This window comes from Oncorhynchus tshawytscha, linkage group LG07, assembly GCF_018296145.1.
Source record: "Oncorhynchus tshawytscha isolate Ot180627B linkage group LG07, Otsh_v2.0, whole genome shotgun sequence".
Classification (NCBI taxonomy): Eukaryota; Metazoa; Chordata; class Actinopteri; order Salmoniformes; family Salmonidae; genus Oncorhynchus; species Oncorhynchus tshawytscha.
Genome location: NC_056435.1, coordinates 5,756,017 through 5,819,575, shown reverse-complemented (window position 1 = coordinate 5,819,575; position 63,559 = coordinate 5,756,017). Strand labels below are relative to the sequence as shown.

The 63,559-nt window shown below is 44.2% G+C and overlaps 3 protein-coding genes across 4 annotated transcripts; all 3 read left to right on the top strand.

Annotated features, from left to right (window-relative positions):
- Positions 1–21,535: 21,535 nt before the first annotated feature.
- On the top strand, positions 21,536–39,938 carry LOC112255145 (FERM and PDZ domain-containing protein 4-like). Of its 2 annotated transcripts, XM_042323977.1 has the most exons (15): positions 21,536–21,660; positions 23,886–24,053; positions 28,285–28,383; positions 29,225–29,270; positions 29,388–29,492; positions 30,306–30,413; positions 30,643–30,774; positions 32,282–32,401; positions 32,789–32,925; positions 33,168–33,294; positions 33,554–33,643; positions 33,828–34,010; positions 34,440–34,575; positions 34,736–35,758; positions 36,016–39,938. In XM_042323977.1, the coding sequence occupies exons 1-15, from the start codon at positions 21,623–21,625 to the stop codon at positions 39,339–39,341; spliced, it is 5,838 nt and encodes a 1,945-aa protein (XP_042179911.1). In that variant the 5' UTR covers positions 21,536–21,622; the 3' UTR covers positions 39,342–39,938. The 2 variants fall into 2 exon arrangements, with proteins under 2 accessions (XP_042179911.1, XP_024283968.2); XM_024428200.2 differs by lacking the exon at positions 21,536–21,660 and having other exon boundaries at positions 23,965–24,049; positions 28,282–28,383.
- Positions 39,939–43,448: 3,510 nt separating this feature from the next.
- LOC112253740 (ribose-phosphate pyrophosphokinase 2) lies at positions 43,449–59,320 on the top strand. The gene is made up of 9 exons (XM_024425710.2): positions 43,449–43,735; positions 48,198–48,381; positions 51,781–51,879; positions 52,116–52,240; positions 52,717–52,890; positions 53,519–53,678; positions 53,940–56,966; positions 57,903–58,015; positions 58,436–59,320. The coding sequence occupies exons 1-7, from the start codon at positions 43,614–43,616 to the stop codon at positions 54,030–54,032; spliced, it is 957 nt and encodes a 318-aa protein (XP_024281478.1). The 5' UTR covers positions 43,449–43,613; the 3' UTR covers positions 54,033–56,966; positions 57,903–58,015; positions 58,436–59,320.
- On the top strand, positions 57,909–59,320 carry LOC112253741 (thymosin beta-11). The gene is made up of 2 exons (XM_042323975.1): positions 57,909–58,015; positions 58,436–59,320. Exons 1-2 carry the CDS (start codon positions 57,916–57,918, stop codon positions 58,465–58,467), a joined length of 132 nt encoding a protein of 43 aa, XP_042179909.1. The 5' UTR covers positions 57,909–57,915; the 3' UTR covers positions 58,468–59,320.
- Positions 59,321–63,559: the final 4,239 nt, after the last annotated feature.

Genomic DNA, 63,559 nt, shown 5'->3' with positions numbered 1-63,559 from the left:
CGAAAAAACAGTTCCAAAAGGGTTCTTCAGCTTCCCCCATAGGAGAACCCTTTTTGGTTCCAGGTAGAACTATTTTTGGTTCCATGTAGAATACTTTTGGGTTCCATGTAGAACCATGTAGAAAATCTAGGTTTTAGGTTCTAGATGGCACCTACCATAGTCGGCAGCGTAGCCTAATGGTTAGAGCGTTGGACTAGCAACCGAAAGGTTGCAAGATTGAATCCCCAAGCTGACAAGGTACAAAATCTGTCATTCTGCCCCTGAACAAGGCAGTTAACCCACTGTTCCTATGCTGTCATTGAAAATAAGAATGTTTCTGAACTGACTTGCCTAAATAAAGGTAAAAAAAATAAAAAATGCCGCACCCTCAGCACCTTCATTTGATTGATTGACTACTACTGTAGCCTGGTCCCAGATCCATTTGCCGAACATGTTGCTATTCACACAGTCACCCAAACAGATCTGGGCCCAGACTACTAATACAGCTGCTGCTACTACTTTGGTGGGTTTAGTTGTATAGTTATTCTGGAAGACATTCAAAGTCATTTGAAGTGTATTGTTACTATAAGGTTTAGAAAGCAAAGCAGTTACTCCAATACACTATATATTATGGACTGTTGATGATCCAACAACAAAGAAACCAGTTAGTTAATGGAGAATTGGTACCACACAGTACCCATCACATTTCCATTGTGTAGAGGTAGGGTTGCATCCCAAATAGTACCCTAATCCCTATGTAGCACTTTTCTGGGCCCATAGGTCTCTGGTCAAAAGTAGTGCACTATATAGGGAACTGGGTGCCATTTGGGAACTACAGTACAAAGTGTACAGGACACTTCAGTATAAATCACATCATGTAAATAGTAAAGCTGATTAATCATAAGATGGAGAGATATGTGATATGTACGCTGGGTGAGAGAGCGCTGCCAGCCAGTCATGTAAGAGCAGAGACAAGGCGTCACTGATGATGAATTAGCCACATGACATTGTGTTGATTCCTTTGTTAACATTCATTATCAGCACTGCTTTTTAATTAAATGCCACTATAAAGTCACACTCTGTAGGATGGTCATACTGTACCATCCAAAGAGTGGACCACCAACAATGTTGCAAATGCGTCCTCCATGATATTTTCACATGCAAATAGCACTTGACAACCAAAACATGTGAAAATAGGTCCTTCGTCCTTTAATTATCATAAGTTCATACAGATCCTATAAGTGTATTCATACATCATATTATATGTCCTTAATTGAAATGACTGGAAAGCTTACAGACTGTGTCTTTAAATGTGATTTTCAATACACCCATTTGGAGGGAGAACTGACAGACTATGGATAAGATGCGGGAGCTTGGGGGCGTTGTTACGTAATACTGTAGAAGTGAATCAGCCTCTGTCAATCGCATGAGACACAATTACAAAGTCATCCTAGTCAAACAATAGATGTCTCGTTAAGAAATGTTCCAAGTCTCTTTGGCTTTTCAATACCCCCCTCATGAAAAAAAGATTCACAAAAGGAACATTTGTTGCAGCTGACGTACTACGGTATTTGAATAGGTCATCTTGTGGTTGTTCTTTTATCACTCATATTATTGAATTATATTACAATCAAAGTGTAGCTATCTGACCCGGGACCATATCCTCAAAGCGTTCGAGAGTAGGACTGCTAATTTAGGGTCAGGTCCATATAATGTTATTCATTATGACATCAAATGTGAAACTGATCCTAGATCACTACTGCTACTCTGAGAGGCTGCGTTCGTGTGCATTGCTATAACCTTCCTGCACATCATAGTAAAATCTGAGCCTGCAGATGCCCTACTACAACTACATACGGTCCCTGTGTGTCGGAGCTGATATAATTCATAGTGCTATGAACACAGCAACCCTACAAGAACATCCAGGTCTTAAAACTCCATCTAACTCTTTTCCCAGGCACATAGCTGTTTTGTCTTGTGTTCAGTTTTCACCATTCTGGACCATCCCTTGGGCCACATGGAGAATACCAAAGCAAAATACTAATGTGGTTTTTAATAAAACACACACAGTCTCCCGTTGTGACCTTGGGTATATTGGTTTCCCCCTGTGGACAGTGTAGCCGAGCACGTCTTCCTTATCTCCCTGCAACACAAAGCATCATTGATGTTCTATGTAGACGAGCACCGCTGAGCACGTCCCTTGGCCCTATAAGGTTTAGAATCAGTGCAGGCGGTCTATTAAACCCAAGTCCAGGGCTTAGTGCTAGAAGGTGTCTTGTGTAACTTTGATGTAGAGGCTCTTGGCTTCCTGTATGGCTGGATTCTTTGGATCGCAGATGTTCCAATAGCTGAGTTGACTTTCATGGTGTGGTATATGACAGGGGCACGACTTTGGTTTTAGAAGTGGGGGGGACATGTTCAAATACATATATATATATCCAGTCTGATAAACACTCCAAACAGCCTACCTGACTGTTCGGAGGCATACGCATGGTCCTAAAGCACACCGTTGCCTCGTTTTGTTTCACATTCCAATGATAAAACTGGGAGGTACAAAAATGCAACTTCAGAATGTAGGGGGGACGTGTCCCCCCGTCCCCAGTGAAAGTTGCGCCCCTGGTATATGGTCTGAATATGGTCTCTAAATATGCTTTTGTGTCTGCATCCCACCCGTTCAACACATAAAAGATCATCAAGAAGAAAGTTGAACCTCTTGGAATCTACATGACACTCTCTGTGTTGCCTATGTTTGAAAAGATAGGAACAGGCTACAGATGTGAGAAAGAGTATTTCGCTTCAGGCTCATCTCTGAGATGAGTTGTCACGGCGACCCCTGGAGACAGCGCTCAAACACAGGTAGAGCTCTTTAGGAAACGCTGGAGTCCTCATAAAAAAATGGATGTGACATAAAAGAGCCCCTCTCCCACACCAAAGCTGTCTTCTCCCCTGCTTGACTTAAAGCGCTGTTTAATTTCGCTTCCCGACGCTCTGTTTTTAGAAAAGGGACGCTCCGTTCTTAGTGCGCCTTTGATTCACGGGGGGGCGCAGAGAACAGCATACAGCGTTGAGCCATCAACCTCCATGTGATGAACGAAGGGTTCTGCAGCTTTGTTTCCAGGAGCAGTTCAAAGTTCAGCAAGTGCTTGGACCTCTTGGCGTAACAAGTCACATTCACCATAGATTCACTATAGACTCCCATACAGGTGTGGGATCAGTTTGACTTTGTTGAAAGTAACCCCAGGTCAAAACAAGGTATACAGGTCTGGGATCAGGTTGAACATGTTAACATAGCCTGTGTTGACTGTGGCTGGAGAATATACACTGAGGAGATGAGCTGTGAGAGCTGTGTAAAGGAGCCGCTAATATAACTGACACAATACGGGCAGACCTGAACCTGTGCATCTCAGAGTAGGAGTCCTGATCTAGGATCAGTTATGTATTTTAGATCATAATGAATAATATGATATGGACAGGGGGGACCTCATCAGCACACTGAGATGCTTCATGAATACTATCCTAAATTCTACCTAGGCGTTCCCGGTACGGGGACCTCCTATATGTGCCCGTGCTCTTTAAAGCTTCAATATGTAACTCGTAGGGGGACCCAACCAAATTCACATAGAACTGTGAGTTATAGATCTGTCATTCTCATTGAAAGCAAGTCATGATAGATATCTTCTATGTGCGCTATTTCTATGCTTCCCATTCTTAAGTTTAGGTTTTGTGCACCAGCTTCAAACAACTGAAAATACAATATTTTTGGTTATGAAAAAGATATTTCACAGCAGTTTAGATGGTACAATGATTCTCTACACTATACGCGCTTATTTTGTCACATAAACTGAAATTAGGCAAACTTAGAATTTTAGCAACCACGGAATAGCTGAGCTATTTCTGCAGAGTGCATCATGGAACTGCATATAGAATCCTTACTAATTTCATGAAAAGCTGTGAAAACGATTCAACATGTTTCAGTTAAACTTGGATGCATATTTTATGTGGTTGAAAATTAAATACTGTCATCTTTTATGTCATTGAAAGAAATTATATGTTTACAACAGGTCCCTAAGCATCACTCATTCTCTCAAGATGCTGAAAGAAAAAATGTATGTTTCTCCACTCCTGTTCCCAAGACAGAATTAACATTTGGTCAATCATTTTACTGTGAGGAACACTTCATTCTGCAGCAGTTAATATTATAATAGGCTACAAGTGAAGCTTACAGTCCTTTTCTAGACTTCAGTTAATATTATAATAAGCTACATGTGAGGCCTACAGTCAGTGTCCAGACAGTTACTATTCCAACTATTAGGTTACTTCAATTCTGCCATCCATTCAATTCTGCCATCCATCCATACATTTGATCAATTCAAAGAGACCACTTCCAAAACACCACAAAGTGTTATGAATGACAGTCTGTTATTGTCATCCATTAGGCCTCTGCACAAGTCTTGTGACCTGAATTGATGCATACACTGCTACGGTCTCGGCCACTCATCTCTGCCTTATCATCGAACCACACTGCATTTTGGAGCGTATTCCACAAGTTCAAGTCTATTCACACATTATTCATGCGACTCACATCTCACATGCGGCAATGATAAATACTGTAATAGCCTACAGTTTCAGCTTACTTTCACCCCTGATTCTACCCCTGAACAGGATGACACAGTACAGGGCATCAGAAACAGATCTACACTATTAGTTAATATAGAAAAAAGAGGATATAGGCGAAAAGGAATGATGAAATTCGAAATAATATGGTATAATAAAATATACAATTAGAATAATATCATTTAACAGTAGGCTAACCTTGAATGCCAGTCTGTCTGTGCTTTCGTGCCAAAATTGTCACTCTTTGTCATGCCAAAAAACACTTGGCATGACAATTCCATAAGGGGTTGGCAAGTGAGTAGAAACAGACACCCAGGCTAAAATGCAGTAAAACCGCGAACAAAACACCACGACACAGAAACAATCAGAGCAGAACTGAACAGACTTGCCTTTTGGTTGTGTTGCATTGGGTTTGTGTGTTGAATTGTAGTACATGGTACGGTAAATAGACTTCGGCAGTTTTACATTCGATTACAGTGTGTTGCGGCTGAGAGGCACGTTCATTATGGCTGCCATGTTCTGTCCTTGGCCCCCGTGGGCTGACTCACAGAAGGTAGAGCCTCCTGTTGCTCCCTGGACCATCTGCAGGACCACAGTCACTGCTTCAGGTCAAATGGCGAATGAGGATGGGTCCTAATGGACTTATGCATTCCTGTTTGATGGTGGGTGGGTGGGTGGGTGGGTGGGTGTGCATGTTTGTGTGTGCATGCGAGAGAGAGCTAGTGAGAAAGAGAGACAGAGCAGTGTGCAATCGACGTACATAAAATGCATACAAAGCATGTCAAGGAGTAATTACACAAAACACAAACAGTCATAACAGCTGTGTCTAGGCTCATATGTAACTACATATATTTCTGAGACTCATCAAAGAGTCGTCAAGCATAGCTCTGTTTCAGATTTGTAATTAGATGAAAGTTAGCAGTGTGCTGGTGTTCTTTCTATATGTCAGTGTGGTTGCTGTGGCTCACTTAGCAACACAAATAAACCAGAGAGACAGGGTCCTGCTCCCGCCAGCCTCCCTCCCTCCTTCTCTCGTTCTGCAGAGTCAGCGCTCCTCTCCTAACGCTCGTCACGTCTCTCTCTCGTTTGTTTCTTTCTCTCTCACTCTTTCTCCCTCTCTCCCTTTCCATTCCTCTGCTGCACTCCCTCCTCCCCAGGCAATCCGAGCACCCCTACCTATCTCTCTCCACCCCTCTCACTTTCGTAAAGGGGTGAAGACCAGGGGGATGGATGGCTCCTCTCTACTCTGCAGAGGACGTGTGAGTGCTGGGAGCATCCGTCATGTGGATTTGAGTCCCTCCTCCTTTCCTTCCCTTGCCTCTCTCACTCCTCCATCCCCCTCCTCTTCATCCCCTCCCTCTCCTTCTTCGCTTTTATGCTCCATGTAGCTCTGGACCGGCACAATCTTTCAGCTCAGCTGAGATGGAGACCACCCAGAGAAGGCTCAGCGTTGCCCACCGCAGCCAGGGGGAGAGAGGGGTAGAGGGGACTGGATAGTCAGAGGGGGGTCCTTCACTGGTCCACCCTATACCCTCTCAAGGGCAGTACTCTGGATAGGAAACCGGACAGGTCTTAAGGCTTAGCGCTTTCAGCAAGGAATGACACTTCTGCTTCTCCAATATTTTAGCACGGTTACTTACTGAATCCTGATTATGGAGTTTGTGCAAATGTGGTTTTCCCTACTCTGGATTTGAATCTGGATCTAATCGCTATCTGGAGTGCCTGAGTTTTTACAGCCGTAACTGGAACGCATGGACGTCTTTGGTTTCGCAAAGATGGCAAAGCTGTCAGGGTGAGTGTGTGTACCGTGCCGGGATGACGGAAACTAAGCGGGCGTGCTGGGAGGGGTTGAGGGTGGCGGGGGTTGTCTCTGCATAGGAACAAGGTGTGTGTGACCAATGAGTGAGCAGTCTGTTGTGCCTGGGAGCGGAGTGTGGACTGCAACACAAGCAGTGAGTCAGGACTCAGACCACGGCTTTGTGGCTGATCCATAAAGTTCTGAGAGAGAGCGAGAGATATATATATATATATGAGCTGAGCGACTGTGTTTGGCCGGATAGTTAAGTTGCAAGAGAGAGTTTGACATAGAGAGTGGGAGAGAGTAAGATAAAGACTAAGGTGAAGTGAAGGTGTGTGAACTAGAGAAGTCATAATTTATGTGAGTGAGAAAGGACAGAGAGCAGACATGGAGATGATGTACCAGAGAGCTACAGAGAGAGGAGTGAAGGAAGAACAGAGTAACAACAAGATAAAGCAAGGTAAGTAAAGTGAAGAAGTAGAAAGAGGAGAAGGCCCAACAGGGAATGTGAAAGAGATGGAGGAAGAGGGGGGGGGCTCTTCATTGACTTGAAGCAGAAGAGGTTCCATAAGTAGAATTTTGTTGTAATGATGAATAGCAGAGAGCACAATTCTTCCTGATCTCTGTTACTTCCTGATCTCTGTGCTTCTAGTCCACACACACACATGCACACACACGCAAACAGAGCCTGTAGCACACACAAACACTAACACAATCACACACACAGACGTTGGGATGATCCCTCACTTGAGTGGGGTCGCAACACTAAACCCACTAAACATGGCTCAAAACAAATATTTTAAACCTCAGCACACAGAGAGAGGTCTACAGCTGGAATGAATCATTCTCTCTCTTGTGAAGTAGTGGGAGTGTGTGGCGTAGCTCGGCACCTCAAGTTTGCAGAGGCCCGGGAATTTCTGGGTTCCTTCGAGAGATTCCTTTAAGAGAGATGAGGCAGCTATGTGGATCTAGTTGGGGCTGTTCTAGTTGTTGGCTAGAAAAGTATCAAACGGGGGTCATTGATGCTTATCGATGTCTCTATTTTGTTTCCAGGGGCGCAACTTTCACTGGGGATTCTGAAATTGCATTTTTGTCCACACCAGTTTTATCACTGGAATGTGATACAAAGCGATGCAACGGTGTGCTTTAGGATCATGCGAATGGCTCCGAGCGTTCGAGTAGACTGTTTGGAGTGTTTATCAGACTATATATATACACAGTGCCAGTCAAAGGTTTGGACACACCTATTTATTCCAGGGGTTTTCTTTATTTTTACTATTTTCTACATTGTAGAATAATAGTGAAGACATCAAAACTATGAAATAACAAATATGGAACCATGTAGTAACCCAAAAAGTGTTAAACAAATCTAAATATAAAGTAGCCACTCTTTGCCTTGATGACAGCTTTTCAACTGGAATGCTTTTCCAACAGTCTTGAAGGAGTTCCCACATATGCTGAGCACTTGTTGGCTGCTTTTCCTTCACTCTGTGGTCCAACTCTTCCCAAACCACCTCAATTGGGTTGATGTCAGGTGATTGTGGAGGCCAGGTCATCTGATGCAGCACTCCATCACTCTCCTTCTTGGTCAAATATCCCATACACAGCCTGGAGGTGTGTTGGGTCATTGTCCTGTTGAAAAACAAATGATAGTCCCACTAAGCCCAAACCAGATGGGATGGCGTATCGCTGCAGAATGCTGTGGTAGCCATGCTGGTTAAGTGTACCTTGAATTCTAAGGTCAAGTTTTGCTGATTCCATCGATAAAAGATCATAACGATAATTTCAAGTTTTACCGCCACAGTCGACCGTTGAATTATTCTATGAATCTGCTGTTTCTCAGAGCAAGGTGCAAGCAGCGTCACACATATGTTTGAATATAGATATCAGAGAGGCAGCCAGCCGGGAGAAACCAATAGGTTAGCGCAGGAAAACCACACATTTCTTGATTTGAGTCACGCTAATCCTCCCAAGGGATTTTGACGGGTGATCACCACTGCACACATGACCCCCCGCTTCATTCGACTGGATGAAATCGCTGAAGCATGTCACCCTCTGTCCTTGTGTCTGTCAGTCAGTCAGCGAGAGAGAGAAAGAAAGGACAGACAAGAATAGAGGAACAAATAAATACACAACAATGCGGCCTTGTATTATGAAAGAAAAGATTGAGGGATTTTATAAGAGGAGGTTGTTGCTCGTGGAGGTCTGAGTAGGGACACTGTAAAGACACCCGCATGTTGTGTGGGTAGTTAGTGTTGATAATGTAGAGTCTACGTAAGGGATAATCAACGAGGGGCTATGCGTTCTGTGGAAAATAATGAACGACGTCAAAGATTTTTATAACTAAACCAAGATAGACCACAATGGGAACAAATGAGTCTTAGCAGGCAGAAAAAGCAAGGTGGTAGGCGCCTGTGCAATAACTCAATTTGCCTTTGCACTCCTTCTAAACAGAGCGATTTTAAAATAAAATAAAACTTTGCAAAGGGTAAAGTCTACAAAACTTAGTCCACCCTTTTCATAACAGATTCTAGTTTTGGGAACAGAAAGCTGTATTGAGATCAAATATTTAATTGATGAGAACATTTGCAGAATCTCATTCCATCTTCTCCCACTGCCCCACCAGTGGGCTTCCTCTCACTACCATATTTGGTAGTGAGTGGAAACGCTAATCGGATGCTTCACAATTATACATCCAGTGAAATATCTGTCTCATTGTTCTATCTGTGAAGATGTGGAAGAGAACACATAGAGCCCTGAGTTGATTATCCCTTTTATACCATGGTTATAATTTAACACATTTGCCATTTGAAATGTGTAAATTTGCCAGTAGAAAAGTGTTCAACATCCACTGAAGTAGCTTGCAAGTTAACTAGATAGCTATACTAGTTGCTGTGGTAACCACACAAACATACTTGCTTGTTTAGCTAATCAAACCATCAGTCCTAGCATGCTATTATGTTATGAAAATCAAATTCAACAGCACCAATAAAGTTTTCAATTTAACTTTTGCTTTAAAAAGCAGCTCAAACCAAATATGTGAGAATTAACTATAGCCATTTAATTGTACCTTGCCGATATACTGTGCGTTATAGGGAATTATAAAATGGATGGGTCTAATCCTGAATGCTGATTGGTTAAAACCGCATTCAAGCCGGTGTCTATTCCACAAGTTACCACCGGCTAAATATATGATGTTAAAATGCCTATTTACTCTGTTCCATCAGCCCAGCCAAGCAAATTATAAACGTGATCTCCACTATAAAAAGCATCTCGACATTATCTCACATTTAGTTTTCAACAGCGGTGATTTGTATAAACCTTGCTGTCTGTCTCTCTGACAGTTGCAACATTGTTTCAATATTCAAATTCAATCTCCAGCTGTCCCATAGTAATGAACGTGTTGGGAGTTGGGATGAAACAGACAGGCAGGCAGCGTTTCTCAGCCAGTCGAAATCATGAATCAGCTGGCCTCGTTTTTATGGATATATACAAACAAATGTAAATTGAAAAAAGGTCAAACGAAATGAAGTGCAGCTAGTTTGCAGTCTTTTCAGTGTCACTTTGACGTGATTGTGTTTGCTGTGTTGTTGGCTAGCTTCACTTTGACGTGATTGTGTTTGCTGTGTTGTTGGCTAGCTTCACTTTGACGTGATTGTGTTTGCTGTGTTGTTGGCTAGCTTCACTTTGACGTGATTGTTTTTGCTGTGTTGTTGGCTAGCTCCTCTGAACAATAGTGTTCTGACGAGAGAGCACATTTTCTCTGCAAGGCGAAATTGCTACAAAACAGCTTAAACAAATGCAAATGCAGCTACTGTTGTTATTCTGGCTGCACTGTTGACGTAGTTCGCTAGCTAGCAAGGGATAAGAACGTTGCCAGCCAGTATGTCCATAGATACAAAACAAAAAGACTGAACGACTGGGTCGCGTCTCTGGCAACCGAACCGATAGAACAACCAGCCGGCTTGGGTAGCAACACTAGATTTGTGTCGGGACTCTATCTTGTAGAAGGATGAAATAGTATGAATAAATGTATAAAAATAACATTTTTAATGAAAATATGTCATCATTATTTGAATATGTTGGTAACCCATTGTATAAAAGTGATAATGCCCTCGAAGCTGGTGTTTGGAGGACATATTGGCACGGTTCGCCGGCCCTCGACTTTGTTTCGGGCCTAACAACACCCGTGCCAATATATCCTCCAAACACCATCTTCTCAGGCATTATCACATTAATAATGCATGCTCTATAATGCCCTTCAAGCCTATAAGAAATGAGTATTCAACAATGCCATGGTATAATGTTGGTTATGTAGTTTATACTGTTGTTTATACTGTTGATTATGTAGTTTCTACTGTTGATTATGTAGTTTCTACTGTTGATTATGTCCCAATAGGCATTGTGGAAAATATTAGTCACTGGGTCTCAAACGCCAGTGTAAGTCAGAGGACCGAGTTGGGAAACGCTGGTGTAAGTTATATGTTTGTAAGAAGATACTTGGAATAGAAAATGGCTACTGGGCTGTTTGGGGTTTTGGCAATATCTTGAAATGAAGCTATTGTAATTATCTGTTCAATTGTTGTTGTTTTTTGCCTTTGCCAAGCAACAAGAAGGAAACTCATGTTTGATTATCCTGCCCACCTTCCAGTGGTATAGAGTAACATAGTTAGCAACCAAACTTGATCTCATGAACGCGGATCTCCAAAACATTGATTTAAACTAGAAAGTCATCTTCATCCAAGGAAATTAAGTCCACTGCTTGGAATAAATCAGTTTGCTTGTTTTGTTTTTAGTGGAAGCAACATTCGTGTCGGCGGAAGCCACCTGCATGCACCAAGTTTTAATCAGATGTGGTGTCGAAGAGACAAATACGGCCGACAACACCATATTCAAAATGATAGCCTGTATAGACAGAGGATTAATCATACAGTAGCATTTCTAACTTCTGGTTACACTGAGGAGATCAAGCACATCCTCTTCTCTCCTCCATTTATCACCAGCGTCCCCCAGATCAATTATGGAAATAAAGCAAGCAAACAACCTTTTTTTTGCTTTCAATTTAAATTCTTGCTTACCCCGCTCTGGCAGGAAAATAAATTCGCTTTCAGGGAGAGTTCGCTGGCTAACCACTTACATTATGATTTGCACCAAGCGACTGAACGGAACAGAACTGAACTTTGGGTCCCAAGTCCTCTGGTTAGTTTGTTTTGACAGCAGTTTGTGTCAAAGTAATTGTCAGATTTTGGTCTGATCCCTACATGCTCTTCGATAGTGCCTTTTAGCAGATGCTATTTCCAACTTCTCTCTGTTTTACTTTCCATGCATTTCTGGAGGGGAGTGTTTCTGTTCCTGAGCACTGATCAAGTTAGAGTTATCCTGTTTGGAAAATGTTTCATGTTTTTAATGTTGACCTTCACGTTTCAATTGGGGGTTCTACAGTTAAGTGGGTGATATCAGCTTCTATGTTAGATTACAACCACAGCCTTCAGTTCTGAGGAACTGAGCTGTTTTAAAAATATATAGCATCTTGTTTTGGAGTATATAGAAAGTGTCTCTCTGAGTGGTGGGCTAAAGTAGGATTTATAAATAAGCCTCTATGTTTGAAGAGAGAATCATCTATAAGGGACATATGGGCACACTGTGCTCAACCAACCTGGCCTCAGGGCAATTTGTAAGATTTAGTACGTACATTTCTTTCATTCATTGAGTATGATATATTACATTAAGTTACACTATGAATGAAATAGTGGTCGTACACTATGATACGAATTAGAGAAATTCTAGTGTCATACGTCTTACCCAGTCATACAATATCATAGGAATTGGATGAAGTAATGTATTATACTTTTAGGGACGTATGGTATTATACATATTTCTCTGAGACCAGGCTGCTTGTTGCTCTGTAACAACAAAGGACAATTCCGAGGTGAATTTACGTTGCTGGTATGGAGAACTAATAACAAAGGTTAGGAGAATGTACATAGCAGGTTAGGTGAATTAGGTTAAGGTTAGGGGACGGGTTAGCAAAAAGTGTACAGTTCCCGTTGAACAAGCAACCTTGGTTTGCTATACGGTGCTTGTAATCCTCCCCGACCCATGGCCGGCGTTATGGGCGGGCCTTAGAGAATTAGCCCGGCCTGCCGTATCTCCTTGCCAGTCCAAATCAAATATTGAAATATTGATAATTTATTTGACCGAGACGCGCGATGACAGAAACACTCATCAATCTCAGCTAATTAATCTGAGCGAGTGACACAGCGCCGCTCTGTCTCAGTATGTGTAGACCATGTATCTGATGCTGTCTGGACCAAAATACCAAAACATGTCATAGTATTTCTGTCCAGACAGCATCAGATACATGAGCTACATATAGAGGGGCGCTTTTTCGCTCGCCTGGAAACTTTCTCTGGTGATATAGTTTCAGCAGAGAGGAAGAGGCGAAACAAGAGGGTTGACTCACAATCTGTCCAGTGTAAACCCAGTGTGTTTCTATGGGAATAATATGCAGACCTAACCTTGTCGCCTGCCTTCCCACCTTTGGGACAAAGACTCCCATTGTTAGGGCGGAGACATGAGCATCATCATTATATACAGATCTCTTCTTTCAGTCTCCTGAGAATTGGAAAGGAAAGTTGGCGAATGCTCAGTGCACTGTTAGGATGCTGGATTGCCCTAAAGTAAATTGATGTTTTGCCAAAATTATATTTATTTATTTTAACCTATTTATTTAACCTTTATTTAACTAGGAAAATCAGTTAAGAACAAATTCTTATTTACAATGACTGCCTACCCCGGCCAAACCCTAACCCGGACGACGACGCTGAGCCAATTGTGCGGCCCTATGGGACTCCCAATCACGGACGGTTGTGATTGGGATACAGCCTGGAATCGAACTAGCGCGTTTGACCCAGAAAAAAACAGCTTACAAAAAACACATCACTACAAAATATTTCAAAAGTTGCCTATAAACTTTGCCAAAATATTTCAAACTACTTTTGTAATACAACTTTAGGTATTTTTAAACGTTAATAATTTATCAAATTGTAGACGGGGCAATCTGTGTTCAATACTGGAATGAAAACAAACCAGCGCCACTTTTCACGTCTTGCGCAACTCACAAAAGTGTACCCAGTTCCTAGTTGGCCTACTTCTTCATTGCACAAAGGAATAACCTCAACCAAATTCCAAAGACTGGTGACAGGAACCTGAAAACAGGTTCCTAAGAAATATCCCTTGGCAATAACAAGTCAGGGAACAGAGAGAGGCAAAAATAATTTAAAATTCTGAACAGTTAGTCCTCTGGGTTTTGCCTGCTACATAAGTTATGTTATACTCACAGACATGATTCAAACAGTTTTAGAAACTTCAGAGTGTTTTCTATCCAAATCTATGAATAATATGCATATCTTATATTCTTGGCATGAGTAGCAGGAAGTTGAAATTGGGCACGCTATTTATCCAAAAGTGAAAATTCTGCCCCCTAGCCAAGAGGATTTATTTTAATGGAGGTACACACATTTACGTAAAACAGCCTTTGCCTGTCCAGTGAGTCCAGCTTGGCTCAACAAACAGCTATAAAAGAAAATGATTTATATTATTCATATGTTTTATGCGATTCATTCAAATTGGTCATTTGCATCTCATTAGAATATAGTTATTGTCTCATGCTCTAGTCTAGTGTGTCTGGGACCTGTTTGGTTTAGGACTTTCCAGTCTAGTGTTTAATCCGCTAATGATGTCAACTCACTCAGCGATTTGTTTTGCTCTAGATAGTATCACTCACTCACTACATGGATTCACAGTTAACGACAAGCTGAGAGAAAGAGACCAAGACATTAGTGGATGTCAACAGGCACAAGCACACGCAGACCGACAGACACGCAGACCGACAGACACGCAGACCGACAGACACACATACATACACATACCCACCCCCCTGTCCCTTCGCTGAAGACTACATTAACGGTGGTAGAAAAAGTACTCAATTGTCATACTTAATAGGAAATGACTCAAGTGAAAGTGAGTCACCCAGTAAAATACTACTTTAGTGTTTAGTAAGTCCGTCAGGCAGTTTAGTGAGTCCGTGAGTCCGCAAGGCAGTAGGTAAGATAACGTATTATATTGATAGGTACATGAATTCAAATCAAATGTTATTTATCACATGCGCAAATACAACAGGTTAGATCTTACCGTGAAATACATACTTACAAGCTCTTAACTAACAATGCAGTTCAGGAAATAGTAAAGAAAATATTTACTAAATAAACTGAAGTGAAAAAAATAATCAAAAAGTAACAATAAAATTACATAACAATAACGAGGCTGAGTACCGGTACCGAGTCAATGTGCGGGGTACAGGTTTGTCGAGGTCATTTGTAAAGTGACTATGCATAGAATTTGATCATATTGCTGTCCTGCCTGAGCATTCAAAATGTAATGAGTACATTTGGTTGCCAGCGAAAATGTATGGGAGTTAAAACTACAGATTTTCTTTACAAATGTAGTAGTGTAAAAGTAAAAATGATCAAAATACAGAAACGGAAGTACAGTAAGTATTTTTACTTAGTTACTTTACACTACTTAAATACTACTGCTGAAACAGCACTGAAACAGCACTGCTCTTCGGCACTAATGATTATCTTTTGTGGTCTTGTTTGGGATATATTTGTCTTGTATTTAGTGATGCTTGTTCTGTGGGAATTTTTATCTGTGGGATTTGTGCTCCAGTGTTTTGCTATTGCAGATGTTGCATTCATCTGTTTTTAACACTGGCGAACGTGATGCACCCCAACCCCACCACAAAATCTGTATGTATGCACACAAGCTGCTACCATCAGCTGGGGCTTTGTCAACCAGAACCTGCACAGACCTCTTAATGATCGCTTCACGAGACTTGTGTTTCCTTATTGTCTAAGAAAGTTGAAGAACCCAATCTGGCTTTCCGGACAATTTATAATAATGACTGAACCCAATCTGGCGACCTGGAGCATTTATTAAAATGGATGAATATCAAAACAAGCATTTATAAGCCATTTAGGAAATCTAGGTCTACAACATCTGACTGCAATATACGCGCTCCCTTTTTCGTATGTGTGTGATATGTTTAGTCAGTTTTCATACTGAAATGAATTATACTATCCTATGTGCCAGCCTGGCTAACATGCCAGCTCCCTGTCACACTTTGGCATGCTGAACATGTTTGCACAAACAGGTCTGGGACCAGGGCTAGGCTAGAATCATACTGTCTGGAATGTGTTCTATTTAACCCCAACAATAGTTTGGGCAGAAAATAGAAGATTTACAAATACATCTTGTTCTGCAACTGATAATATATCAATATTGTAAACAATGTTATCTAAACAAATCATGTCCACATTGTACTACTAACATACAAGTGATCAGGTTATCTCAGGGTTACCAGTACATTGAAGTGGGAGGAGAACAATGTGAGAAATGGCTGGATTAAATTATTTTCCAACAATTAAAATGACAGTGAATATCTCTAATCTGTGGATTTGAAATATCCCTCTTGAATGACCTACAGAGTTTGTTTTATTCAGAATTAGCATGGCCATTGCAAACTATCACAGGTGTGACCTAGCCCTCTGAATCACTTTGTTAATGAGTGAGGTGTGTGTCAGCCGGCCAAATAAGGGGACAAATAATGGGCTATAATTCAATGTCATAACTTTATGTTAATGCATCCTTTAACTGAAGGACGATACAGGTTGAAATATTCAATGGACAGGTGCCTCTAGATTATAGGAAGTCAAACCAAATATATTGAGTGCCCTAGTAGAATATTTCCTTTCCACATCATTCAGTACTCAAGGACACCACTTGAAGAGGGCATTTGGCCTATATGATTGTTGTTTGAAGGACTAGGAACAAACAATATAGAGAGAGCACTACAAACACACACACTTGCCATAAGACTAAGGGCAAAGGATCAGCTCCCTAGGGAACCATTCTTCAGAACGGAATCTCAAAGGTGTTCAGGTCCAGCCTTTGAGTCATGAGCTGAATACTGATAGTCTCCATCCCTCTGTGTGTGAGTGAGTCTTGCTGGCTGGCTGGCTGGTGGAGCCTACTGAGGATGTACTGTTCTTACTGTTCTGCTGCAGAGGGTCATGCTTTGCTGTGGTCTTCCTGCCAGACCATGTGCCAGGGTTAAAACAACAACCCTCGCCACTACCACCATTACCACCAGCAGCCTCCATGGCAGCCTCCTACAGCGTGCACACCCCCACGACCCTCTCTCTCTGTCTCTTTGCTCTGCCTATGGGTTTCCTGCTACTGTCACTCAGGGACAGGAAGAGGGGCATGGCTTTGTTTTGTTCTGCCTTTCATCTTCTTCTCCTTCTGATCTGTGCTCCATTGAAGCACAGTGTGATAGGTATGTGGATGTCAGAACAGGTTATGTCATTTATTGTAAGATCAGAGCAATCGGCGTCAATGGAGGTGTGTGTGCGTGCACGTGTGCGGTATACACACACTTGACTTGATGCGACTGTAAACTACACGGAAACGAAGGAGTATCAAGGCGCCACCCAGAGAATGTAGCTGATAGCTATAACTGTATTATTGCATTCGTTACTGACTACCAAGACTGTTAATTTAGCCAGTTGACGTACATCATTATACATAGCAGAGCCATGAATGAATAGCAATCAAAATAAGAGCATGGGGAGGCCTGTGACAACCATAGCCTGTCATGGTCTGTGTGTGCCGGCAAGGAGACCAAAAGGCTCAGGGGCTATGTTAGTGTGTGTGAGTGACAGAGAGAGCGAGAGAGAGTCACTAAGTGACAGTGAAGAAAGAGAATTTGCGGGCTTTGTCATTCCAGCAATGTGCTTTTTGACCTTCCATTTGAGTAAATTGCTGCATCAAGGTGATTGCAGTGAGTAGTGTGGCTTCAGTATGGTGGCTGGGTTGAGCACTAGTGCTGTCCATGGTGCTGAACAATTCAGGGCCACTGGTGGTGCTGAATGGAAACCTAAACCCCTTGTTTTACATAGTGGAACATCATGCTTTTCCCAAGCTCTAAAGCAATGAACTCTAAATGAATAGCAATTAACTCTGAGTAACAAAATCCCAATAAAACTGCAAGGTTATCCACTTCAAATTTACATTTTTGATAACTCAAAGCTTCCATACATTGCCTTTTAACAACAGCTGCCTCTGCGAAACGCTTGCAGTTTTCATGTGGTCCTCAGCATTCCCTCATCCAGGCCTATAGTGCATCCTCCCTGGACAAAATGTTCAGAGCAGAGCATGGGTTGTGGTATGGCCGGGTTACATAAAATGTCGCTGTGAGAGCTGAAGCATGTTGTCTTCTTCAGAAAGCCATGCTGTATTAATAGGGAGCACTTTGAGGGCATATTTTAAAGACATGGAGGGATGTTTCATTTATGACTCTCTGAAGCACCACAGACCGACATGGGAGGGGAGAGGAATCTCTAGTAGGCTGCTGGTGGTGGAAAAAGTTAATGGGAGTCATAGCTCTTGGATGGTGATGAAGTCAAGATCATAGATTTACGATGTGTAGAATTTGCATTAAACGTGGCCGATGGCAACCATATTGGTGGGGCTATTTGTATCTCCAGCTTGACTAATTTTATAGCACATTCTGACCACATGACCTGTGAAGATGTACGCTGTCTAGGTAGGTCTAAGTAGAATTTAAAACCCTCTCCATTCTGCCGTGTCTATTTCTACAGTTTGGAGCAGAGTGCAGAAGTGATAAAATGGCTCCTAGCAGAGTGTTTTAGTCATCCACAGGGAATGTTGCTGAACCACATAGGGACACACTGATGCTCTCTAGCCACTGCCTTTGTGTCCTTTTCTATAATTCATGGCAGGGAACCAGACCTCCACACACTTTAGATGGATGATCCCCAGATGGAGGGAGAGTAACCTGGGTTGTTCGTGGAAAAAAAGCCTAAAATATACTCGTCCGGGATCACTTTAGCCTTTGCTCTCTGCAACTGTAGAATTCCCGCCGAACAAGGGAGGCCTTTTAGCCAATAAATAATGAAAAACAACTATATTGTGAAAATATGCTGTAAAGAAACACAAAATTGCGGCAGATTTTTCACAAATGTTAATGTTTCCTGTCCCCAAAAGTGCTCGTTTTGGTTCCTTAAAAGGCCAAGGTCGAGACTTGTCTCAATTGTATGACTGAGGTGCTCTCTTGTCGTTGGATATTTCTATGCCCTCCACCCAGTCTTGGAGCGAAGGGGGGTATTAGCCTAGTTATTCCTTACAGTGTAATAAGAGAGGCAGTGCTCGGGGAGGGAGATTGTAGCATCTCTTTTTGACATTGTGCTAATGGAGACGCATCATGGAAAAGCTATTAGCATGTGTGTGGCTGGCTGAATGTCTGGGTAGAGACCAAGGTAGTGAGGGGAGAACGGGTTTTTAACCAGGGCTCGCACTCTCTCTCACTGTCTCTCTCTCACTGTCTCTCTCTCTCGGTCTAGCCTCTTTACCCCTGCTTGCTGGAGCATGGTGAGTGAGGAGCCGTCCAAGCTGAACATACCTCTGTGTGGAGTGTGACGAAAGCCTGCTAGCACTAACGGCATGAGGTCTCCTCAGCCATCAGAGCTCGACAAGAATGCGATTCTCTGAACCAAGCGATAATTGTTCTGATGATCATAGCTGGCGGTGGTGCAACAGAATAGTCCACAATTAGATGGGTATTTGAGGATGGGAGCACTCGGGAAAAGGAAAATGGCTTTTGACACACTTCTTGCTTGAAGAATAGGACAATGCTGGACTCCATCCTCTCGAAAAACCTTTCTGCTCCAACATAGATGGTTTTAGAAATGCTGGAGAAAAGCTGGAGAGTGTGCGTGAGACATGTGGTCTGAAAGACCCTTTTCAAAGCATGTAGGTTATACATAGCAAAGATATTTCGCTAGGCAATGCTTGCGCAATGAGTAAACTGTCCAGAGACCAGAATACTTGTTAACTCCCAGTGCGCACACACACACACACACACACACACACACATCCAGTGCAGGGAGATTGCTGATTGTGTAATATGCCACTGTAGGCCATTGTTTGTTTCAAGTGTTTTACAGACCAAAAGAAGGGAAAATCAATGGATGTAATGGCAGGCTTTGAAGGTATAACCAAGCAATAGGATGTAAGACTTCATTCAGGAGGCTAAGGCCATTAAACAACAGACTATGTGTCATCATGAGACTGGCTGTCATTTACAGCTAGGTATTAGGCTATGAGCCCAAATCTTACAACAACTTTTGGAAATGACTCGATTCACCATCATTCTGTTCAGAATGGCCAAGAGATAATCGGTCTACGTTTAGATTTGTTGCTCAGTTTTAGTTCTTTGGGACCTTTTTGCAGTTGAATCAGAATGATTGATTCAAGGCCTTGAGTGGTTCTGCTATCTTTTTTTTGGGGGGGGTTGCATTCAGCTATTCAGAAATGACCAATTCTACCTCTGAAAGGGAAAGTGCTTTTCGATTTCCTTGAAAAGTGTTGCTACATGGCCCACGTTTCATATTGATTACAGGCTTCATGGGTCAATGGTTGCTTTTTTTATTCATACAAAATACAGCCGCTCTGTTTGATGATGATGATCATTGAACTGATCTCTGATCTCTTATTCTCATAGTCTTCTCCTCTTTTTAACTCCCACAACTTTTCCTTCCTGCAAAAACAATTGGCATATTTGCACTGAGACCACAGGGTTCCCACATCAATAACCAAATCCCTTTGCCTTCTGTACCTCAACTGTTTTTGAGGAACAGTCTCCCCCCTTCTGCTCCCTGCTAGGCTGTGACATCAGATCTCTAGTGGAATGGCGTTTTTCATACACTCCCTCTCCTCCTCCTCTTCCTTTAAATCCTCTTACTACACACACACACACACACACACACACACACACACACACACACACACACAGTGGTAGATTTGTTTTGGCTCTGATGAGGAGGATTAGGAGATGAAGGCCTCAGCTCGGAATCCGCCACAGCAGTTTGGTTTAGACCAAAAGCCTCTTCAACACAATGAGGCACACGCTGAGACACAAGCATGCCGACCGACTGCAGAGCTGGCTCTCTGAAACCCACCCCCATGATGGGATAATGGGGTTGATATTGTCCCACTGATGGCTTAATGTAGTCAACCCATTAAGTCTATAAGTATGATATTTTTGAGGGATATTTAAGTATCAGCTGATTAAAATCCACGCTAAATTGTTTTCACTGGGGTTTTGTGTCCATAAAGAAAGGTTACTGATGAAAACATGTTTTCTGATCTTGTCTTTATTGTTCTACATATTGCCGTATGGTGCCTTATCACGTTGTGCTACCACGTTGTGCTTCCACGTTGTGCTACCACGTTGTGCTACCACGTTGTGCTTCCACGTTGTGCTTTACATGTGTAAAGTCTTCAGCAGACATCAATGCAGCGTGGCGTGTCGGTGGCTGAAGGCCAGAGTGTGAATGAATACACTGTGACACATCAATCTGTGGGTGTTTGTCACCTACTGTGTGTTTCTGACATGATGTCCTCCGTGTTCCACTGTGCCCTAGCTTGGCGTTGTCATTGAACTGTCACGACAGTGTTATTTCAACCTCAAGGCTTGGAAGCCAATCTTTTGTATGTGATAAAAAAATCAACAAATGGTGGCTATTGTATGTTCTGTATGATTTGGCCCTGTGAAGAGTTGAGAATGACAATGATACATTTTGATTCTAGGTACACTTGATGCAAAGTTTATCCAAGAGAGGATGCCAATGTTAGTGCTGTTGATACGCAACCAATTTCACAAATCTCCAAGCATTAGTTTGAAGCCTGTTGTGCCTTGACGTCTCGGTTACACCATTCATTTAATTTACGGTGAGCCGTCCGACGGTCGTCTCGGGGTTCTCTGACCGCCTCATGCCTTCACACTCTTAACAGAATTTCATGGCAGGACTTGGCTACAGCGGCTATGTAATGACCGTAGAGGCCAATTATGTTAAGCTATGTAGATATCTAGCTCGAAGGACTAGGAACAATAATGTCCCGTGGTCCAGTAGTGGGTAGGCTCTGAGAAAGGTGTTCCTTACAGCAACATCACATATTAGTAAGACGCCCATACGATCATCCTTACACCTCATTTTGCTCTGCTTCAGCCACAAGACCAAATCATCGGGCTGGCCTCCCCCCTCTGGATCCTGGGGCTCCCTGCCGGGACCCCCCTATGGCTGGGACATGGGCTCTTACAGGGACGGCCGAGACTACTTCAGCAAGTAAGTACCATCCCTCCCCAGGGGGTGTACAACAACAGTGTCCAGGCCCAACCCCCCCCCCAAAGTTGCAAATTCTAGGCCTAATTCAAGTCCACCTCACTCAGCTATTAACATTCAAATCACTTGTTGTAGCATTATAACACGTGACACACTGTTGCTCAGTGAGTGTGCCTTACAGTATAATTAGCGAGTGTGTGTGTGTGATCACCTACATTGTTTGATTAACCGTCCTGACTTAAACTTGAAATTAACCTCTGATCAAATTTCCCCCACATGCTTCATAGTGTGATTACTCAAAACGTCAGTTATGACAGGTGCTAGGGAACACCTGCGCTTAAATGGAGATTCCTAAGGATTATGAGGACTAGTGTAGTGTTTTTCTTTTTAAAGGTCCGTCGTTCCAATTTTGTCTGGAAATTCCAGACGCGTCATGTTCTCCCGTGTCCTGTATCAACAGTGTGCCAATGGAATACTGATCCCCACCTCCATCCCCTCATCCCTGTCTGACGTAGACTGCCTCAGTGTCTTGAATTCTTTCGGAATACTGATTTCTTTTACTACCTCTGTGGATACATAAAGCACACCTTTTCCCCACTGAGTGACACAGGAGTTCTGAACAAGGAAAGGGTGCTGTCTCCTATCTCTAGACGTGTCACTAGCATGGCGGCTTCTTTGATCCCAAGTGAGAATGGGGTGACGTTCACAGAGATGACACCGGAGTGCAGATAAGGGAGCGTGACAATTGGATTTCTAGGCGCGAGAAATAAATGGATGAGGACAGGTTAAACCGACGAGATTGTTCTCCTAACCTAACCTAGCACAACCTACTGTTACAGGTTTAGTGAATGTTGCTGTTCTCCTTCGTGGCAAAGGGGAATGTGTGTGCTTGCCTGCCTACGTGTGTGTGTGCACGTGGGCGTGTATGTGCGAGCCGTACCATTGGAGGTATTAGACAGCTATTAGGAGGATAATATATGGCTGGTCTCAGAGCAATATATCTGGCTTTGTGGCGATATTTTTCTCTGATTTGGCCCGAGTGTAATAGATGGGTCTCCCTGTTGGGCATAAAGGACTGAGTGGATTTCAAATACATCACCCTCTCTGTGCGCTTGGGATAATGATAGTACACTGAATCCTGAATCCCAGACAGTCCACACTATTGATATTATCCTATTGATATTAGACATTCCGGTGTTTACTGTGCCCTTGGTATACCCATGTATGGATTACCTGGTCCCGGTCTGTGTGGATCCGCTGCAACATCAGCATTTAACCTTCCATGGCACAGATGCCAGTGAACTCTGAACGATGAAACCGTGATCGATATGCCTGCGTGTAGCTCACCTAGGGTACGGGACTGAACACAATTCATCAGAATACAGATTTAGGAGAGGGAGAGCTACAGTAAAGTAGTGAAGCTGTATTGAAACTAGTCCTGAGAAAATGGACCTGAACAGAGAGAAAATGGAGATGCCAAAAAGACGTAATGGATTATATAACCCAGAGATACTTCATATTATCACAGAACCAATAGACATTAGTTTAGCAGGGGGATGGACAGAACCAATTGGAATAGGTAAAGAGAGGGCAAAAAAACACGAACATGGAGGATGTGGACTGTGGATATGGTGCAAGTGGGTACATCAGAAGCATAAATGTAGGAAGCCACACCCGATCACATCACTAATGCCAGACAGTAAACTTCAACCTTTGACCCATTGTGTGTACGTGCTTGCATGAGGAAGTGTGTCAGATGGTTTAGGAGTGTTATGTAGCACAGTGTAAATTAGATGTGTGAGTTATCTAAGTGGGAAGTGTCTATTTGTAGACTGCTGACCCCACCCAGATACAGGGTGCCAGACTGCTGATTGTTTTTATGAATCAGGTTGTCATTGTAAATAAGAATGTGTTCTTAATTGACTTACCTGTATAAATAAAGGTCAAATAATAATTACTTGAGTTAATAACAGAATCATTCTGGGGCCCAATTCCAAACTGATCCCACTACCCTCTCGCCGGTTCCTCACAGTTTTGGGACTAAAGCCAATTTGTTTTAGGCAGGGAACAAAAGAGTTTGGAGTAAGGCCTACCCAATAATAGGGAAAACACTATTCTAGTCAGGAGAGTCCTATGTCATTAGTCTCCAGTTGGATCAGTTTGGACTGAGAAGCTCCCCTATTGAGTCTGTCTCTGATGATGCGTTGCCTTGTCCTGTTTCCTCTCAGCCACGTGTCCCAGAGCAGCTCCCTGGAGGAGGTGCACCGTCTGGATGGGGTGCAGCTGGTGCCCCCTGACCCCCGGCTGGTGGAGATGAGACGGGACCCTGTCCTGGGGTTTGGCTTCGTGGCCGGGAGTGAGAAACCGGTGGTGGTCCGCTCTGTCACGCCTGGTATGCATCAACGTCCCACCAACTGCCTACATCTCCCATGACCCCTCCTGGTATATCCCTCCGCCTACGTCTCCCATGATGATCACTGACCAAACTCACCTGAAGAGCTCTAATTTAAAACCATATCAATACACATGACACTCTCACGTCAGAACAGGGCCATATAGCTGTTTCATGGGATCATATCCAGATATGTCCCTACATGAAGTTTAGAAATCTACTGAACATGACATTGGTACAAAGTGTTCAAAGACATTTTAGGCAATGCAAATTACATTCTAGTGTATGTGTTATGGATACCTTTACATCCTTGGGTTCATTCTAGCTTTCCCATCGACCTTTCAAGTGTCGGTAACATTATCTGTATTTTGGTTAATAAGAGCAGTTCAATCGTTGTCACATGCTTGTAGTATGACATTGATGCCATAGGGCTTTTCACACTCCGCACTTTGTAAGCAGTGGTCCTTGGCTCCAAGCACATGTCACGTCTCTATCAGCCTAGGGGGTATATCAATAATCCAATAATCACTGTTTGATCAACAATATAATTCAATAACCACAATTGTCATGATTAGAGAATTATTAAGGAATATGAGGGTCGTGTTAATTCTAATGAGACTTCTGGCCCTGGTGTGATGTCATCTATCTAGTCCCCGCGATATGTCCCCGTGCATTGAATAGTCCCCGCGATATGCAACTTTTCTGGGAAGTCAGGAACCAATATACGCAGTCAGTTAGCAAAGCAAAGGCTAGCTTTTTCAAACAGAAATTTGCATCCTGTAGCTTTAACTACAAAAAGTTTTGGGACACTGTAAAGTCCATGGAGAATAAGAGCACCTCCTCCCAGTTGTCCACGGCACTGAGGCTAGGAAACACTGTCACCACCGATAAATCCATGATAATCAAGAATTTCAACAAGCATTTATTTACGGCTGGCCATGCTTTCCTCCTGGCTACCCCAACCCCGGCCAACAGCTCCGCACCCCCCGCAGCTACTTGCTCAAGCCTCCCCAGCTTCTCCTTCACCCAAATCCAGATAGCAGATGTTCTGAAAGAGCTGCAAAACCTGGACCCGTACAAATCAGCTGGGCTAGACAATCTGGACCCTCTCTTTCTAAAATTATCTGCCGCCATTGTTGCAACCCCTATTACTAGTCTGGTCAAACTCTCTTTCGTATTGTCCAAGATTCCTAAAGATTGGAAAGCTGCCACGGTCATCCCCATCTTCAAAGGGGGTGACACTCTAGACCCAAACTGTTACAGACCTATATCCATCCTGTCCTGCCTTTCTAAAGTCTTTGAAAGCCAAGTTAATCAACAGATCACTGACCATTTCGAATCCCACCATACCTTCTCCGCTGTGCAATCCGGTTACCGAGCTGGTCACGGGTGCACCTCAACCACGCTCAAGGTACTAAACGATATCATAACCGCCATCGATAAAAGACTGTACTATACAGCCGTCTTCATCGACCTGGCCAAGGCTTTCGACTCTGTCAATCACCGCATTCTTATCGGCAGACTCAACAGCCTTGGTTTCTCAAATGACTGCCTTGCCTGGTTCACCAACTACTTCAGACAGAGTTCAGTGTGTCAAATCGGAGGGCCTGTTGTACGGACCTCTGGCAGTCTCTATGAGGGTACCACAGGGTTCAATTCTCAGGCCGACTCTTTTCTCTGTATTTATCAACGATGTCGCTCTTGCTGCGGGTGATTCCTTGATCCACCTCTACGCAGACAACACCATTCTGTATACATCTGGCCCTTCTTTGGACACTGTGTTAACAAACCTCCAAATGAGCTTCAATGCCATACAACACTTCTTCCATGGCCTCCAACTGCTCTTAAACGCAAGTAAAACTAATTGCATGCTTTTCAACCGATCACTGCCCGGACCCACCCGACTAGCATCACTACTCTGGACGGTTCTTGGAATATGTGGACAACTACAATACCTAGGTGTCTGGATAGACTGTAAACTTTCCATCCAGTTTCATATTAAACATCTCCAATCCAAAATTAAATCTAGAATCGGCTTCCTATTTGGTAACAGAGCCTTCTTCACTCACGCTGCCAAACATACCCTCGTAAAACTGACTTTCCTACCGATCCTCGACTTCGACGATGTCATTTACAAAATAGCCTCCAACACTCTACTCAGCAAACTGGATGCAGTCTATCACAGTGCCATCCGTTTTGTCACTAAAGCCCCATATACTACCCACCACTGCGACTTGTCTGCTCTCGTTGGCCGGCCCTCGCTACATATTCGTCGCCAGACCCACTGGCTCCAGGTCATCTATAAGTCTTTGCTAGGTAAAGCTCCGCCTTATCTCAGCTCACTGGTCACCATAACACCACCCACCCGTAGCACACACTCCAGCAGGTATATCTCACTGGTCATCCCCAAAGCCAACACCTCATTTGGCTGCCTTTCCTTCCAGTTCTCTGCTGCCAATTTTTTTTAAATTTTTTTTATTTTACTAGGCAAGTCAGTTAAGAACAAATTCTTATTTTCAATGACGCTCGGGGATTCGAACTTGCAACCTTTCGGTTACTAGTCCAACGCTCTAACCACTAGGCTACCCTGCCGTCCCAATGACTGGAACGAATTGCAAAAATCGCTGAAGTTGGAGACTTATCTCCCTCACCAACTTTAAACATCAGCTATCTGAGCAACTTACCGATCACTGCACCTGTACACAGCCCATCTGTAAATAGCCCATCCAACTACCTACCTCATCCCCATATTGTTTTTATTAACTTTTTTGCTCTTTTGCACACCAGTATTTCTACTTGCACATCATCACCTGCACATCTATCACTCCAGTGTTAATTTGTTAAATTGTAATTACTTCGCTGCTATGGTCTATTTATTGTCTTACCTCCTTATGCCATTTGCACACACTCTACATAGACTTTTTCTATTGTGTTATTGACTGTACGTTTGTTTATTCCATGTGTAACTCTGTTGTTGTTGTCTGTGTCACACTGCTTTGCTTTATCTTGGCCAGGTCGCAGTTGCAAATGAGAACTTGTTCTCAACTAGCCTACCTGGTTAAATAAAGATTTGATTTGATTTATTTTTTATTTCACCTATCTGCCTGACTAAATAAATGCATAAGGCAGCCACTGCCATGGATTGTATCTCGCCTATAGCAGCCTCTGAGCAATTATGAATTCTCGACAGAACAATTACCTCTTGAACTGAATCTCCGCTAGGCTGTATATGAGCTCACTGAAACACAGTGCTGTAGTGGTGGCTTTTTCCTGTCAATTAGTGTGATAATTAAAATGACACGATGCAATTGGTCATGCAGTGACACCAATCAAATTACTTTTTTGTTCTCATCTGACAACTTTGGTGAGGTACAGCGAATATTAGTCGGTGAGAAACACCAATCACTGATGGATTACATGATGGTTGTTGGACTATCGATCCTTTAGATATTCCATGTTGTTTTCATTTGATCCCAATAATCTACTGAAAGACTTTGACACATGTAACATTGTCAATCAACTTATGAGTGTTGCTCATCCGGTGCTTAGTGTGACTACAGACTGAGACGACAAAACAGTAAGGCAGAGGGATTCTCTCTCAGCGTCTCTCTATTCTATTCAGATGTTGGGAGAGTTTCTGAAGCCCCCTACGCTCTCTCCCCACGTCTCCTCTCCTCAGCCAGTGTCATCCATCAATCCGTTTATTCAGGACTTCACTATCATGGGAAACAGGCTTTCTTGTTGGAAAATAATTAGCGCTTTCAGAATCGGTGCAGGCATCGGGAACAAAGGCCCATCTTCATCTGTGCCTCTACATTGTGCCTCTACAACACAAGCAGAGAGATTCAATTGCCAGAGCCGGTTGAGAAGCTCGTAATCTCCACAGGAGAGAGTGGGACGCAGAGAGACTGTGTCACACCTGGGAATTGAGTGAACCTGAGTTTTTGAGAAAAATGTCATGAGTTCATTTTTCTTTGGTGTTAGCGGGTAGGGCTGACGTTTGAAACCAGATTTGAACCGAAGACAACGTGAACACGGAGCCTAAACTTTTACGACAAATGTATGTACAAATCCCTGACAATCTGTGTGCATGTGTGTGTGTGTGCCTGTGCATTCATGTGCGTGCGTGTGTGTGTGTGTGTGTGTGTGTGTGTGTGTGTGTGTGTGTGTGTGTGTGTGTGTGTGTGTGTGTGTGTGTGTGTGTGTGTGTGTGTGTGTTTGTGTGTTTGCAGGAGGTCCTCGGAGGGAAAGCTGATCCCAGGAGATGAGATCATCATGATCAACGACGAGGCAGTCAGCTCAGTGCCCAGGGAACGAGTCATCGACCTCGTCAGGTGACCCTGTCTGTCTGTCTTATTGTCTCTGTTTATCTAGGGTATTCATCATGGGTAACTATGTCCAGTTGTGCCAACAGCTGTTATCTCCCATGGCCCTTCAGGCGCCAGACTTTACAGGCACTTTTTTCCTTTTGAGAAAATAATTTCATAAACCATTATTTCTGTCTCCTTAACAAAGTAGAGACGTTACAAAGTATTCGGTGATTTGATGGCTGTAATTTCCCGGACACATCCGAACCTTTAGGGGGGGGGAACATCTTGTGTCCTGTCCTTCACGTTGTAGTTTTTATTTTGTGATTATGCTCTGTGGAGTGTAAACACGGCTGACAGTTGTTGTATTTCTGAAGGATGACCAGACTTTCTCAAAAGGCCTTCGGTTGTTTTTATGTGTTCAATTCTGAAAAGTGAACATTGCATTTTCGTGACTGCATTACTTGATTGGGCATCTCTCACATATTCAGAGCCAATTGTACTGAACAGAACTCAGCCAAAAGCTTGGGTAATTATACTTTCTAACATAGCAGACATGACATTTCACTTGAAATTGATAAATGTCAGAGTCTGAAGTGAGGCTGTGTTCTTTGTTTGTGGAGACGTGAACATTTTTAATAACATCTCATCCCCCCCAGATACCAGAATATGGTGTGTGTATGCATGTCCATGCGTGTGTGTGCCTCCAAACATGTGTGCATGCGTGCGTGTGTGCGCGTCTGTGCCTGTGTGCGCGTGTAGTTCATTATATTGGATTGGAAATCATTGATTTCCTGTTTACGTTACCATTAAATTGAAGTCATCCACTGTGACTATCAGTCAATTAAATGTGCTTTTCTCCCTCCAGAAACTGTAAGGAATCCATTATGTTGACTGTTGTCCAGCCGTACCCTGTGAGTATCTTTCTTTTTTAGAACTGTTGGTTATAATAACAGGATGTAACATTGCTGCACACCCGACACGGGGATTGGTTTCATCCTGACCTCCATGCTAAATCTCTCTGTTCTCAGTCACCCAAATCAGCATTCATCAGTGCAGCCAAAAAAGCCAAGCTCAAGTCCAATCCGGTCAAAGTGCGCTTTGCAGAAGAGGTCATCATTAACGGTCAGGTTCCGGTAAGTTCTCCTCCTGTCACATGGTTGACCATTGAATTTATCCATTTGACCTTTAACCACCAACTGAACTGAGCAAGTTATTTGTGTACAGTTGAAGTTGGAAGTTTACATACACTTAGGTTGGAGTCATTAAAACTCGTTTTTTAACCACTCCACAAATTTCTTGTTAACAAACTATAGTTTTGGCAAGTCAGTTAGGACATTTACTTTGTGCATGACTCAAGAGCCCCGACTTGAGCCCGATCAAACATCTCTGGAGAGAACTGAAAATAGCTGTGCAGCGATGCTCCCCATTCAACCTGACAGAGCTTGAGAGGATCTGCAGATAAGAATTGGATAAACTCCCCAAATACAGGTGTGCCTGTAGCTTGTAGCGTCATACCCAAGAAGAGTTGAGCCTGTAATCACTGCCAAAGGTGCTTCAACAAAGTACAGAGTAAAGGGTCTGAATACTTATGTAAATGTGATATTTCCGTTAGAAATGTTTATAAATTTGCTAACATTTCAAAAAAACTGTTTTTGCTTTGTCATTATGGGGTATTGTGTGTAGGGGGGGGGGACAATTTAATACATTTTAGAATAAGGCTGTAACAAAATGTGGAAAAAGTCAAGGGGTCTGAATACTTTCTGTGTTGATATACACTTGTTTATCTGACTACATCCAGACAGTTCAACAATGCTAGCAAGCAATATAAGGTCATTCCTTTGTAAGTCCTGCTTCCACCTAGAACGCAGTGAAGGACAACTCTGTTCTCTTCATGTAGGCTACTGTATGTCTTGTATGTCATTCTTCTGTGTCTCCTTTCCACCCAGAACACAGTGAAGGACAACTCTCTCCTCTTCATGCAGAACGTTCTGAAGGTGTACCTGGAGAACGGGCAGACCAAGTCCTTCCGGTTCGACTGCAGCACATCCATCAAGGTGTGTGTGGCTCTTTGTGGAGGGGGTTGGAGTGGCACTCTTTCTATAATTACTGTGGTGAAATGGGAGGAAATTCATGGAATATGGCGTGGGGACTCAACCTTGACTTGAAATGCAAATTGCATTCTAACCATCTTAGCTACACAGTGGCAGAAAACAAGAAAACAAATACAAAATGTATCATTTGTTATTAGGACATTGAAATTGACCTTTGGTTATGGTGTGATAGGATGTTATCATGACCTTACAAGAGAAGCTGTCTATCAAGTGCATTGAGCACTTCTCCCTGATGCTGGAACAGCGGACGGAGGGATCGGGCAGCAGGCTGCTACTGTTGCATGAACAGGAGATGCTAACTCAGGTAGGAATTACTGTAGGCATGCTAACGCTAAGTCATTGGTTTGACCTTTACTCATCCAGGAAGTCCCATTGAGGTCAAGCGACCTCTTATGTAAGGTATACCCGGCCAAGAGGGCAATTCATGACAGAGATCAATCAATGACTCAATCAACCAATCAATTTACAAAGCCCTTTTTACTAGTGCTTTGCAGTATACACTTATGCATTTCATCTAACACAAAGCAAATGGAGCTTCTGCTTTCTGCCTTAAGTCCTAATAGTTTGAAAAAGAGCGGAAGAAAGAGAATAATATATGTAACTGAACTAGACACCCCTAGCCCATTTCAGGAGGATAGGTCTCAGTATGGAGCTCTATAGCTACAGGTCCAAGTTATCAATGTCCCAGAGAGAATAGAGAGAATGAAAGTCATTCATCTGTTGCTAGCCCAGAGTCACCCTCAGTGATCCCATTCTGCTTCCTAAACACACTCCCACCTCAGCCTCTTCACTTAGTATCCTATAGATAAGAGGCAATTCTATTCCAGCACTACCGCACAATCACACTCCAAGCTTCTAGCTGAGACAGACAAAGTACACATCCCAAATGGCACCCTATTCCCATTATAGGTCACTACTTTTGACCAGGGCCCATAGAGCGTCCCATAGAGTGCTGGTCAAAAGTAGTGCACTCGGGAATGGGGTGCCATTTGGGACGTGCGCAAACACTTCCTGCTCAGTATTCATAGAGCGACTCAAGAACACAGCGTGATTTATCAAGTCCGGCACAGCAGGGCGCCTCTGCTTTCAATGTTTTAATGAAAGTGTGCTGCGATCAGAGTGAGGATACTTTTAATATGCATCACCATCATCCTGCATAGACAGCCCTTTGGTGGTAAGCAATAACGGGACTAACCGACGAATAACATGTTATGATTCTTTTCAAGGATGAAAAGAGTTATGTAATAGGTTTTGTTATGATTCTTGTAAGGGGCTGAAATCTGTAAGCTCAATGCTCAAGACGTTACACTCTTAGAAAAAAAAAGGCGCTATCTACGTAGAACCAAAAAGGGTTGTCCTATGTGGCCAGCCGAAGCACCCTTTTGGAACCCTTTTTTCTAAGAGTGTACCTTTGAAGGAACGAGGGCAAACTACTGACCAGTGTAGCACTTACAATATATCTCCCTCTGCCTGTCTTAATGAATTCCTGTCCCTTGACAGAGGCCAAGAACCTGTCCAATGGATGTAAATTTGCCTGACTTGTATTTGCAACAATGACTCACCCTGTCCTTAGCACTGACCTTACCATCCCATTATGTCCTCGGGAATGAATTTACCTGACCATTTGATGAAGTTTGACGTAGCACCTTGAGGGATCTTGCATTTGATGTTTTCCGTTTTGATGTGTCTGTATCTCTTTCACATCAGTATACATTTACAGTGCAGTAAAACATTTTAATATTTTCTCTATAACACACACTCAATTCCTCCCCCTCCTTTCTCACATCCTCTCGTCCCCTTTTTCATTTCAGGTGACACAGAGGCCGGGGTCTGATAAGATGAAATGTTTCTTCAGAATCAGCTTTGTCCCCAAGGACCCGGTGGATCTGCTCAGACGGGATGCCGTGGCATTTGAATACCTCTACGTTCAGGTGAGAGCACCACAGGAGACCTGGCCCAATCATAGTGGAGCATAACACAAGACCGCACTCCTGTATTCTCAGGTGAACTTGTCTAACAAGCTTTGAGACTTTAGCTTGTCAATAATGGCCTTTTGATCAATTACTGTACATGCATATCAAGTTCAAGTTTCCCATCCAAAATTGGTTAGTTGTCCAAGGTTTTAGGCTCATTCAGAACTGCATAATATTTTCTGTTCTCTTGGGATTGACTATTCAAAGCAAAATCGCTTCTATGTTACTGACAACAATGCCCGGTTTCTAGCTTGTCCTTCATCAACTTGTAAATAGAACAAAATGCATCTATTTTGAATGGATTTGAATCCACTGGTTCTAACTGCCCCACCTGGTCTTCCGTAGAGCTGTAACGATGTGGTTCTTGAGCGCTTCGGCTCGGAGCTGAAGTACGACGCCGCGCTCCGATTGGCCGCTCTGCAGATGTACGTCCTCACTATGACGACCAGGCAGACGCAGAAGGTCTCGCTCAAATACATCCAGTAAGTTCAGCTCCTTACTGTAAGTCAGTTAAGAACAAATTCTTATTTTCAATGACGGCCTAGGAACAGTGGGTTAACTGCATTGTTAAGGGGCAGAACGACAGATTTTTACCTTGTCAGCTCGGGGGATTCGATCTTGCAACCTTTCAGTTACTAGTCCAACGCTCTAACCATTTCTCTCTCTCTCTCTAATTTGCATTATTTCCACGCCCTTGAATATCAAATGCCTTCTTAATTTCCAGGAAGGAGTGGGGTCTGGCCCTTTTCATCCCATCAGCGGTGATGACCAGCATGAAGGAGAAGAACATCAAGAAAGCACTGACACACATCCTCAAAACCAATCAGAACCTAGTGCCTCCGGGAAAAAAGGTACAGTACGGATTCCATTGTCACCTCTCTCTCTCTCTCTCTCTCTCTCTCTCTCTCTTTATCTTTCTCTCTCTCTCGTATGCTTAGCAGAGCTGCCCTCTAGAGGAGTGTAGCTGTCTGTTTGCTTTCTTTTTTTTTTCTTCATCGTCAATGATGATGTCAGTTGTGTATTTGAGACAGAGATACAGTCAAACCTATAAACAGTTAGTGTATTTTTGTTAACCCCAAGATATTTTCCTCTGGCTTTTTCCCCCTGCAGTTGACTGCGTTGCAGGCAAAGGTGCACTACTTGAAGTATCTCAGTGAGCTGAGGTTGTATGGAGGGAGAGTGTTCAAATCCATACTTTTGGTAAGGCCACTAGTTGTATCTGTCCCTATTTCAGTCATTTGTCAAATGGAAAAACAATATTGTTCCAAATCCATATCCTGCCTTCTCTATTTTACACACTCTCTCTCACACACACACATACACACCCCTCTTCTACCCCAACACACACACACACACCCTCACCCCCCAACACACACCCTCACAGCAAGGGGAGAAGCAGACAGAGGTGACCTTGCTAGTGGGGCCCAGGTACGGCATCAGTCACGTGATCAACGCCAAGACCAACCTGATGGCCCTGCTGGCAGACTTCAGCCACGTGAACCGCATCGAGATCCTCACAGAGGATGATATCAACGTCCGCGTGGAGCTACACGTCATGGATGTCAGGGTAAGGAGTGGGGCCTGACGTGTCGAGTTGACACAGTTAAGTGAGTGGCTTGAGGCTTGGACCAGTAACCGAAAGGTCGCTCGTTCAAATCCTGAGCTGGCAAGGTGGGAAAATCTGCCGTTCTGCCCTTGAGCAAGGCAGTCAACCCCCAACAACAACTGGGCGCCGATGACGTCGATTAAGGCAGACCCCCCCCAAACCTCTCTGGTTCAAGGGGGTTGGGTTAAATACGGAAGAAACATTTTGGTTGAATGCATTTAGTTGCGCAACTGACTAGGTAAAAGTGTACAGATACCCATAAGGCATCATGCTCTGGTCAATATTAGCTGGCTAATAAGTAGAAAAAACTGTTTGTACATAAATGCTATTCTTGCAAGACCACATCCATGTGTTCTGTAATGTTTGTATTTCTTCCTGTTTGATCTGAAGCCCATCACATTGATAATGGAGTCCAGTGATGCCATGAACCTGGCGTGTCTGACAGCAGGGTACTATCGACTCCTAGTGGACTCGAGGAGATCGATCTTCAACATGGCCCACTGCAACAGCATTGCTGAAGAAATGGGTTGGTCAACCTAGTACTATGCGGTGTGTGTGTGCGTGTGTGTGTGTGTGTGTGTGTGTGTGTGTGTGTGTGTGTGTGTGTGTGTGCGCTTCTGTATAAATGTCTATTATTATCAGAATTTCGCCAAAGTGTTGAAGTGAGTTCCTCTATTAAACAACAGATCAGGACAATCTTCTGGAGTGGCCGTACAGCACTTCGTTAGGCAACTGTGAGGACCCCAATGTGGCCGGCCAGGATGAGCGTTACAGCAGTGACATGGACTTCTCTAACAATGGAGGGAGAGAGAACAACATCTCTCCCCACGTTCCCGAGCCCCAAAACCATACCCTACCCCTGCAGCAGAACGAGAGGCCATCGGAGGGGCGGAGGAGTCCCCAGCCCCCACCTCTCCCCCGCCAGAAACAAACCCAAAGACTCCCCCGGAGCGCCAAGGTCTCCTTCATCTTCGGAGACCCCCCTTTGAACACTGTGAACCCCCAGAACTTAGGCTACGAGTGCCTGATGGATGAGAGTCCCGAGGTGCCCGAGAACAGGCCCATAGCCTACTTGCACAACAACGTCAACAACACGGGGGACTTCAGGACCCAGGTGACCGTGCCCTATCAGTTCGCCGACGGCAGTTCGCATGTGGTCTACAGCAACATCGGCGAGGAGCTGGTGGAGGAACCGCTGCTCAGGGACCTTTGTTATGCAGACACCACGGACGATGCCGAGGATGAGGACGACGCCAGCTGTGAGGAAGACTCTACCGGGGGGGGAGGTGGAGAGGGCGGCACGACGGCGGCAAGCAAAGCCACGTTCCTCACCCTCTCAGGCTCCAGCGATGACATCATCGACCTGACCTCACTTCCTCCCCCCGAGGGGGGCGATGACGACGATGATGATACTGACGGCGTCCTCCATTCGCTAAATCTCGCCATTGCCGCCCCGCCCCCGGGGTTCAGAGACAGTTCTGATGAGGAAAGCCCTGAGGGTCGCCCTTTGGCCACTGCCGACAACGATGACATGCCCGTGTCGCTGATCGACGCTGTCCCCACGGGGTCACGTCTCGAGGTGAGCGGCGGGGAAAGGAGGCTGGAGGATGCCATGGTGACAACCCTGCAGGCACTGGAAGCCCTGACTGTGTCCGAGGAGAGGCCACGCCCACCACGCCCACAGCGACCACAGCCCAACAGTAACCCAGGTCTTTAGTTCTACCATCATTGTGCCAACATCACTTATAGTTTACAGCTGTTGTACATACAGTGTCATGGCCTTGCTCTAGTTTTGGTTTTTCATTGCTCACTGTTGTGCTTGTGGTCAGACCTGGCCCAAATTAGGATGTCTTCAAACTATATGTTGAACTTTGTTTAAAGTGATATAATAGAACTATATTACTTTTATGTAGTTAAGGTTGAAAGAAGCTCAAATTCTAATCTTTTTTCTCTCTGGCTCACATAGGTGTGCATATGTCTCGGGCTTTCAGTCCTGAGTCTTCCTCTGACTCAGGCAACGAGACCAACTCCTCAGAGATGACCGAGACCATGGAGCAGGCCGCCGCCCACAAACTCATCCACGAGAACCACAGGCGCCTCCTTATCGCCACCTCCGAGGGCTACCAGCCTCTGACGGAGGAAAAGACAGACTTCCCTGTCTCGCCCAGAGTGGCCACCCAAAAGAAAGCCCACAGCCCCTCCCACCATCGAGACGGCGGGCCGCCGTCGTCCGCCACGCTCCCTAAACAGACCCTCCATCCAGATGGCATAGAGCTGGATCCAGAAACCACTGATTCTCTGACTAACCTCTCCTCCGGCTTCAGCAAGCGACCCAACTCCGTAGTTGGAGGGAAACAGCTAAAAAAGTTGGCCGACACCAACGGGAAGTTCAACACGTTCAGTACCAGAGACGGCCACAGGGGGAGCCAGCTGGATGTGGAGCGCACCTCGTTCTGCGAGAGGTTGCAGAGAAGGCCGCCTCTTCCTCTACAAGAGAATTCCATCTCCATCATGGCGGAGAACCTGGCGGTGAACAGCCTGCCGAGGAGTCACCGCAGGCTGCCGTGCCCCCCTCCCCCACACCCTGAACGGACAGAGCCTGTGGAGGGACTTGGGGAGGCTGCAGGGGGGGACAATGGGGCGATGGGCGGCCAGGAGGAAGGGTACCTGGGGGGAGCGGCAGGTCCTTTCCCCTCCTCCCCAACCAAGAAGCCCCGGGACCCCCCCGGTGGGCAGGGAGATGCCCCAGGGGAGCAGCTGCAGCAAGTGAGGCAAGGAGTTGCCCGGCTGTGTGAGTACCACCTAGCCAAACGGATCTCGTCCCTCCAGAGCGAGGCCCACAACTCCCTGCAGGGCTCCCAGTGCTCATCACTGGACGCGGGCTGCAGCACGGGGAGCAGCGCCTGTGGCACCCCAACGGATTCGCCCCTCTGTGCCCCTGACGGCAACCACCATCCGCTCTCCGAATCTTCCACGTCCCTCAGGGTTTTCACCTACGAGGACAAGGCTCCCCATTGCACCCCGGGCCAGATCCCTGGGGGCAGGGACCTCCACCCCCAAGCAGACCCCACACTCCTGCGGAAGATGCTGCCCAACATACACCCTCCTGGGTCAGACACCAGCAGAGAGGGTTCCATCCGGTCGGCCAAGATGAAAGAAACTACAGGTAGTACAGCTAGAAGGAGTAACCTTCAAAATGATCTGCATGCCAAGACAGCCTGTGTAAGGGGTGCTAACTCCAAGGAGGGGAATGAGTCCTATAGGCAGCTCATTAACTACCTGACAGTGAGCCAGATGCACCAGGGAGGCAGGTTGCACAGTGCAGGCCTGGGAGGGGGAGTCAGGAAGGACACTAGGAGATATATTACCAGTAATCCCCAACTGATAGAGATGGTTAGGAGTAAAGGGAACACCATTCACCGCTATCCCTGCATGCCCTCCTCATCCTTCCTCAGCCCGAGTCTAGTGAACCCCAATGCAGCCACCTCACGGGGTGACAAAGGCTCCCGACTGTATCACTCCGCCACGCTGCCCACTAAGTTGAAGAGCTATCCTGACTTGCATGCTCAGAGACCTGCTGACAGTCTTGAAGTAAGGCCCAGTGGCACAGAGAGGAGGAGCTCCTTTTCGGGCCTTGAGAGTGAGTTAGAGAGGGGCGCCATCGACCCTGAGGTCGAGCGGTTCCTGTCCCTGAGGGACAGCATCCATGGAGGGGGTGGGGGCATGGTCCACAGGCCCCCCTCCAGGGCGCGGAGTGTGATGTTCCAAAGCGGTGCCAGCATCTGTGGCCCAGAGGACTGGCTCAGGTCTGACTGCAGGACAAAGCATGCCGTCCGAAAGGCTCTTAACGATTCTCTCTGTTTCTCTACTGCCCCTAGTGTAGCTCGCACAGAGCAGCTGGGGACGTCACTGGGAGCGGAAGCAGGAGATCACCCATCAGCTTTCACTAAGCAGGCCCGAGCCTGTGCCACGGCTCCTCCTCCTCCTCCACCACCTCCTCCACCTCCCCTACCAGCCAACATGAGCACCATCAACTCCACTGTGCCAAAGCAGGAGTCCACCGTCACATACAGACAAAACCACATTCAGTCAGTCACAGCCAGCCTCCACCACCAGTGCGAGCCCAATATGAACAGCCTCCAGGGGGGCAGGGATTCCAGTGTGAACAGCCTCCACCTGGGCAGGGAGCCCAGCACCAACAGCCTCCACCTGGGCAGGGAGCCCAGCACCAACAGCCTACAGCGGGGCAGGGAGCTCAGGCGGAGCACCAGTAATGTAACTGCGGGCTGCGCGAGTGTGGAGGTGCTCTTCGACAAAGGCAGCACTAAGTGCCAGCAGCAGCAAAGACCAGTTGACCCCAAACTACAGAGGAGACCGACGAGGAAGAGGCTGTCGAAGAGCTACTCGCAGGGCTCGGTAGCGTCTACCTGCTGGTCGGCTGGGGGCAGAGACAGCCGGAGGGCCTCAGTGATGTTTCCCCTGCAGAAGGACACCAAGCACATGAAGGGCTCACAGAAGCTGGACTCGGGCAGCCCCTGGAGGTGCCATGGTCCCTTCAGCTACTGCTTCTTCAAGAGGAAGAGCCAGGCGGAGGAGGATGAGGTAGAGGGAGATGAGAGGGACGAGAGGGGCGAGAGGTCCAGGCGCAGCCATGGCGGGGAAATGGAAGAAGCAGCGTCTACCTACGGCCCTGCCATGGACGCAGCAGGCGACCAGCTCTACAGCGAGGTCCTGACCAACATGAGCTTCAGCGACCGGCTGTCGCGCATCAACACGCTCAAAGACCGCATGTACGTCTTCCCCGTTGGCTTCTCGGACGTACACCGCGACGCCAGCGAGCTCATCGCTCTAGTGCGCTCAAGCGTAGGCAGGGGGGACCGCAGCTGCCAGGTGCCACAGATCACAGCAGACCTGTCCCAATACAAGCAGCTGCTGTCCATCGAGTCTAAAGAGCTGGGGCGGGCATGTCGCAGGATGGCCCAGGCCCACGGCAGCCCAGAGGAGATGCTGCTGGCCATCACCTGCAGTTTCCAGGTGCTGTGCTGCCTGTCTGAGGCCTGCATGTGCCTGGTGAGGGGCCTGGGGGCATCAGCCGCCCAACAGCAGAGGGAGGTGGTGGCCAAGGTGGACGAGCTGGTCATGAACTACATCTGCCTGCTGCGCGCAGCCGAGGCGGCGTCCATCGGAGCGCCCAGCGACCACAGCGTCAATGCCCTGGTCCGCCACTCCAGCACCATGTCAGCCATCGCCAACGCACTCACCCGCTCCCTCAAAACGCTGCTTAGCAAGTAGTAGGACGAGTAGTAGGACGCTCAGCCGGCGGCACCATCTTTTAGTGTTATGTACATTATACAAAGCCATACAAGTCCAGAACTTTGTAATAAGAACTGATGTTATTATAGACACCCTTCTTCCTGTGTACATTTGTTTTCCATGTATATAATGTACATACAGTACATATGATACACTATATGAATATATAAATTACTAAAGATATTTTGAGTGGTCATTGGGAAGACATGTACTCTTTAATGTGATATTGACGATGCAGTTATAGGTTGCAATGTGGAGAGGATTGATGTACCGTAGCACTGAAATTGCACTGCATTTAACACTCCTTAGTGTAATTTCTAAATTATTTTGACATGTTTTTTTTTAAAATACAGAGGGCAAAAACTTATAATGAAAAGACATAAAATATGTAAGCAAGTATCTTATTAAAGCGCTTTTAAGTCAGTGTGTAATGTTTAATAATTTTTAATAAGTTATTTCATTGTATTCGTTTTAATATGATCCTCTCTGGACTCAATGGTGTCCTTCAACATCTACAGTTGAATTCGGAAGTTTACATACACTTAGGTTGGAGTCATTAAAACTAGTTTTTCAACCACTCCACAATATTTCTTGTTAACGAACTATAGTTTTGGCAAGTCGGTTAGGACATCTACTTTGTGCATGACACAAGTAAATTTTCCAACAATTGTTTACAGACAGATTATTTCACTTATAATTCACTATATCACAATTCCAGTGGGTCAGACACTAAATTCACTGTGCCTTTAAACAGCTTGGAAAATTCCAGAAAATTCCATTATAGCTTTAGAAGCTTCTGATAGCCTAATTGACTTGTATTGTGTTGTTTTACCAGGTAAATTGACTGAGAACACATTCTCATTTACAGCAACGACCTGGGGAATAGTTACAGGGGAGAGGAGGGGGATGAATGAGCCAATTGTAAACTGGGGATTATTAGGTGACCGTGATGGCCAGATTGGGAATTTAGCCAGGACTCCAGGGTTAACAGCCCTACTCTTACAATAAGTGCCATGGGATCTTTAATGAACTCAGAGAGTCAGGACACCCGTTTAACATCCCATCCAAAAGACAGCACCCTACACAGGGCAGTGTCAATCACTGCCCTGGGGTATTGGGATATTTTTTAGACCAGAGGAAAGAGTGCCTCCTACTGGCCCTCCAACACCACTTCCAGCAGCATCTGGTCTCCCATCGAGGTACTGACCAGGCCCAACACTGCTTAGCTTCAGAAGCAAGCCAACAGTGGTATGCAGGGTGGTATGCTGCTGGCTCCAATTTGAGTCAATTGGAGGTGTACCTGTGGATGTATTTCAAGGCCTATCTTCAAACTCAGTGCCTCTTTACTTGACATCATGGGAAAATCAAAATAAATCAGCCAAGACCTCAGAAAAAAGTCGGGTTCATTCTTGGGAGCAATTTCCAAAAGGTACCATGTTCATCTGTCCAAACAATAGTCTGCAAGTATAAACACCATGGGACCACGCAGCCGTCATACCGCTCAGGAAGGAGACGTGTTCTGTCTCCTAGAAATGAACGTACTTTGGTGCAAAAAGTGCAAATAAATCCCAAAACAACAGCAAAGGACCTTGTGAAGATGCTGGAGGAAACACGTACAAAAGTATCTAACATCCACAGTAAAACAAGTCCTATATTGACATAACCTGAAAGGCCGCTCAACAAGGAAGAAGCCACTGCTCCAAAACCTCCATAAAAAAGCCAGACTACGGTTTGCAACTGCACATGGGGACAAAGATCATACTTTCTGGAGAAATGTCCTCTGGTCTGATGAAACAAAAATAGAACTGTTTGGCCATAATGACCATTGTTATGTTTGGAGGAAAAAGGGGGAGGCTTGCAAGCCGAAGAACCCCATCCCAACTGCTTTTCTGCAGGAGGGACTGGTGCACTTCACAAAATAGATGACATTATGAGGCAGGAAAATTATGTGTATATATTGAAGCAACATCTCAAGACATCAGTCAGGAATTTAAAGCTTGGTCGCAAATGGGTCTCCCAAATGGACAATGACCCCAAGCATACTTCCAGAGTTGTGGCAAAATTGCTTAAGAACAACAAAGTCAAGGTATTGGAGTGGCCACTACATAGTCCTGACCTCAACCCTATAAAAAAATGGTGGGCTGAACTGAAAAAGTGTGTGCGAGCAAGGAGGCCTATAAATCTGATTAAGTTCCACCAGCTCTGTCAGGAGGAATGGGACAAAATTCACCCAACTTATTGTGGGAAACTTGTGGAAGGCTACCCAAAACGTTTGCTACCAAATACTAATGGAGTGTATGTAAACTTTTGGCCCACTGAGAATGTGATGAAAGGAATAAAAGCTGAAATAAATCCTTCTCTCTACTATTATTCTGACATTTCACATTCTTAAAATAAAGTGGTGATCCTAACTGACCTAAGAGGGCATTTTTACTAGGATTAAATGTCAGGAATTGTGGAAAAACTGAGTTTAAATGTACTTGGCTAAGGTGTATGTAAACTTCCGACTTCAGCTGTATGTATCAGATTACATTTTATTTCTCCGACCATAAACATAAAAATCCACTCAATATTTTTTCAGCTTCTCTGACCCATTAAAACGTTTTACATATCTGTGGGTCATGGTGTGTCTTCACTTGCTATTTAATTTGCTCCACTAATATCTGGTAGAAGAACTCCATTCAGTAAAAAAAGATTAACTTGTGTCTCATTTTTCTACACCCTAGGCCTAGTAGCTTTCTCTATCTACAAAAAAAAAATGCTAATTCCATTTTGAACATGAAAATGTTTCATTCCAAACTACGTCTTATTCATTTGGACATAAAACCATCTATTCATTTCAAGTGAACAGGAGGCCCTTCTTTCCTAGCGTGATGCTTCTCATGTGAGCATAGTAAGAGGGAGTGTATCACCAAGGGTTTGACAAAGCTTTCTGTGTGTGGATAAAATAAGCACTTGAGGTATCAATCACTCTCAGAGTTAAATCAAGTTAAAACACACAGATCCAGAGGCCTTAAAGGGTAAAGGGGGGACCCACTGGAAGAGACCATTCCTTTCTGAATCTCCGGCCAATGTGCTTTTCAAACCAACAGTACATGTAACTATTATGCCTTTATCACACCAATAGTGTCATTGCTCAAAATAGTATGCGGCATCTTCTGGATATGCATGCAACAAAAGTTCAACATTCAACTTCTGCTACCATGTCTGTCAAGCTGTCTACGCATACAGTTTGGCACATACGTTCAATAAATCCAATGTATGCCCCACACAGAACACACTGCAAACGCCTCTGCAACGCAATGCTGCAAGGCAAACGCAGCATTACATTGGAAACGAATGTACTTGTGATGTACCAAAATGCAATCACGCTGTCCGTGTGATTGGGGCGTTAGTCAGTCATAGTAGGCCTGATGTATGTGTGGCAGGACAAACAAATACATCGTTGTTTTTTTTAAGGCCCAGTGCAGTCAAAATTAAGATTTTCTTTATATATATTTACACAATATGAGGTTGGAATAATACTGTGAAATGTTTTAAATTACTATAATGCCATATTAGTGTAAAAGCTGTTTGAAAACACTGACTGAAATGTCAGCCTGTTTTGGTGGGATGGAGTTTTGGCCTTCCAAATAGCATGGACCATAACGTTTAATGCCAACCGCGGAAAAAAAACACCTAAGAAGAAAGGCATCGATTTTGTCCAATTAGGAAGAGGACGGAAGCCGCAGAGAAATACTTGGGTTTGCGAGGTTTTACTGCAGAACAGTTGCAGGGAGTGTTGATTGGTCGTGTTCTGTCCCCCCAGACCATAGTAGGATTAGATTGGGTAAATAATGGAATACGGTGGGGTTTTTTGTGTGTTTTTTTTAGGGCTAATAGATGGCAGGATACATTTTCCTTTTCCCCAATTGTATAATACTGTATCACAAATAACTTAATGTAGGATGGCTGTGAATAGCCTCACACTCCAATACACTAGGTGGTAGTGCATGAACATGAAATCGGACGCGATCCGGCAAAACAATCCCAAAGAATAAGAATAAGAATTAGGAAGCGACACTTCCGCTATACCATGCAAACACTGTTCTCACTTCCTTTTCAGTTTTAGGTGTCCTGTCGTGCTGATCTGCTATGCGTGGGCTACAGCGATAATAAGTTAACTTGTTAGCTAACTTGCCCCTTGAGGGATAATTGTTGCATCATAAATCTCCTACTCACATTACCAAATTGCACATAAATATTTAGGACATGCCAAACATCGTGCTTTTCAGCGGGAGCTCCCACCAAGACCTGTCACAAAAAGTGGCTGATCGCCTCGGACTGGAATTGGGGAAAGTGATAACGAAGAAATTCTCCAACCAAGAAACATGGTAGGTTTCGGTTTTTACGCATTTATCGTCTGCATTTAGATACGTGCATGATTATCTAATTGATCTGCTGAGCTAGCCTAGCAAGCTATCTGGTGCTGGACGTTAACTTACTGCAGCCTGGGTCATGCATACACGTGTGCGCAGAAGTAGTAAGTTTGCTATGCTAACGGTACTGAATAACGTTAGCTTGCTGCCGTTATTACATCAACACCTAAATTGGAAAGTTAGTTATGTAATCCCATGGTCACGCGTGCTGGTGTTTATTGTTGAGTCGTAACTTTGCAAGATATGCTAGCTAGTTTGCGAAAAGACTCACGTGACTTAATAATAGCCAACATAGTTCAGGTAAACAGAACCAACTACTGCAGCAACAGAGAACGAGGCCACGTTCAGTAGGCAAACGTCTTGAAACGTTGCAGATAAAGTGTAATGAACAGAGAATGAAAAGAGTGGTAACTGCAGGTAGCCTAGTGGGTAAGAGGTTTCTGCCAGTAACCAAAAACCCGCCGGTTTGAACCCCCTGCACCGACTAGGTGAAAAATCGCTCGATAATTATTCGCCCTGCTGCAACCCCAGATTCAATCTCTGCCTAAATAATGTCATGCACTTAAACCTAATTGCACCTGTCGCTCTGTATAAGACATACATACATACATAAATACATACACACACACACACACACACACACATACATACATACATACATACATACATTTATTTTCCTGATCTGTATTGTTACAATATTGTTTTGCCATGCTGCCACCCCTGGTTCCATTTTAGCCTAAATGATGTCATGCACGTAATCTAGGTTCATTTCCAGCAAGTAAGCAAGCTGACCTAATTGTTCAGTAGCGATGGTAACTACATAAACCTGCTCTGGTGCATGTAGACTTTACAATACTCGCAATATGATGCAATGGGTGTGAGCGAGTACACTGCATTGCCCCATGAACCAAGGTGAGCTACGATCTCCTATTGATTTTTAGCCTAGCTTCATTACTTGTCCCCTATGTGCAATAGTGGGTCTTTGTCAGCTATATTAATACAATGATCTGCTTTAGAATTTGTGGTTGCTTTTGGATACAGTTTGGCCTGATAGTGGGAGTGAGTACAGGGACACAGATAAATGAGATATTATTGTGGGATGTCCTCCTTGCAAGGATGAAAAGTGGGAGCAAGTACATAGTATTGAGTAGATGATCTGACATGATAGTCTTATACTCAGCTGGCCCCTCCCTGGATTTTGTGTTAAATGCTCAACAACAAAGCTTTCTCTGCCCTTAACCTTGTTCTGAACACCTCCAAAACAAAAATTGTGAAACACACCCCCCTCAGAGAGGGAGAGACACACACACACACACAGATTAATGTTGAAAGATGTGAGAGCTCATGTTTTTTTTAATTTTTTTACAAAAGGATAGATTTGGAGTTGGATTTTTTGGCAGGTACATATGCAAGATGCTACTCTCCACAGCATGGCCTTTGTTCCAGATCAAAACTCCTAACCTACAACCTAATTTTGACCAAAATGAACCGGATAGATTACTGCTTCCAGTGTTTTCTTTTTCCAAGTCTAGCAAACAAAGAGCAGAGACCTGAGGACACCATCCAACCTGGAACTGCGCTCCCAGACTTGAAAGGACAGACCAGATACAAATTCAATTAACTCGAAGGTGTGACGTAAGAGGGCTTTTGGCCCAACAAATGTCAGGAGTCTTTGAAGCGTCCTCTGAAGCGTCCTCTGAAGCCCCCTCCTGCTGTTCAGTCCATTCACTGGCATTTTCTACAAGAAATCTGCCTCCAGAAATAAAAGCTTCTCCCAAGTGGGTGTGACACCTACTCCTGTTGCCTGCTGCACTGCTGCTTGGATTCCACCTGGCGATCTGTTCACCGTGTGCTCTGGCCTGTGTCCCCCTGTCTGGTACAGGCAGTTTCACCACACTCACCCCTTTCTCCCAAGCTTTCCCTCGCCTTCAGCACACACGCACTGTTTGGGCGAGTGACTCTGAACTTACAATGGCTACCCCCCTCGTTATATAAAAATATATATATTGTGCATTTTGATATTTGACTCATGCATACTTTGTTGACTACAAACTTTCTTTACCCAACCGTGGGACAGACCGTGTTTGTTCCCACACTCAGGACTCTGACTCTCTATTGGTTACACTGACTTTTGGCCTCCCATCCTATTCTAACCACCTCTCGTCGGCTTTGTATTCATGTTACCTGATAGAATTGCTGTACGATATGATCTTGTTGCCATCTGATACACATTCAGATGTCATAAATCAGCACTGCAGAGCTCTCCTTGTCCTATGCCATGCCTTGATTGTATTACTGTTGATGATATTTGGAAATGTGCATGTGCACCCTGGCCCATCTACTGTTGCTAGCCCCAATTCTGACTTGTGCTCTGATATTTGCTTCACTGGTTGCTGAACTTGTGAAAGCCTGGGTTTTTCGCATGTTAACACTAGAAGCTCATGACCTAAAATGGATAAATTGAAAGTGTGTGTTCACAGATCCAATCCAGATGTGTTGGTCATTACTGAGACGTGGTTAAGGAAGTGTTTAGCATACTGATGTTCAACTTTCTGGTTATAACCTTTTTTGTCAAGACAGATCTTCCAAAGGCGGGCAAGTGGCAATCTTTACCAAGGATCACTTTCAGTGCTCGGTTGTCTCCACCAAGTCTTTCCTTAAACAATTTGATTTGCTGGTTTTAAGCATTGAGCTTTCAAATAGCTCTTTGTTGACTGTTGCTGGGTGCTATTGTCCTCCATCAGCACCGGCCTGTACCCTACCTGCCCTAAGATCCCTCCTGGCTGGAATTTGTCCTGCTAGGTGACCTAAACTAGGACATGCTTAAACCACCTGACCAAGTCCTAAAGCTTATGGGACTCCCTAAATCTTTCTTATATTATCACAAATCCCTCAAGGTATGACTCCAAACACCCAGAAAAGGCTACTCTCCTCTGTTATCCTCACAAATAATCCTGATAGGTATCAGTCTGGTGTTTTCTGTAATGACCTTAGTGATCACTGTTTTACAGCCTGTGTTCCTAATGGTTGCTCAATGAAACGACCTGTCCTGATTTGTCAGATGCTTGCTAAAAAGAAAAATTATGAGCAAGCCTTCTGTCATGAACTGGCCTGTAAAATGGTATAGAAATCAGCTTGATCCCCTTTCGAAGATGCTTGAACCTTCTTTTTTGATATTGTTAACAAACACGCCCCCATAAAGAAAATGACAATTAAAAACGGGTTCAGACCCTGGTTTGACCTTGATCTTGCAGAGTTAATCCACCTCAGGAATTGCATCTGGCAAAAGTCATACTCATGCTGACTGACATGCTGACTGGCTGTCTTTCAGGCAAATTAAAAACAAGTGTACTCGGGCAATCCGGAAGGCCAAAGTTAGTTACTTTAAGGAGCCGTTCTCTCTCTGTGGGTCTAACCCCGAGAAGTTCTGGAAAACGGTTAAACAACGTACTTCTTCATTTTTACTTAGCCTTTTCAAATATAGTTACAATCAGGCCTATTACCGTGAAATCCAGGAGCGTTGCGGCAGAATCTGCGATGGCCAGCAGCGGGAGGAGGGTCAGGAACAGGTCTGTCATAATTATTTCATCAAACAGTGTGCTTAAAGCATCAGACAAGCTCAGTGCATATTGTTGATTTATTAACTTAGGGTGTGCCAATATATGGGAAGAATACAAGTTTAAAAAATTTCGCCTAATCGATTGGTTGAAAGAACACGGTTGACCACATTTTTAAAATATACTCTGCGACAGTCCTAGTCTATACAGTAGTGGTGGGTCTCGCTTCTCCTCACGTCGTGCCTCTTCTGGGTGGTTCAGATAGGTAGACCGGCTGTTGCATTAATTGCCTCTTGGTCAGATGTGAGCACAATGACTCCAGCGGAGGCAGGGAAAGGGGGTTGTCCTGTCGGGAATGTTTCAGTTGTTGACTTGTTTTGAAGCCTGCAACTTGTGGAGAGATGGTGTGTGTGCCCTGATTCCCAGAAGTCTGCTTTTCCACACGCACTTTCAAATGAGAGTTAGTTTGTCAACGTTAAGCTCGTTCTGGTCACTCCAATTTACTGCACCAGACCTCCATCAGTCCTCCACTGTTGGCGTGCAGTTATGATACTGGGTTGTTGGAAAGTGATTTGTGGTGCTGTATCGTTCATGAGTGAGTAGCAGTTGCCCTTTTTTTCTAAGCATAACTTGTAGGGAGGGATTTGGCCTAGTTAATAAATGTCCATGGCGAGAAGTTTACGATCAGCCTTCTCTGTCAGGGTATACGAGCTATAGGCCTAGCGTGGAGTGATAAGAGCAGAGTGATGAGGATGATCTTCTCTACCTCAGTGTGGAGATGAGTGAGCGGTTCTGTGGAGGTAAGAGTTATCCTTTTCCTTAAGGTGACACTAAATTATGCTGCTGCTTCTCTTTGTCAGTGTGGAGATTGGGGAGAGCGTGCGCGGCGAGGACGTCTACATTGTGCAGAGCGGCTGCGGCGAGATCAACGACAACCTGATGGAGCTGCTGATCATGATCAACGCGTGCAAGATCGCCTCGTCGTCCCGCGTCACCGCTGTCATCCCCTGCTTCCCCTACGCCCGGCAGGACAAAAAAGACAAGGTAAGCCTGTTGCCTGCCGGGCTGCTCGCAGGCCCTACACATTCACCATGTCCAGTATGTAGTGCAACACGTAGCATTTAAAAAATATATATATAATTTAACCTTTATTTAACCAGGCAAGTCGGTTAAGAACACATTCTTATTTTCAATGACGGCCTGGGAACAGTGGGCTAACTGCCTGTTCAGGGGCAGAACGACAGATTTGTACCTTGTCAGCTCGGGGGTTTGAACTCGCAACCTTCCGGTTCCTAGTCCAACGCTCTAACCACTAGGCTACGCTGCCGCCCCATATACAGTACCAGTCAATATTTTGGACACACCTACTCATGCAAGAGTTTTAATACATTTTGTACTATTTTCTACATTGTAGAATAATATTGAAGACATCAAAACTATGAAATAACACATATGGAATCATGTAGTAACCAAAAAAAGTGTTTTGAGGTTCTTCAAAGTAGCCACCCTTTGCCTTGATGACAGGTTTGCACACTCTTGGCATTCTCTCAACCTGCTTTATGATGTGGTCACCTGGAATGCATTTCAATTAACAGGTGTGCCTTGATAAAAGTTAATTGGTGGAATTTCTTCTTCGTGCGTTGTGACACGGTAGGGGTGGTATATAGGAGATATTTGGTAAACGACCAAGTCCTTATGGCAATAACATCTCAAATAAACAAAGAACAATGACAGTCCATTACTTTAAGACATGAAGGTCAGTCAGTCTGGAAAATATCAAGAACCTTGACAGTTTCTTCAAGTGCAGTCGCAAAAACCGTCAAGTGCTATAATGACACAGGCTTTCATGAGGGCTGCCATAGAAAGGGAAGACCTAAAGTTATCTCTGCTGCAGAGGATAAGTTAATTTGAGTTACCTGCCTTAGAAATTGCAGCCCAAATAAAAGCTTCAGAGTTCAAGTAATACAGATCTCAACATCAACTGTTCAGAGGAGACTGTGTGAATCAGGCCTTTATGGTCAAATTTCTGTAAAGAAACCACTACTAAAGGACACCAATAAGAAGAGACTTTCTTGGGCCAAGAAACACAAGCAATGGACATTAGACCGGTGGAAATCTATCCTTTGGTCTGAGGAGTCCAAATTTTAGATTTTTGGTTCCTACCACTGTCTTTGAGACGCAGTGTAGGTGAACGGATGATCTCTACATGTGTTGTTCCCACCGTGAAGCATGGAGGTGTGTGGAGGCTTTGCTGGTGACACTCCTGATTTATTTCAAATTCAAGGCACACTTAACCAGCATGGCTACCACAGCATTCGGCAGTGATGCGCCATCCCATCTGGTTTGCACTTAGTGGGACTATCATTTGTTTTTCAACAGGACAATGACCCAACACACCCCCAGGCTGTGTAAGTGCTATTTTACCAATAAGGAGAGTAATGGAGTGCTGCTTCAGATGACCTGGCCTCCACAATCAGCCGACCTCAACCCAATTGAGATGGTTTAGGGTGAATTGGACCGCAGAGTGAAGGAAAAGCAGCCAACAAGTGCTCAGCATATGTGGCAACTCCTTCAAGACTGTTGGAAAAGCATTCCAGGTCAAGCTGGTTGAGAGAATGCCTAGAGTGTGCAAAGCTGTCAAGGCAAGAGTGGTTACTTTGAAGTATCTCTGAATTTGTTTTACACTTGATTGCTATTTCATCGTTTTAATGTCTTCACTATTATTCTACAATGTAGGAAATGGTTTAAAAAAAGGAAAACCTGTGTAGTTGTCCAAACTTTAGACTGGTACTGTGTATATAAACATACACACATCTCCTCCTCTTGAATGTTTTCCCCAGACACAGTTGATTGGCATGTCATCCAATAACTTCTGTGTTATAACACAAAAGACATACGAAAAATACAGCCTCGGCCAAATAAAGCTGTAGGTTTGAATTAGAGCATGGTTCGTCACCTGGGGTGACGTCAGACTTTCCAAGAGGGGAGAAAAGGTTCAGGCCACCGCTTATCTGGTAAATGATTCACACACTGTTCCAGTTAATAGAGTAAAACGAGTTTCCTCATGTAGCAACCCGCAGTTGTTCTGAGGCCTAACCTATATTCCACCTTTTCTCCCTCTTTCTCTATCAACCCAAAGACAGTGTATCAAGCACCAGTTACTATCATGAGACCCTAAGCACGCAATCTCTGTTGCGGAGCATATTTAACCTTTTATTTAACTAGGCAAGTCTGGTGAGAGAACAAATTGTTATTTATAATGACCGCCTACTCCGGCCAAACTCAGACGACGCCGGGCCAAATTGTGCGCCGCCCTATGGGTCTCCCAATCATGGCCGGATATGATACAGCCTGGATTTGAACCAGGTACTATAATGACGCCTATTGCACTGAGATGCAGTGCCGTAGACCCCTGCGTCACTCGGGAGCCCTATTATGTTTTGTAACAAGGTGTAACATGTCAGATCTCAAAGGCCCCTCTAACGTAGTGGCATACTGTAGCCCAGTGTTTCCCTACTCTTGTCCTCTAGTGTAACAGGTTTCAAGGTCATGTCTAGCAGGGATCTTGCTAATGTCAAACTTGCATATTCGAGGTCATGTTGGAGAATCTTTGCAATTTAGCTAACCCTAACCCTTTTCCTAACCTTAATCTACCTAACCTGCTTTGAAAAGGTCACTTCTGACATTAGAGGCATCCCATCTAGTCAACCCTGATTCAACTCATTGAGGGCTTGATAATTAGTTGACAAGTTGCATCGGGTGTACTTGTCTGAGCCTACAACAAAAATGTGTGCTGCAGGGGTTACTGGAGGTCTGGAGTTGGGAAATACATCTGTAGCCTATACAAACACTCGGAACTACAAGTTCTAGAACAGGACATTACAGATTTCCGACAGAGGGTCTACTTACGTTTGTAAATCAAGTTTAATACAAGAAGGATTTAGACGGGGTATGTTTGCTTATACCAAATGGTGGCTGTTTAATTCCACATGTTGGCCTATCACTGTTGTCTTTTCCCCGAGGCATGTTAAATCAATACATGGCACTGTGGAATGTGACCTAGTACAAAATAGATGTTGAAACAAGCGTCCTGCCAGAGTTGAACTTGTGTGTGTAAATAAAGTAACCTGTGAGTTGTGATTTGTCCCCTGAAACCAGAATCTCTACGGTCACCTTGTGCTGCTATTTTGCTACAGAGGGCTGTGTGCATTAACCACAGAAGACCGAGATGTCTGTGTTGAACACGCGACAACCTGTAGCCAATCACCATCTGTTGTCTGTCGCCTGACCTGGATTGTGTTCCTTGTGGAGGAGCAAACGATTTCGACTTCACTAGTTATTTAAATCCAGGGCATTTTACTGTATTACAACAATTGTTGTCACACTGAATAATTGAATTTTGTGCTTCGTTTGAAAGAGCCTGTAACTCCCTCTGTGTCCCAGAGTCGTGCGCCTATCTCAGCCAAGCTGGTGGCCAACATGCTGTCTGTAGCCGGCGCCGACCACATCATCACAATGGACCTCCACGCCTCGCAGATCCAGGTAGGCAGCATCCAACACATCACTGTCACAGCAATGCAATTGCAGGGTGCAGTTTCACCTGCCGATAAATTAAGTTATATTCAATTGAAACGACTAGTAGTAGTTGCTAGATTTGTTTCATTCCTAGTTAATGCAGTGAAGTCTAAAGTTGTCGCTATGTTTTTGCTCAATATTAGGCTAGTCGAAGAAGGCGGTATATTATCATGGAAAATCTAACTTTTTTTATGTGTCTGTAGGGATTCTTCGACATCGCCGTGGACAACCTGTATGCGGAGCCCGCGGTCCTCCAGTGGATCCGGGAGAACATTCCAGAGTGGAAGAACAGCTGCATTGTGTCCCCTGACGCTGGAGGAGCCAAACGGTAATAACCAATTCCATGTGGCAGGGTCACATGAACCGGATACGGCTGGTCCTGAGGTCTTCAACAATGTGGCAGGGTCACATGAACCGGATACGGCTGGTCCTGAGGTCTTCAACAATGTGGCAGGGTCACATGAACCGGATACGGCTGGTCCTGAGGTCTTCAACAATGTGGCAGGGTCACATGAACCGGATACGGCTGGTCCTGAGGTCTTCAACAATGTGGCAGGGTCACATGAACCGGATACGGCTGGTCCTGAGGTCTTCAACAATGTGGCAAAGCGACGGGGAAGAAGTGTTTGGACCCATTCATCTCTCCCTCGTTTAACTATTTTCATTGGGTGTTTCTTTGTACCTGTCCATCTTCGAGACTTATGCCCGACTTCCGGGGGTCATGCGAATGTGGTGCTATTTCAGCTGAGCGCTGACATGCACATCTCATATTTCTTATCTTTGTTTTAATTTCCTTGTATCCAGAGTGACCTCCATCGCTGACCGTCTGAATGTGGAGTTTGCCCTCATCCACAAAGAGAGGAAGAAGGCCAACGAGGTGGACCGCATGGTCCTGGTCGGAGACGTGAAGGACCGCGTGGCCATCCTGGTCGACGACATGGCCGACACCTGCGGTACCATCTGCAAAGCTGCTGAGAAGTGAGCCACAGCGACCCCTCACACAGCTAATATCCCCAAAGTTATTCTACCATGGCCTTGCTCTAGGTTATTTGTGTTTGGCTTGTGCTGTCAATAAAAGTCTGTATTTATAGATGGTTGCTATGTAGGCTCATCTGTTGAGCATCTGTTGATCTCAAATCACCGTATGGTTTATTGACCTGAACCCATTCTATCAAACCTAATGAGAGAGATTGTGTAGAGGGTGAGAAGTGATGTGTGGATTCAAGATCAACTCAGGTTTTTTTTTTCTTTATCAAAATGGGGCTTGGCCGTGGGTGTGGCCAATGGTACTGTCTGACCTAAACATGTAGGGCCCTCCTGTTTGCTGCAGTGACTAAATGTAGCTGTTTTAAAGCAAGTTTTTCTCTACTGTTTGGACATAGTTGGCCCAAGGGGGGGAAATAAAAATCATTATCGTTTTCGTTTGTTCCAGTCTCAACCATAGCTCCCGTTTCACGGTCTCTCTGAAAATCCTCCACCTTTCACTCTTCTATTTGATGCTTGTGCCTTTTTAATTTTTCTACTTTGCCTCATATGCATTATTTCAAATGCAGTTTCAAATTACTGTCACTTTAAAAAATTACACAACTCATATCTCTCTTTCTAGATTGATTGATGCCGGTGCGATCAAGGTCTACGCTATCCTCACGCACGGCATATTTTCCGGTCCGGCCATCGCGCGCATCAACGACGCTCCCTTCGAGGCCGTGGTGGTCACCAACACCATCCCCCAGGAGGAGAAGATGAAGTCTTGCCCAAAGATACAGGTACCCCCAGTCCAGATAGGCACTTCCTGTTTTCTCACATGTCCTTCTACCTTTTAGCCAATGAGGAATCCATTTGTTGATACATGCAGCATTTTGCCTCTCCCATGTCTTGAAGCACCTGTAGCTTGCTGCTATTGTTAAAGCTAACCATTCCAACCAGGATTGATTGGCTGCCCTGTAGGATGCCAGACCTGAGGCACTGGTATATGGCGGTCTGCCATAGAGATGTATATGATGTTGTATTTTTGTGGTCTCCACCAGATCATAGATATAGCCATGATCCTGGCCGAGGCGATCAGGAGAACCCACAATGGCGAGTCTGTGTCCTACCTCTTCAGCCACGTGCCCTTATAAAGGATGGTCACAAGGAAGAGGTCACAATGGCCAATTTAGGCCGTTTCTCTCCTCGTGGTCCAATCAGCTCGCACCTTCAGTGGCCACGCCCTCCCGGAAGTTCTTAAACCCTGATGGTTTGGGCCAATTACACGTGAACGGTTCCTAAAGGCCACGCCCACTTTCCCAGCTCCTTTGTTCCTGTGGAGACCCAAGAAAGAGTATCACCTCTTTGAGACCAGCAAGTTTCTATTTATGCATAATACCATGTTAAGATTTCCTTATTGTGTTTGTTTTCATTATCATGCTTTGCCAGCCAAAGGATCTGGCTGTCATTTTAACCAAAGGTCCATTGCCTAACGATGTTCCTGTTTGTTGTACCTCATTTTTTTGTCCATTTCACTATAAATGAAAGCATTCCATTGTGTGATGTCACTTCTTGAGTCATCTGACTGTTCTAACCAGCTCCGTGGGGAATCTGCAACGCTGCTGGTTTTAGAGGCACTTTTGTTTCATCAATAGACGCCGATTACGAAATACCAGGGTCCTATTCACTAGACTCAAAACTGTAGCAAACGGGGAGGGACTATCTATCCGATGTTTTGATACGGTGTGTGCTAATCAATGCCACTCAGGGTTGTTTAGTCATCAACAGCTGATTTTTAATTCCGTTAACCAGCAACATTTGGTTAGTGTTGGAGTTCAGTTTTTTTCTCCGAAAGATCCAGAGTAGAGGCTGTATTTGTTCAACCAGCAGATACCTACGTAATGTCTATAAGCGTCTAGAATTGTCTCCTTAAAGTCCCAAAATTGTATCATGGAATTCGAGAGAATTGTCGTAAGCATTTCCACATGTTCTAGTTAAAACACTCTACTTTAGTGCCACGTAACAAGGCCAAATCTGATTTGCCATTTTAGTTTCCTTCATTTAGTATGCACCTGGTGGTGCACTCTAGTGACGGACTGGTGTCATTGCAGGGCCTCATGCTCACCTTTGTATTTCTGATCACATTTGCTCCATTACAATCTTGAAATTGCTCATTTACTAAAACTCCAACACCACTTCTAAACTTTTGAAAAACTGGGCAGCAAGAGATATCTGATAGGATTTCGGCAATCGGATAGGAATAAATTAATAGAAGGGGTATCCACATTCAAGTCAATGATACAATCGGATAGGAATAAATTAATAGAAGGGGTATCCACATTCAAGTCAATGATACAATCGGATAGGAATAAATTAATAGAAGGGGTATCCACATTCAAGTCAATGATACAATCGCTCTATTTAAATACATTTAATTCGATCCGATAACTTAGAGGGACTGTCCCCAGTTTCTCCATCAGGTGTATCCATCTTTTCAAAGGGTGATTGGTCAAACAACCCTCACCCAAAAGGTCACGAATTTCAAAGTTCTACTTTCCCCATGTCTTAAGTGTTATCCCCCCCAATTACTTGTATCGTAAGTTCTAATGTAGGAGGGTAACTCCTCAGGGTTCATTTTCCCCTGTTGTGTGCTCCAAAGGCTGTGTTCAGAATGATTTCGCGGATTGGTTGAAAACTGCTGGTGGACAGGCAGCCACACTTTAGTTTTTTACGCCACCAGGGTTTTCATTGACAATAAACTTTGACAGTGACATCTACATACTGCTGACTGTCTTCCTTTCTTTGAGGATCCTCAGATGAATTGTTATAGACAGTACACTGTTATTTTCCCTATGGGCAGGAGTTGTGTGATCCCATTGGAAGATGGGAGTAATTGGGTGGCCATATGAGGAACGTGTTGCTACTTACGGCACCAGAATCTTGTGGCAGTGCCATGGGAAAGTAAAGGACCTTGGTTGAACGTTTGTCAGTCACACGTCTTAAAAGGGTGAGTTCACCAAACTAGCCATGCAACACCACCGCCCAACCACCATCTAGGATCAGGTCCTCCTTGACTATGGAATCTTATTAATTGTGATCTAAAATGCAAAACTGGTCCTAGATCAGCACTCCTGGTCTGAGACGCTTTGCCCTGGACTCCCATCCAAGGACCAACCAGGGTGAATATCCTTGTTTAGGCTCAACATCTTTAAAAAATAAAACACCTGCCAACAAGGGGGATGTGGGATGGTGTGGTTGATGGCTACAGCCATATGTAATATTTCATCTATATATATATGACAGTGACATCTACATACTGCTGACTGTCTTCCATATATATATATATATATATATATATATATATATGCTGCCCTGGTGGGGGACCGTGATGTCAGTTTTGATTTATTGGTGATGGATAGTGGCTGAAAAGATCCATAGCTGGCACCCACGTGCTTACTAGGTGTTTCATCTGAACCAGGCCAAACTGTCACGTAACCATAACATACTTCACAAAGAGGATCATCGAGAAAATAAGACAAGTGCTATTAGATATTCATTAAGAAATGTGAGTTATAACTATAGATTATTTTTGCCAGTGGTAATAATCATATGCGTCTGTTTTATAGAGACCATATGACTACTTGCCCACACCGAGTTAATAGAAGGGACATGTTCTTTGCTCTCTTAGAAATGAGTGCAATAAAAAGTAACATGATAAATACAATATGTGGTACGGTACATACCTCCGTTTTCCGACAGGTGGCGTCTTGTGCATACTTCTCTCAGCCGTGCCTGAAACTCGGTGAATAAAGTGATTTTAAACACATTTGTGAAATTTTGGACACATTTATCACGTCTCCATAATTTGTTCAAATTCCCGCCGTTGAAAAATGAGGTTCAAATGTAATCTAATTTTAATATACCGTGTGTTTAATTTCCAAATCGTTCTTGGATGGGAGCTGTATCGTGACGTCAGACTCTGTCATTTGCATATTGCTCAGTATATCTCCTATGCTTGCGCAAAGGCGCGACACATTGCTGCAACGCAAAGCCTGGAGAAGTACCACTAGTCAATCAGTCCAACTTTGGTAAGCACTGATATTCATATTAACTTTAAGGTATTGGTCATATAAAAGTAGGATAACTGATATCTGCTGAAATGCTGCCAGAATAGTGTAACTAACCTGAATTTATCCTTGCGAGAACATTCTAACCTGTACCATGCCAAGGACAAAAGATGCGACTATAAAGATGTTTGGATGGATACAACATCTTTAAAAAATAAAAATATTTTTTAAAGAAACATCTAACTAGTAAATAGAAACGAATGGATATGTGTTCTATTTCAGTTTCGCTGTGTAACACTAGCCATGTGAATCCACATCCTTTGTTCAGATTAGTTGTGGTGGTGATAGGCTACGGTCAATTGTCTAAATCATGCGTAATAACATTTGAAATGTGCCTTTTAGATAGTATGTTGTGACATGGATGGGCCTATTTGAGGGAATTGGTGTACAATTTGGGAGCTGATCTTCGAAGATAAAGCGGATCTGGGCGGTGGTTCTCCAGATTGCGCTGCCCAAGGGATAGGCGAGTCTTCGACCATACACGTGGAATTAAAGTCTGATAAGCATTGAAGACAAAAATACATTTAATATACTTTATCTTTATACTTTATCCGTTGATGTGAACGCATGGTTGGTTATGTGTGGCCAACCGCTTTTTCCTCTTTTCGGCGTTCTCAGCATGGGAGCGCGTATTGTTATGTAAATGTGCATTTTGGGGAATATTAGGCGCCATTCATTGTGGGGTGCGGTTTTGTGCCCCTGTGTGTGACATGGTCCCTGAATTGGGTAACGGGATGTGAGGCAAATTGCACCAGGCTCTGCTTGAGGCGAACAAAAGAATGCAGGAGCACCACTTACACGTTTTGGTCTCGTTGCGCACTTGAGGAACAGCTATTGTGGCTGCAGTGCTGTCTGCGCATATGTTTAATTAAAAAATAATGCTTCTCGTTTTGACAGACACTTCGCGATCATGTCTGACAAGCCAAATCTCGAGGAGGTCGCCAGCTTCGACAAGACCAAGCTGAAAAAGACCGAGACGCAGGAGAAGAATCCGCTGCCGACTAAAGAAAGTAAGGATGCAGACATTGCAACAGTCTGACATTATGATATGACACATGAATACTATATTTTAAACTTAATTTGCATTTTTGAATAGACTTAACCCACTGGGCACACACTGGTTGAATCAACGTTGATTCCACGTCATTTCAATGAAATTCCGTGAACCAATGTGGAATAGAAGTTGAGTTGACATCAGTGCCCAGTGGGATGCATCATAAGAAGGCTACTGTACTGTACTGTAGGCCTACTGGTACTCCTATAGAATATAATCCTACCTTTTTCAATGTTAACATTTTGGGTCTATGCTATGCTACAGTAGACATGATAGGCCTAGGCTAAGTGAAAGACCATTTATGCCTCAAGGGTGTTGAGATTTTCATCACTGTTCTTTTGTCTCTCTTTCTCTCTGTCTCTCACTCTGTCCCCAGCCATTGAACAGGAGAAGCAGGCGTCATCGTGAAGACCATCCCTCCGTCATGCACTGTAACCCCCTCCTCCTGCATTGCCTTCTTTTCACTCATTTATTTTTAGCTGTATAACTTGTCAAGAAAATCCACACCAACAACACAAAGCTGCACTGCGATGGATGACCATCCATGTCCAGGCGCTGACCCCACCCCTCCTACCACCTCCACCAATAGAGGACCAGGCCCTCGCCAGGCCAGGAATGAGGAAGTACTACCAACCAACCAGAGGCGGTACGGTGGACGGGCCCAAAGGTGTGGGTTGTGGTGTCCAAACATCAATACTGGGTAGAGAGGGCTACAGGATGGGGGCGTGGTCTTGGATCTAGGAAGTTACATCCCTCGTTCGACATCCAATTTCCTGTGTGGCCTCTTGTCGACCTGGTAACACACGCCTCAATCGTGTCCGGCTTCTTTTATTTCATTTTTGGGGAAAATGCACAACCTTTTTTTGTTTTTACGCTGGTAATATGATTAACATACCCATCAGTTAATACAAGTTTTCTGTCAGATATTTTTTTTTATCGAACCAAGGATGAAAAAATGGAATCCATCTAGTCTTCGGAGATACTCGTGTGGACTTTATTTACATTGATGTTTTCAAAACGTTATTGTACGATGACCTTTTTTATCAATGTGATTTGGGATAGCTTTTTGTGTTGCACCCGGTCTCTGAATTGTTTAATATTGTAAGGAAAACATATCATTACTGGAAATTAATTCCATGTGTTCTGCGTCGATCAAATTATTTGGAGTTTTCTAAAGTCCCAACTCATGTTAATCTGCCACATACCTTTACCAAGAATGGAAACAGTGAAATGTTGTAATAAAAAAATGTGTTTCTATGAAGTGAATTACGACATGCTTTCTTTCTCCATGCATTTTTTTACATTGAGGGATGCGTACTTAGTGGACCACCCACGTTCTGTGTTTGTCAACTAAGGCCAATTCTCTGGTCTGCCGACGGTAACCCACATTCCGTACTCTACATGACCCATGGGCCATGACCCTTGAACCTGCAAGGCGATGAGGCTGTTTGCACTGGGAAAATCCACTCAAAAACTAATAAGAACTAGTCCACTGTTGATACAGTCCCACGTTTTTTTGCATGTCAGCAGTCATGTTTTCAAAACGCAACATCATGATGATGTGGCAGGTGACGCTTTGCTTCCTGAAAATCCTATATCTTGAAAACTTGACTGCTCACATGCAAAACATTTTGGGACCGTATCAACAGTGGACTAGTTCATTTTTATTTTTAAAGAGATTTTGAGTAGATGTTCCCTTTTTAAAGGCATATCCAGGACATTTCAGTTAACAATGCAGTACTCTATTTCCAGAAAGATCCACGGGCACGTTGATGATTAAGGCCTTTTATCCCATGTTTATTGGGGAGTAAGATGTCTCAGACTCAGCATTGATTATCACACACATTCAGTATCAGCTCAGGCATTGTAGGCACTTAGAGTTGAGTGGAAAAGGAGTGGTTGCGCTCATATCTATTGTTATTCATGAAATACACATTGATTCACAGAGTATTTGTAAGCCAGGTGAACAAGTGTACGGATGTACACATTTCAATGGCACAGTGTAGATATAAACTCTTGATAGAAGACTTTATCTCAAATGTTCAAAGAAATGAAGTAAGCGCATAATAAACATGAGTAAGATTCACCTCTCAATTTAGATTTTGTATGAGTTAGCAGTTCTTTGTCCTCGGTGTGGTCAATAGGGTGTTGCCTCTAAGTTGGGGATTTATTCAGCCCAACTCCCTTCAGCTTGAATTAGTGTTCACCTGCAAAGCCTAATGGTATTATCATGACATCAGACACTCCACTTCCTGGAAATAGACAGACAGATGACAAACATACCATACACAAGCCAGGACTGTTTCACTTCACTTCCTTATCAATATAAAAAAGACAAGTTGCGGATTGGGCCTTTAATGATGATACTGCTCACACTATGTTGCGACAGCAATCAATTATAATGACTGAAAAGAATGACGTCTTAAGATGAATCCTGCAGTCTACTCTGTTGACATTTCTGTCCATCGGCCATGTGCTGGTGAAAAGACAAAAGAACACTGAGTACTGTATAAGGATTTCAATCCAGTCCTCATTCCGGCCTGCGGTGTCCACCAAAGATGTCCAAGACCTAACAGTAGGTTAATCACACGTCAGTGTAAGGGGATTGATGTTAAATCAGTTACTCTTAATAGGGCATTAATCTGCTGCTCGGGCTGGACAAGGCGAGGACTCTTGAGACAGTCTGAGAGAGAGAGAGTAGGCCAGAGCCACAGCCTCATTCTCACGCTGCTCACATGCATGGGCACCGTGACCTCCCTGGATTAACCTAATAACTAACTAACTCTCTCTCTCTCTGTGTGTCTCTCTCTTGTTCGTAGTCAGCAACTGACCAACCCTACTGAAGGACGTTATTTACCAAGATGAATGTACTGTATAATAATCTCTAAATAATATTAGCAATCCAATAGTGTGGTGACTCATATGTTATGTCTTAGTATGTGCATATGTGATATGCCTATGTTCATTTGGGCGTGCATAATGAGGTGGGGGCGGGAAGAGGACAGGGCTGTACATTGGGTCAGATGTGTCACCGGGGCCGGGATGACCTACCCTGTAACCCGTGGTAACAGCTGCATGGAACTGCTGCTGAGTCACTTCCTGGTTTATTACCCTGATGCTTGTCATGGATGATTGCAGTGTCCTACCAAGCACTTTCCCTGGGTTTGCAGTCTAAATAGAAAAACCTTTATTGTTATTTCTACTCATTTTAAAGCCACAATCTGGACTTTGCATTTCATTCCAACTGCAGTCAATGGGTTGGGTTGTCCTATATCATTAATTAAAATGATCATTGAACAGCAGGAAATATCCCATATTGTTAATATAAAGAGTTCTGTGAGAAAGAAATACATAGACAAACATTTAGGGCGCCCATCTAGAACGAGCTCATTCGATCTCTTAAATTCATCCCTCTCTCCACTGTGGACCGCCTCCTTGGGTTCAATTCCACAGTCATCTTTTGTTTGAAACTGGGCACAGATAGAGCGATGGCCACATTCATTGATGGATTGATAGATTGATTAATGGTCCCTGTACAATCATTCCTTCCCTGGCTGCAGACATACCCTGCAGAGGCCAACGGGAAGCCGGTTAGCTCTTCACAGCCGGTTGCACAGGGTCAGTGCTCTTTAACCTCTTACCCCCCTACTTTTTTCAATTTCCGCCTGAAGACATACCCAAATCTAACTGCCTGTAGCTCAGGCCCAGAACCAAGGATATGCATATTCTTGGTTTCATTTGAAAGAAAACACTCTAACGTTTGTGTAAATGTGAATTGAATGTGGGAGAATATAACACAATAAAAATGGTTTAGATAATACAATGAAACAAAACACACGTTTTTTCTGTTTATTGTTGTATCATCATCTTTAAAATGAACAAGACAAAACAAACATTCAGATAGGATGATAGGGACAATTTCAGTGAAAAACATAAGAGGGCAACAGTACTTGTGCAGAGTTTCAGAATGATAACTTCCAAAATGAGTGTGCTACATGACAATTATCATGAAGTCACCCAGGTGTCCCACACAAGTAGCCCAAATGTACCCAAGTGGCCAAATTGGTGAAGTTATACATTTTGAATGGAATAACTATATACAAAATGCCAAAATGGTATTCTAACACACACCCCCAAAAAATGGAGAAAAAACATGAACAAAATATATACATTTATAAAATAACACTTTCAATATTTGGAAGACCCTCAGTCCTCTACACAATATTGTGCTGCTGATGCCAGGTGCCATAGCAGTCTCTTTCTGCTGTAAAGCAGAGGGTCACCAAGCATGTGGTGCAGGTGATGGGGGACTTCATTTTGCAAAGAACACAGCGACGCCTCCATGCTGTGCCCTTTTGGCCCTGAGGCTCATCCATGCCTGCAGAAATAAATTTGGGCAGATGAACACCACTTGTGGCAGGAGCAGAAGGGACAGAGGTAGAGGGGCCAGAACATGGTGCTGTGGTGCTGTAGCCAGCAAGCTCCTTGATGAGCAGCTCTCTGAAGGCTAGCTGTAAGATGGGGGGCTTTCCACAGCTCTTAGCCATTTCCTTGTGTAGGATGAATGCATTCACCACAGCAATGTCGATGAAATTATAGAAGAAAGTCTTGTACCATTTCATCATCTTATGGAGAACATTGTAATAGCCTATCAGCGCATCTGACAGGTCCACACCTCCCATGCTCTTGTTGTTGTTCTTTATTGCAGTTGGAATGGGGACATTTTTTGTGGTCCATGCCCCAGTAGCGCTGAGACAACAGGTGTCCGGCTGGATGAACCAGCTTCAGTGGGGGATGGACACCTTGGCACTGGGGGCTCCCATTCGGAGTCAGTGTCACTGTGAAAGAAAATGTTCAGTTAGAATAGTTTCACATATGAGCCCTGTATCAACAGGTATAATAAACAGATACGTGAAACAATCTCTTATCAATCTCTCATCTGTCACCGTGTCATTGGTTGTTTGTGTCTTCCACATCAAATTTTATGCAATTTCTAAAACCATGTCGTGGCCTTAAGCAGGAGCCATGAACGACATCTTCATCTCTGCAATCAGTTGTATCTTGACTTGGCTCTGAGATCATACTGTAGATAAGACATATTTTCTGTTTTCTCTGCTCTGCCCCAAGAAAGAAAGGTGTGTCAATGCTTGTCTCTGCAGAATAACTTGGGGAGAAATGGATCTGCCCTCATATCTATGTGCTGTGTGTGCAGGAGAAAAGGGTGTAGCACTACATAGTTGGCTAAAGTAAAGAGATTGCTGCCAAACTATGGACAGCACTCCTGTAGTCTACACCCTACTCTATTAGACTAGCCTCAGTAGGCTGGAGATCAATGATGGCTAGTGGTGTTGACTGTTCTCCATTCCATGTCTGTACTGTAATGCATTAGCCGAAGTAGAGGGGAAATCGATGGGCACTGCTTGGACAGCACGGCTAAGCACAGCATTAGTCCACCCATTGCAGATCGACTCATGGTGGTTTGATGAAGTGGCTAGCTGGT

Excerpts from the sequence above, each read along its gene's own strand:
- LOC112255145 (XM_042323977.1), top strand. The coding sequence starts at position 21,623 with ATGGGCTCTTACAGGGACGGCCGAGACTACTTCAGCAA. Across the intron at positions 30,414-30,642 it reads ACTGCAGCACATCCATCAAG|GATGTTATCATGACCTTACA; the intron begins GTGTGTGTGGCT and ends ATGGTGTGATAG. Across the intron at positions 34,011-34,439 it reads TACACGTCATGGATGTCAGG|CCCATCACATTGATAATGGA; the intron begins GTAAGGAGTGGG and ends TTTGATCTGAAG.
- LOC112253740 (XM_024425710.2), top strand. The coding sequence starts at position 43,614 with ATGCCAAACATCGTGCTTTTCAGCGGGAGCTCCCACCAAGACCTGTCA. Across the intron at positions 51,880-52,115 it reads TCCACGCCTCGCAGATCCAG|GGATTCTTCGACATCGCCGT; the intron begins GTAGGCAGCATC and ends ATGTGTCTGTAG. Across the intron at positions 53,679-53,939 it reads AGTCTTGCCCAAAGATACAG|ATCATAGATATAGCCATGAT; the intron begins GTACCCCCAGTC and ends GGTCTCCACCAG.
- LOC112253741 (XM_042323975.1), top strand. The coding sequence starts at position 57,916 with ATGTCTGACAAGCCAAATCTCGAGGAGGTCGCCAGCTTCGACAAGACC. Across the intron at positions 58,016-58,435 it reads TCCGCTGCCGACTAAAGAAA|CCATTGAACAGGAGAAGCAG; the intron begins GTAAGGATGCAG and ends CTCTGTCCCCAG.